At 34.9% G+C, this 72,089-nt stretch overlaps 5 protein-coding genes across 6 annotated transcripts; 3 read left to right on the top strand and 2 right to left on the bottom strand.

The window, feature by feature from the left end:
• Positions 1-2,063: 2,063 nt before the first annotated feature.
• LOC120079940 (far upstream element-binding protein 2) lies at positions 2,064-8,927 on the top strand. The gene is made up of 7 exons (XM_039034406.1): positions 2,064-2,441; positions 3,575-3,921; positions 4,512-4,697; positions 4,852-4,953; positions 5,030-5,101; positions 5,200-5,316; positions 7,432-8,927. Exons 1-7 carry the CDS (start codon positions 2,222-2,224, stop codon positions 8,719-8,721), a joined length of 2,334 nt encoding a protein of 777 aa, XP_038890334.1. The 5' UTR covers positions 2,064-2,221; the 3' UTR covers positions 8,722-8,927.
• Positions 8,928-9,547: 620 nt separating this feature from the next.
• Positions 9,548-12,053, top strand: LOC120079065 (pentatricopeptide repeat-containing protein At1g71460, chloroplastic). Its single transcript, XM_039033258.1, has one exon. It carries the CDS (start codon positions 9,786-9,788, stop codon positions 11,856-11,858), a length of 2,073 nt encoding a protein of 690 aa, XP_038889186.1. The 5' UTR covers positions 9,548-9,785; the 3' UTR covers positions 11,859-12,053.
• A 3,906-nt stretch (positions 12,054-15,959) lies between these two features.
• Positions 15,960-16,641, top strand: LOC120079802 (succinate dehydrogenase assembly factor 1, mitochondrial). The gene has a single exon (XM_039034206.1). The coding sequence runs from the start codon at positions 16,194-16,196 to the stop codon at positions 16,455-16,457; it is 264 nt and encodes an 87-aa protein (XP_038890134.1). The 5' UTR covers positions 15,960-16,193; the 3' UTR covers positions 16,458-16,641.
• Positions 16,642-25,020: 8,379 nt separating this feature from the next.
• On the bottom strand, positions 25,021-30,321 carry LOC120079801 (TVP38/TMEM64 family membrane protein slr0305). Its single transcript, XM_039034205.1, has 7 exons — positions 29,717-30,321; positions 27,931-27,983; positions 27,441-27,533; positions 27,133-27,356; positions 26,845-26,911; positions 25,932-26,045; positions 25,021-25,220 (listed from the first exon to the last, which is right to left on the bottom strand). Exons 1-7 carry the CDS (start codon positions 30,144-30,146, stop codon positions 25,197-25,199), a joined length of 1,005 nt encoding a protein of 334 aa, XP_038890133.1. The 5' UTR covers positions 30,147-30,321; the 3' UTR covers positions 25,021-25,196.
• A 20,532-nt stretch (positions 30,322-50,853) lies between these two features.
• On the bottom strand, positions 50,854-59,761 carry LOC120079329. Of its 2 annotated transcripts, none has more exons than XM_039033490.1 (4): positions 59,595-59,761; positions 59,445-59,498; positions 59,117-59,168; positions 50,854-51,352 (listed from the first exon to the last, which is right to left on the bottom strand). In XM_039033490.1, the coding sequence occupies exons 1-4, from the start codon at positions 59,633-59,635 to the stop codon at positions 51,140-51,142; spliced, it is 360 nt and encodes a 119-aa protein (XP_038889418.1). In that variant the 5' UTR covers positions 59,636-59,761; the 3' UTR covers positions 50,854-51,139. The 2 variants fall into 2 exon arrangements, with proteins under 2 accessions (XP_038889418.1, XP_038889417.1); XM_039033489.1 differs by having other exon boundaries at positions 59,588-59,760.
• Positions 59,762-72,089: the final 12,328 nt, after the last annotated feature.

Below are 72,089 nucleotides of genomic sequence, written 5' to 3'. Positions count from 1 at the left end.
AATTGATTTGAGAGAATTTTGGGTTTGTCAGTTCACTTTCTCAAAGTATTGAAAATTCGTACAACGACCATTAATTACATGAAAATTGGCAGAAAATTGATAGCTGGTAAAGAACGAAATGCAAAAACAAGAGAAAAGAAGATGAAGTGAGAGGAATGAGAGAGTTAGACTGAAAACTAAAATTTAAAACATTTGATTTATGTTTGATGAAGAACGAGAGGAAGGCACGACAGGAGCGAGTCCAGAACAAGAGGAATGTGTGTGAACTTGGGTTGCGTGTGTGCTAGCGAGCGATTTAACAAGAGGAAAACATGAAAGGAACGAGTCCAAAATGAGAGGAATGTGCGAGAATTTGGGTTGCGTGCATGCTAGCAAGCGATTTAACGAGAGAAAAACATGAGAGGAACGAGTCCAAGACGAGAGGAATGTGTAAGAATCTGGGATGGGTTCATGCTAGCGAGCATTTTGGGGCCTAAACGAACATTTCACATGCGGTTGACATCATCAGAGATCGATTTTCGAGTGTTTTTGAAAGGTAGGCCAAATTTTAAGTGGGCATCAAAATTTGACCCACTTAAACAATTTTTTTATAGAAGTATATCATTGATAAACTAGTATCAACGATAGAGTTTATCACTAATACTCTATCAAGGTAGACTTTATGGGCGATACGATGTATCGTCAATAAACTCTATTAGTGATGTGATGTTCGTCAATAAACTATCCTATATGAGGTTTTATCGGTACACTCTATTAGTGACTATGACTTATAAGTTATAAACTCGTATTGTTTAGAATCTATCAATGATAACCAGTGATAATTTCACAAATCATATAGAAATCTATCAATATAGAATGCTACTTATAAAGTTTTATTACCTACTTTAAGGTTAGTTTAGTTACAGTTAATTGTTTCTAGTTCTTATCATTGCTTTGAAAAAAAGATTGCATTAAAAACTTTAATGAAAGAGGTGGAGAAAATAAATATGGAGTAAAAAAAGTGAGAAAATGAAGAAAGAAAAACAAAAAGAAAAATATTTACTTTAAATCTATCAATGACAAAAGAGATGGAATATAACTTGTGCATTGTGATTGAAATCTATCTGTCATATTAGCCTATTATTGATAAATCTAGGTTGTGAATTAAAAATATGTTATCAATAGAATTCTATTATCGATAAAATTCTAACTATGAAAAAAAAGATAAAAGCTAATATAAGCATAGTTCAATTGACATAAGACGTAGACTTTTATTGAAAAAGGTTAAAAGTTCAAATCCCACAATTATTATACTTAAAAAAACATAGAATACCAATAAAACAACAAGAAGGATAGGAAAAGAAACTTGTAAAGAAGCAAAAATTCAACGAAAACCATATGTAACTAAAGAAAGAGAATATTTTACAAAATCGAACATTTGATAAAGATGAGCGAAAACAAGACAAGATTAAAAAAAAAATCAATGTTAACTAAAAATGAGAAAGAATACGAACAAAAACAACAAAATAGATCATTTGGAGAAAAATGTATAATAGCAATAAAAATAAAATCATTAAGGAGATTTGAAAAAATTGTCATATTTGCAATTCTTCAAAAATGTTGTTATACACCTGAAGGTTGTTTTGAATAATTGGAGTGTTTAATTTAGAAAAACAAGTTATTTTGAAAGAAATTGGAGTGTTTGACAATTACTTAAAATGGTTTTTCAAGTGTATTTTAATCAATTTTCGTCAAAAGTGTATAAATAAAAATGAACATTGTGAATTTTTTTTCCTAAGTCAATCTAAACGAACCTATAGTCTATCACTCATTGACCTTGAAGGATGAATCTAAATTTTGCTATATCTATTAATTATTTTACACTATACTGTATTTACTAATACTTGGACGTGATCAATGGCAAATACCCTAGCATGTGTGTAGTCATTGAATCCAATTTCTCATCATCAATGGCACCAAAAGGCCCAATGAGGCCCATTGGGCTGACCAAAGCCCATTTACGATCTAAGCCCTAAAATATTTATTTGGGGGATATGGAGGAGGAATAACTTTGGGAGTGGCATTTTCTTCCCTCTATATAACACGTAACGGCCACATCTTCGTGTCATATCCTTCCTTTCTCTCACTCTCATCTCATCTGAACCCTAGCTTCGATCTCCCTCACCAACGAGGGCTTTTGGACCACCAACACTACTTCGGTACGCTTTTCTTGGTCACCACCATGGCGGAGGAAGTCGTTGTAGCTACCGGAGCGGCGAGCCCCGAGCCCTTGGATCACAAGCGCAAGCTTGCAGATTTGGACAACGAACGCACTGAAGCCCCCGAGGAGAACCATGCCGAGCCCAATGAAGAGTCTGCTGCTCCCGATACCACCGACGTTGCCACTTCTGACGAATCGGAGGCCAAGCGCCCTCGGCTCGACGGGAAGCTCGAGGAGAATGGTACTCTTCTTTCTTACTTTCTTATTGTAGCATTGTGAGGCAATTTATGCTTTTATGCTCTTGAAATCCATGGAAACATCGGATGTGTATTTGTGGATTTTCTATGTCACTTTCCGTCTACTTCTTGAAGTATGAGGTAACTGCTCGCGGAAAAAACTGGACGATTTTCCTAGTGAATATGTTTATTTCCCTTGGATCGTTACCCGTTTGGAGCCAAGAATTGTATGGAACTCTACTTTCTACTGCAAACGTCACGGGTCCCTCGAGATTTCTACAACGAAGTGGAACAATATTCTTCGAGATTTATAACCGAATAAGATTTTCCTTCCCAGCCCATCATGAAATATGCCTGATATCCAACTAGATAGATATGCATATGTTATCCTGCTGCCTCGTATCAGGCGTTAGATACTTTTAGCATACTAATGTCCTATGATTCTTATTTGCGGTTTCTGTGTATTAATGCCTTTTCCCTATTATTCATAGAAAGATGGGAAATGTTAGTTCAACATTGAAGTTATCCTATTGGATTCTTTGGTTCGGAGTGAACATTCTGACATGTGCCCAACAAGAATGGACACGTATTCTGTGTGGTCAACATATTTCCAATATCAAGTTTCCAGTATTGTCCAACAAGTGTCCTAGTTTGATATGTGTTGGCCATGGAACACGGATAATGTAATTCTACCAAAGATTATGTAAGAGGAAGAGTGAAAAGGAACATGGATTTTGGACTCAGAAATCACATAAGTTTCCTCTTGGAAAAGCTGGCTGAATTCATCTGCTTTCCATTTCCTGCCCTGGAATTTAAGTGCAGATCCCTTTGTCTAGATGTAGAAATTTTCATACAACATGTTAAAATCCATCCCCTTTCTAACCGTGGTGTTAATGTTTCTTCATAAAATAATCATTTCTGGTTGGTTATGTTAGATCTATAATTTGAGTTTTGACATTGGGTTATGGTTAAAAAGGTTCTTTGGTGAGGTGCTTGACAAGAATTCAATCCTTCTGTTTTGTTTGCGTTAATTTACTGTTTTACTCTTGATGATTTAATCGATGTTTTATGAAGGTAATATATGATCATTTATTCTTTCTGTAAAATACAACGTCTTAGTGTTTTGTTTTCTTTACAGCTAGTGAGAATGGGCATCAAGAAAATAAGCAAGAAGAGCTGGTGGATAAGGAAGACAATAAACAATCATCTGAAGAGGAACAGCCTGCTTCAGTGGAGGAGGTACCTGAAAAAGAGGAAACGGAACAACTTGCTGCAGAGCCTCATGAAGCAGGTGATGCTCAGGATTCTGCTGTTGAGATCTCTCAGGAGGACAAATCTGAAGAACTCTACAAGGAGGAAAGTCAGCCTGCGGAAGTGAAGGCTGAACTGCCAGTGCAGGAAGAGGATGTTTCTAATGCTGAGCAAGATCAGCCTCCATCGGAGGCCGAAACAACTACCTATAAAATGGAAGTTCCTAATAGTAAGGTGTGAACTTGCGAGATATCTGATTATATGATTCTAGGACTGTTGTTCAAGCTTGATGTTGAGTTTGTTTATAGGCTTTTTAAACAATATCTTTCCAGCCTTTGCCTCAAGTTAATGCTATTAATTATTATTCAGGTTGGTCTTTGAGCATGTAGAGTGTATCTAATAGGGCCATTGACTGAAGGTCCTAATTTTCAATATTGTGTCTAATAGGTTGCTGGATTATGAGATTTTTTAAAGTTCAAGGGCCCATCAAACACAAAATTAATTGTATGGGGATGTATTAGTTCCTTTTGAAAGTTTTTTATTTATTATTTTTTTTTTGAAGTTTAGGAATCAAATAGATTTAACTTTGAAAGTTCAAAGATCAAACTTACAGTATGATCTATCATTTTCCCTATAGATACACTGCAAATATAATGGCTATGCCTACCTGTCTTTCAATCTTTTTAATTATTCATTCAATGGAATGTATGACAGACAGATGGATTCTGAAGAAAACATGGCTCGGATATTAAAAATTGTACTTTTAATCCATCTACAAATTTTGCTGGAATTTCATATGACAAATGTTGGCCTTTATACTGCAGGTAGGTGTTCTCATTGGCAAGGCTGGGGATACGATTCGATACTTGCAGTACAATTCTGGTGCGAAGATTCAAATCATGAGGGATGCTGAAGCGGATCCCAATCGTTTAACTAGACCTGTAGAAATAATTGGAACTTCAGAAAATATAAAGAAGGCAGAGGAGTTGATCAATGCTGTGATTGCAGAGGTTTGCATTTTTTAATATCATTTTTGTTTTTCTGCCATTATCCTTGCCTATTTCCATTGCTCTTGATTTTTTTTTCTGTATATCACTCTTTAGTATCTGTTTGTAGTTTATTGTCCTGATATTAACTTCTTGATTAAATTTTGTTTTCTCATAGGCTGATGCTGGTGGATCTCCATCCCTTATAGCCAGAGGCCTTACTTCTTCGCATTCTATAGCAACTGCTGAACAGATTCAGTTACAAGTTCCAAATGAAAAGGTTTGGAATCCATATTTTATGTGGATATCTTTTCGACTGCTTCTGCCATTCACTTACCTGAAATTTCCGTCCCTAGGTTGGTTTAATTATTGGAAGAGGTGGGGAGACTATTAAAAGTCTGCAGACCCGATCTGGTGCACGTATACAGGTAGTTGATATGTTGCAAGTCTATCTTTATGGTACATGTTAATTTATTTTTATGATCTAATATAGTCATCATTTATGACTTGTTTGTTTTCCATGTAGTTGATACCCCAAAATCTTCCAGAAGGAGATGAATCCAAGGAAAGGACTATAAGAATAACTGGTGATAAGAAGCAGATTGAAATTGCTACAGACATGATAAAGGAAGTTATGAATCAGGTATGCTTTTAATAGCTTACCTTTTCTCAAGACATTTTGGTTCTTATATATCCATATTTTTACTTGAGTTTTTGACTCTGATGTTTGGTATCATAAATGCTTTTAGCATGTTATATTCCCCCAATATTGCTATGAATTGTGTTTATTTTATCGTTCTTATTATTGTTTTTGCATTTGAATTATTAGTATGTATTTTCTGTTTCATGCATAAGATCTCAGTGTCTATGATCATGTTTTTATCTTAATGGCTCCATCTTGTGTGTGCACAAGTTCTGTTTTACATTTTTTTCCAATTGACTAATGAATATTAAGTTATATGCTGATTGGTGATTTACATTCTTTTCTGAATGTTTTTTTACATACAGCGGCTTTGGTACTATTGATACATTTTGCAAGTCTTGTCTGAGACTAGAGATAAGGTTTTGAATTAACAGCGTTAATATTACAGGCTAATCTGCTCAGTGTCAGAGAAGCAAAATATTAGCATCTATATGCTATGTGATGTAGTTCTATCTGAGGAAGTGTTATATATTTTTATTCACTTGATGACATTGGATCAGTACTAGATTCTTTTCAATCATGCTGGTTGAGTATATAAATCTGACCAGGTTTAACAATCACTGCTATGAGAAACAATATGCAGATTTTGTATGGTATAATGTTCTTTAATGGGATTGGGGAAATCTCTTGACGGGTGATCCTAATAGCTTGTGAAATCAATGAATGGTCTATGAAAAGATCACATGAATGTTCTAGGAAAGATCATATACTGAAATCCAAGATGCCGGTTGACATAATTTATCTATCATAAAGGTGTCAAACTCGAATTGGTTGGCTTTAAAACTGCAGATTACAATATTGCCTTTTCCATGGGGCCGACATTGCTTTCTTGGTGTAGCAATAGACAACTTCTATTCACTCCCATCCACCGAAGAGAGGTATCAGGCATTAAATCTCGCGATTGCAGGATGTTAATAGTTGGTAAGATTGCTTCAAGATTTCACACTAAGAATAATTGAGTAAGAATGTATTGCATTAACCTTAGTGCTCATTAGTGGAGCCATTTTCTATGCTTGAGATTGTGTTGGAAGAAAGTAATGCCTGGTTGAAGTCATGATACTTTCATTTGCATGGGACCTAGTATTCAAAGCTGATACCATTGCTGAGACATCATAGGCACGAAGATTTGGTGCATGCCACTCTAACTCCACTATAGCAACAAATTCACTTTGAACTAATGACAAACCAATGCCAATGCAATTATTATTATCTTTTGTACTTTTTTTTTTACCTGAATGATCTGTCTGATGCGATGCGACAGTGAAATGCTCAGCATATGTTGGTACTACTTCAGAATGAAAGAGTTAAAGATTTAGTTGTGAAGTGGATGCTGATGTATCTGGCATATGTTTAGCAGAATTACTATCTATTTGATGAACAGAACAACGTATGTGTGAGATGCCTGAGTACAAATGTTAAGCTTTCTCAGACGCATGATTTTGTCATCCTTAGACTTCTGCGCTTTCCATCCCTTTTTTAAAACACTTTTCAAGTTTGTTAATGTTGTGCAGATTTGAGGGCATGTTTTGTTAGGTGTAATTTGTCTACTTCACAACCTTCTGCATTATGTATGGTCAGTTGTAATTGGCAATCTTTATCTTTTAACTTTAGATGCCATGCTAAACTGGGTGCTTCCTGTTCTAATATTTACGAATGCTTTTGGCTACAAATTCCTCCTGTTAAAAGATTGGTATGACTTTAGGATGCTGTTGGTACATATTCCCTTGCATGCATTGGGTTACAATGATATGATATTTCTGGTATTTTCTTGGTTTGATTCTCTTTAATATAATCTGTATGAAGCTTTCGTCTGCTTCTCATTTCTTCTTCTTGAACATCTGAATGGCAATATGTTGTGTTCGTAATATTTAAGCGTCAACTTACTTTATGTGGCTATATGACGCCAGGGCCCTCACTAATGTTCTTGAACAAGAGATTTCGTTCAGCATACCATGTTCAAGCTGTTCATTTTCTCCAGTCTACTTGCATATAATTGAATCTTACAATAAAATTTTCCTGTCTACTCACTCATCTCTTTGTTTATCCTTGGAGTAGACTGTGAGGCCTTCATCGCACTCCACTGGTTTTAACCAACAGGCTTACCGGCCCCGTGGACCTGGTGGTCCAACTCAATGGGGTCAACGGGGTCCTCATCCTTCACATCCAGCAGCATATGATTACCCACACAGAGGGCCTTATCCATCTCATAATACTCAGTATCAGCATCATCCTGGCTTTGGAAACTATCCCCAACAAATGGGCGGTCCTCGAAGCAGCTATAGTTCTGGTTGGGAGCAAAGGCCACCCCCCAGCATGCAGGGGCCACCACCAAGTTCGGGTGGTTACGACTACTATGGTCAAAGAAGCCACTATTCAGATGCTCCACCTTCTCATTTTCCCGGTGCTATGCCTGCACATGCTCCTGGCCCTTCTCCCGCCCCGGCTCTCGGTCCACCACAATCCCAGTCCGGTTACAACTATAGTCAGCAACAAAGTCAAGGTTATGGACATGCTGCGCCTTATTCTCAGGCAGCTCCACATCAGAGCTACGGCCATGGATACGAACAGAAGTATGACCATCATGCTTCAGTGCAGAATCCATATGGTGGACATGGGAATGCTCAACAACATTATCCACAGGCTGGTGCTCAACAGGTTTACCCTGGACAACAACAGTATGATAATAAGCCTCCATCATATGGTGTTCCAGCACAAGGACCACCTCCTCAGTCTTATGGTGCTCCTCGGGTTGGTCAGCCTGCAGAGCCTTATCAAGGTGGCTCCGCCCCAGCTTCATATGGACAAAATATGCAACCTCAACAGACATATCCATACCCAACTGGTGGTTCTACCCAGCAGTATCCTCCCTATGGCACTGTACCAAGCACGGACGGTTACAATCAGGCGCCTGCTGCTTCTGCCACTGCCGGTTACTCGCAGCAGTATGGTCAACCTGGTGTGCAGCAACCATCTGCTTATGGACAACAAGTGGCTCCCGCTGCGGCATATGGGCAGTATCCAACCTCCCAGCAGGGTTATCCAGAGCAGGCTGCTGCAAATGCTGCTGCTGGGTATGCTGCATACCAAGCACCTCAGGATCCCACAGCATATAGCGGAGCCACAGCAGCTGCAGCAGCTGCTTATACCGCTCCAGCCAGTGGGCAGCCAGGTTATACTCAACAGATGGCGACTCAGCCAACCTATGATCAGTCAATTCCGCAATCAGGTGGGTACGGAACTGTGCCTTCAAGTGCTCCTGTAGGTTACGGGAAGAGCGTGTCACCACAGCCACAACCTGGGTATCCGCAGTATGATTCTACTCAAGTTTATGGGGCAAATCGTTAAAAATTTTGATAAACTAGGTTTAGGGTCGTTGGTTAAGGAAGGAGTGTAGTAGGGGAGGGTGTTACTATATTGAAGTGTTGTTGAACTTGTTGAATCCGCTGTTGTAGGGAACATCATCTGTTGTATTTGCATTGCTTATCGACCAAGTTATTAAAAGAACGTTTCGGTTTTTATAGTAACATGAAAGTAAGCACCTTGTTCATTAATGGATACATTAGAATGCTTATCATTTCATCCCTCTTTATTTTGATGGTTCTGCGTTTATTGTTGGTTGGTAATATAATTAGAACATCTTAATTTGGTGTCCTAAAGTCCAATAGGGATCAAACCCAAGGGGATTTTTCTTTTAAAGCAATATAATTTAATTAAATAGTGTAAAAAATGATTTGAGTTGAAAACTATTCTCAATGAATACATAGAATAAAAAAAGGACAAAATATTGAAGGGGGGAGAAAGTAAATTAACCTACAAAGGTATAAGGAAATATTTTATGTACATGATACAAAATTAGTGAGAACTCGTACACGAAACCTTATCTTTAAAATAAAAAATATATAAAAAAAATTCTAAATGCATCTTTGCTCCAAATCCAACATTTAATTATTATTATTTTTTAAAAAAATTACCATAAGTTTGTAATTTGTTTTTTAAAGTAGATTATTCCATTCTCAAAGAATAATGAGATGAGATTTGAAGTTATACGAGGTATACTGAAAAAATAAACCGCAATTTACTTTCTTTCCTTTTGGATTTTAAAACTCATAATTAATTTGGATCATCTTTTAATTTGCATTGTGAGCGAGATCGAGTACCAGAAAACGAGACAACACAAGATCGAGTGTCAAAAAGCAAGAGTAAAAGAGTGAGACGGCGAGAGAAAGGAGAGAGGAGAGCTAAAGTGTAGGAGCGAGAGCAAGAAAGCCCATTCCACGCGTGCCAAAGTTCATTTTTATTATTTTCAACCAAATTTGATTTCAACAACAAAATGGGTTCATCCATCCTGCAAACCGTATATCTATATATATATTTATACATATATATCTGCCAAACTCCTACAACCACTAATGGAAATTTCGTCCTCCTTCATTCCGTCCCTTCATCTTCACCCTTTCCCTCCAAATCCTCTCGCGGTCGCCATTTCCAATTCCGGCCGACAACTCTCCCGAATTAAATCTTTGACACAGTCACCGACGGATACACCGCCGTCAAAAATCAAATTAGTTTCCAAATTTCGGTACAAAAACCGCCCAGCTTTTGCCGAGAAAGATGCTTTTCCTTCATCTTTACCACTTCACACCAAGAACCCTCATGCCATCTACGAGGACATTCAAAGATTTGCTCGGAAAAATAAACTCAAAGAGGCACTTACGATTATGGACTATTTGGATCAACAAGGCATCCCAGTTAATGCGACTACATTTTCTTCTCTTATTACTGCTTGTGTTAGAACCAAATCGATGACTGATGCGAAACAGATTCACGCGCATATTCGGATAAATGGACTTGAAAACAACGAATTTCTGCGTACAAGGCTTGTGCATATGTATACTGCTTGTGGGTCCTTGGAAGATGCACAGAAGCTGTTCGATGAAAGTTCTAGCAAGAGTATTTATCCTTGGAATGCGTTGCTTAGAGGCACCGTAATGGCGGGTCGGCGGGATTATCGTAGCATTCTATCGACTTATGCAGAAATGCGAAGACTGGGGGTTGAATTAAACGTTTACTCTTTTGCAAATATCATTAAAAGCTTTGCAGGTGCATCGGCGTTTACACAGGGGCTCAAGGTCCATGGCCTTTTAATTAAAAATGGATTGGTCGGCAGTTCAATTCTTGGGACAAGTTTGGTTGATATGTACTTCAAATGTGGTAAGATCAAACTTGCTCGCCAGGTGTTTGAGGAAATTACCGAAAGAGATGTTGTGGTTTGGGGATCAATAATTGCTGGTTTTGCTCACAATCGACTCCAAAGGGAAGCTTTGGAATATACGAGGAGGATGATAGACGATGGTATTAGACCGAATTCAGTTATATTGACGACGATTCTTCCTGTTATTGGAGAAATATGGGCCAGGAGATTAGGCCAGGAAGTCCATGCTTATGTTATAAAGACAAAAGGTTACTCCAAACAGATATTTATTCAGTCTGCTTTGATTGATATGTATTGCAAGTGCGGGGACATCGGTTCGGGTAGAGCGGTTTTTTATGCATCCATGGAGAGGAATGCTATATGTTGGACTGCTTTGATGTCTGGTTATGCTTTAAATGGCAGGCTAGAGCAGGCTGTAAGATCAGTTATTTGGATGCAGCAGGAAGGATTTAGACCGGACGTGGTTACTGTTGCAACGATTCTTCCAGTTTGTGCTGAATTGAGAGCTCTGAGACCAGGAAAAGAGATTCATGCCTACGCTTTGAAGAATTGCTTCCTACCGAATGTATCTATTGTTTCATCCTTGATGGTAATGTACTCAAAATGTGGAGTAATGGACTATTCTCTGAAGCTTTTCAACGCCATGGAGCAAAGAAATGTGATCTTATGGACAGCAATGATTGATTCATACATAGAAAATGAGTGTCCACATGAAGCAATTGGTATATTCAGAGCGATGCAGCTATCGAAGCATCGACCAGATACCGTTACCATGGCTAGAATCCTCTATGTATGCAGTGAACTAAAGATGCTGAAGATGGGGAAGGAGATACATGGACAAGTCTTGAAGAGGAAATTCGAGTCGGTCCATTTCGTTTCTGCCGAATTAGTGAAGTTATATGGGAAATGTGGAGCAGTAAAAATGGCAAAAATGGTGTTTGAGGCAATTCCTGTGAAGGGGTCAATGACATGGACCGCCATTATTGAAGCTTATGGAGACAATGGAGAGTTTAAGGAAGCAATTGATCTGTTTGACCAAATGAGGTCCTCTGGTATTTCTCCAAACCATTTCACTTTCAAAGTGGTTCTATCTATTTGTAAGGAAGCTGGTTTTGTTGATGATGCAATGCGCATCTTCAAGCTAATGTCTGTTAGGTATAAGATTAAGCCATCTGAAGAACATTACTCTTTAGTCATTGCTGTTCTTACTCGGTTTGGTCGAATCGAGGAGGCTAGAAGGTATATACAGATGAGTTCTTCATTTTCATAAGTTTTATTTTTGTGTTTTATCCATTATTGAGCTGAGCTCCTTGATTAATTATTTGAATGCAACAAAATGCAAATGTGCACATATACATCTGTTTTTTATGTATTGTATATGTTGACCTTTTTGTGTATATTTCTTAAGTTTGGGAGAATTGAAGGATAAATCTTCAAATTATGTGACTAATTTGGCTTTTTTCCTCCCTTCTGTGAGTATAATATAGATTGAGGAAATAAACTTTTGATGTCAAGGAAGATAATGAGTACATTTATGCCTTTTTCTTACCAACTTGATCTTGTTGCTCCAGGCAACAAGCATGCATGAACCTTTTCATGAAGTATGTGTCTAGAGAACCCAAAGTCTCGATAGTTAGCTTTCGATTTTTCGGTTAAAAAATGTCGATGAAGACATGCGTGTCCACTATTACTTTTGGTTGTCATGAGTTTTCAATTATGGACAAAGATATTTTTACTTGGTCAATTCTAACAGCAAATTTATTTCTTGAAGGTAAAACATCATTTTCATCCTTACTCTCACACGTCGGATTTTAGTCCTTAATCTTAAAGATAGTCACAAAAGAAAAAAAAGAAAAGAAAAACATTATCACCTTTCCACTATATATGTCAGAAACATATTCAGAGTGTATTACTTGCATGAAATTGAAAAGTGTTATTATTATTTAATATGTTTTGATAAGATTTGGTTTTGAATCTATTGGAAATATAGTTATTAAAATCCAACATTTAAAAGTACAAAAATTAAAATTGAATATATTTAAAAGTACAGAAACTAAAATTGAATTAGTTTCAAAGTATAGGATAAAAATGACATTTGTTCAATTTGCTTTGATTGATATGAATTGCAAATGCAAGTGCGGGAAGATTGGTTCCGGGTAGAGCGGCTCTTTATACATCCACAAAGAGGAATGCTATCTATTGAACTAGTTTGATGTGTGGTTATGTGATGTGAATATTTTGTGTTGCATGCAAGTGTACATGGTCAAGTTATAATATTAAAACGGTTTGTAAGGTCGAGTATCGTCTTTTGGGATCAAATTAATAAGTTATTTGTTTAGCTATCTTAGAATTGTATCAATTTTAGCTAAGAATTGAAATCGAGTTTGGATTTTTGGTTTTATAAACAATAAAAGACAGCAAAAAAAGTGTTAAAATCTGATAATAGACGTGTTATAGGGTATTGAATCTGTTAATTATTTCATTACATCTATTTTAGCCAATTCATAGAATCATGTATAAACATTATGCCTAAATCTAGAAATTGAATTAAGGAGCAAGGCATTGTTGTCATTAACAATTTTCACTCTTAACCTAACTATTAACATGATAGATTAATAACGATTTAATGATATAGATCTGGTAAAACATTAAATCTCTCAATTAAACATTCAACCTAACAATTATCAATTGCCAATCAATAAGAATGAAAATGATACCATTAAAAAGCAAATTGTTCAACAAACATCTATGAAAAGAACTAAATTCAATCTAAATTCGTAACAACTTCATCAATACCCTAAAACAGCAAGTTTAGCCACTCATAGGTTGCAAAAACATATTTTCATAAATCAATTCAAGCATAAGATTAAGAGAAAGAAAAGGGAACCAAAGAACCCTCCAAGCTCGCCTCAATCGTCACCTCGGAAACTCGAATGATCTTTAAAATATCCACAAGATTCTCTAAATTTGAAGCATAAACTCTATTTTAGGTCTCAACTTTTGTTCTTTAGCCCTCAATTCGGTTAGAATCTTCCTTCTATTAGGTAAGAATGGTGTCCAATTATATGGAGGATGAGAAATTTAGAACAAAATCCTTGCCAAAATTAGCAGATTTTCAAATAAGAAAAGACAACGTTGCTACGCTCAGACACAACATTGCAACGCTGGTCTGATTTTGTCGTAGCGTTGCAACGCGCTATGCTATTTGTAGCGTTGCGACGCTGCTTCCTCAAGTGCAGCTACTGCCTTTGAGAGTATATCTTCGCTTCACGTCGTAGCGTTGCAATGCTACAACCAATGTTGCAACGCTCCCTTGCCCTTTGGTTTCTTTAGCATTTTTCCTTTCTTTTTTTCACTCTCTTTGGTCCATTGCTCGATTTTTGACTCTTTTAAACCTGATTTAGTCCCTTTTTACTTATTTTAGATATAATTCACTTCTCAATCATAAATCTTGGAATTCACTAACAACACATCAAATTTGATAAAAACACATTAAAAACCATCCTAAATCTAAGACACATAACGTACATTTTGTGTGTGTTTCAATAGGTTTTAAATGACAATAATGAGAATTTCCCCCCATTTTATGAAAGAAGGAAAAAAACAATTAATGTCAAAATAGTATAACTCAACTTGTATTAAGTATGTACCTTGAAAGTCAAAGCAAACATAACTAACTAGTATATAACCATGAGATATGTGATTAGAATCTTCTTACCACTAAAAAAAGGCATGTACCTTGAAACTCCATCCTACATACCGATTCCCTATATAGTAAAAAAAAATTAAATAAATAAAAAAGAAAATAAAAAAGAGAAAATGATAAGTATTAAATTGATGAGATTTTTGTAAAGATGGCCCAAATTAGGGGAGAAAAATGAGATTTGCTTTGTTTTTTAAAACTAAGGTATCTTGAACCTTTGTTGACGTCAAATTTGGGTGAAATTACCAAAAGGAAACCCTCGTACACGTAGAATGACCTTTATCATGTACTCTCGCTCTCTTGCTCCCTCTCTTTTCTAGGGGTGTTCATATGACCCGACAACTAGAACAACTTGGACTACCCAACCCAAATTATAAGGGTTGGGTTGAGTTGGTTTAAAATTTGGGTTGTGTTGGTTTTTTTCTTTTTTAGGTTGGGTTGGGATTATAAAAAATTCGGGTTGACCCAACCCAACCCGAATTACTAATATTAATATAATTATTTACGTTTTAGCCTTTTAGGGTTTTAACTTCAAGTGTGAGTCTGTGACTATGTGATCCCGACGCCGATCTCTTTGTCTCTCAACCTTCTCTTCTCAGTTCTGGTTGTTGTCGTTCGTCATTGTCTAGTCGTTCTCTTTGTCATCATTCGTCATTCATTGTCGTTCTCTCTGGCTAATTTCAAGGTTAGTAACACATTATCCCCTTCTCTCTGGTCGATTTCGAGTTTCTTCATTCAAGCCTTCTCTTCTCAGTTTAAATCACTTAAGTTTAATTTCAGATCTAAAATACATGTTTTCTGCCTTCTTCCCTGACATTTTATGTTTAATTTAAGATCTCCACAAGTTTTTGTTTTTCAAATTTCAGACTTCTAGTTCCAGTGGCCGATTTCAAGGTTAGTAAAAATGTAAATTGTCTATTGAGCTTCAAACAAAACAAAATGGCCAGGAAAATTTAACAAAAATACAAAATCACAACCCTAGCTTAAAAAGAATCACGAAATTGCTTAGTGCACTGCAAATTGTTGATTATGTACAAAAGATTGCACAACCTGACAACCCAATCCAATCTAACCCGAATTTTAAGATGTGGGTTGGGTACCCTACTCGGATCATTCGAGTAGTCAACCCGACCAACCCGAATTTTTGAGTTGGTCCAAAATTTACCCCAACCCAACCCAACTCAACCAATGTACACCCTACTTTTTCCTTTCTCACAGATTACTCTCTACTTTCTCATTGTCTCGCTCTCTCATTCTCTCTCACATTCCGTTCTCTTTGTGGTCTATAGCACAAACTGAAGTTAGTTGCGTCGGAGCTGCTTGTGTTGACTCGAGTCGAAGAAGGAGAAGAGAAAAATATCAAGGAAGGATAAATCCATAACTTCATATGGTCGTGACAACATCAGGTTAATTACATTATTATTATTTTATAAAAGTAGTGTATTTTTCATTTTCGACCTCTAAAATGGATCCACGATCAAAATTTTCCCAAATTGATGATACTCATGTGAAAAAAAAGAAAATATGTTTTTTTTTTTTTTTTTGGTTCTTATAATTTTGCAGGGAATCATATTAATAATTGTTTGGAACCCAATGAATTTTAATAAGATATAAACTAATAAAAGAAAATAAAATTTATCGTTGAGATATTTAGAAGAAATGAAAAAAGAACTATTTTTGCAATAAACAATACAAACTAAATAAAATAAACCCTAGAGAGGCTGTCACTTTTTCATTCATCCTCTACACCCTTTCTAATTTTCTTCTCTCTTGATCTTCACCCTTGCCCTTCTAATTGGAAATCTTGCCAAATTCAACCTGATGATTTCAAATTCAATAGTTCCAAACAGGGAATTAAGAAGGTAATGGTAGATAGGTTGCAGTATCGAAGAGGAAGGTACAATGGCGAAGCTCTCAGGGTTGCAAAAGCAAGTGCTCAGTCTCTACAGAGCATTTCTCCGAGCAGCTCGTTCCAAATCCGCTGAAGATCGACGGCAAATCGAATCGATTGTCGCCGCCGAGTTCCGCCGAAACGCCAAGCAAATCGATCGTAAAAATTTCATCCACATCGAGTACCTTCTTCGTCGAGGTAACAAACAGTTGGATCAACTTAAAAGTCCTGGCACTGTTCGATTTTCGACTATCAATCCCCATTCTGAGCCTTGAAATTGTATGTACATTTCTTCGATTCTTCGCTATGGCTGTTCTCGGTTCTGATAGGATCGATTTTGAACCCTAGAAAATAAACTGCGATCGATTTGCTTTTTTACCTCCTGAATTTCAGATTCGCAATTTTGCTGGTGGATCCTCATCTGATAATGAAATTTTTTATTCATGATCTTGCTTTTCAGTGACGATCAATTTCGCAGCATGCTTCAAATGTTTGAAAATGGAGACAATGGGATTTTCTTAGTTTGTAAGCTTAAGGTATGAATTGTAGTTTAGTGTCATAAAAGAATCGTATGAATTTTGTCTAAATATTTTTGCAATTTTGTCACACGTTTATGGAAAAAGCATAATCTTTTGGCAGCTCTCTGGCTTAAAATCAATAATTGGATTAACACAAACACAGTGGGAGCTATAATTTTATCAATTTAAATTTCACTGAACCAAATGACTCAAATGTTACATAGTCTACTAAATGATAATCATTCATAACTTATGAAGATTCAAGGATTTAATTGATATAATTATTAGTTAAGAATTTTAAATGATTTGGCCTATGAAATTTAAGAATATAAATTGATTTTTCCTCCTAAAATGAATTACCATTTTAGATCTAGAAGTTGTTAACTTTTGCACAATAAAACAATTTATATCCCTGACATGGGTCGGTACCTATGAGAAGTATTAGTAAACTTTAGTTGATTTTAATTAATTTCCAACATTTAAATTTTATATTTAGTCGTTGTCTTTAATTAATTTCTAGCTTTTAAGTGTTAAATTTATGTCTCCATAATTATGAAGATGCATGGAAAGGTGGTTGAAAAGATAAGTCTGCAATTAATAGAGTTGAATTAAAGATGATGGTGGTTGGAAAAATGGAGGTTGATGGATGGTGGATGGAAGATAGTGGTTGGAAGATGAAGAACTCTTTTAATGTTTTATTTTGTTTTTTTCTACTTTACATTAAATAGGTTTAGAATCTCTATCTATAAGACTATATAAAGTCTTTTCCCCATCCATTTGTAATAAGAATTTGATGAATGAAATTTGAGATCTTATATTTGAGACTTTTCCCTTTGAATTTTGCAATTCTTGTGATAGAATGCATGTGAGCCCGCTCTTCAATCTAACCTTGATCAAGTTGATTCTAGAGAGACTCAATCTAGAACAAGAATTCCCAATCTTGTTTCTAGATCTTCAATCAAGAGGTAATCTAATTCTAGCATTTTCTCGGGGTTGAACTTAATCGTATAGAGGGAGGTGTTAATTTCTTAGATTCAAAGGTTTTTGTTACATAATAGCTTGAGTCTTTGGACTGTGGGTTAGAGTTGCCTTAGAGTTACCTTATCATTTGGTATCAGAGCATATGTTGCATTTTTGTGGCTACTCTATCATTGATTCTATCTTTCTTCATTATTTTTATATTTTCATTCAAATTTCCAATTCTATTTATTTAGTTCTTTGTTGTTTTCATCCTTGTTCTTCATCAAATCCTATTTCAATTTAATTGATCAAATTTAGATCTTTGAAAAAAAAAAACAAAAAAAGTGAAGAAAACTAGAATTTTGTTCTTGCAATTATTCATGCAAATTGTGTGTTTAATCTTGAATATTTGAACCAATTTGAAATAATTGAGTTATAACATTAACTCTTTCTATTTCCTATCATTCCCTAGGTCAATTGCATGTTCATTTGAGTATCTTTACAACTTCTTGTCATTAAAAGCTGAAAACTAATTCAAATTTGAAATGGTTGACCTTTCTTCCTATCTCATTTTCTTTCTCATTGTAAACGACCAAATTTGACTGAGTCATTCAATAAAGTTTTAGATTAGCCGTATATTTTGAATTATTAAGAAGAGCTTTTCGTCAAATTCATTGCGTAATATCTTTTTATTCCATTTTTGTGACAGTTTTATTCGAAAAGTGCTTTGTATTTTTCCTTATTTGTTCGAGTATTTTCATAAATTGTCTTGTCTTGCTTATATTGAATAGTTCTCTATTTCAAGAATTGCTTATTCCACATGAGCTTACCCAATACATAATTTAGCCACTTTCCCAAATAGCCTACCTTCTATGTGCGTGAGTAGTGAACAATCCGTGAATTGAGTGTTTTGAGATCATGTTTCATCAAGGAAGAAATCACCATGAGAAGTACAATAACCATGAAAGTTTTTGGAAGACTTTTCGCAATAGTTTGGTTGAGTTACATCAAGCGGTTGATTACCTATCTAAATTGACTCAAGAATTGAATTTGCGAGACCAAAATTTGAAAAAGGTTAGTCCATCTACTGAAAGTATGCCCATTGTTGTGGTAGAGAGTGATAAAGTTCAAGATGACATACCTTGTGAAAAATTAGCTGATTGTATTATAACACCTAGTATTGAAGTTCATGTTGATGTGTTTGAGTTAGAGGAAAAGACATAAAAGACCAAAACAAAAGCATGTAGATTGATTGAATTGGAATCTTGTGAGAAAAAGAGTGAGAAAGAAAAACATGAGGTTAGTTTATGGCTTAGAGAGGAAAACGAGAGAAAAGTAAAAAAATATGAGCTTATTTGAGAGAGTTAGTGAGGTTAAATCTATTTTGTTTTCAAAACAAATTTTTTTTTTTTTTTATCTTCTATAAAAAAAAAACTTGTTTTCTAATGAGTGAGCTCAAACCATGTTTTCGTAGTGTTTCTTTTGAGTTCTTACATGAAGGCCAAAACACACTTATAAAGATGCTTGATTTAAAGATTGCTTCAAATGTCAACAATGATGTACAACATATAGACTTTAAGGCCAAATCATTTATTGAGAGGTACAACTCCACATTTGCTTCAGAATTCAATCATAGTAGCAAGCATAAGGTGTTCAAAGTGAGGAATTGGGTGTGGAGATATATTTGGAAGGATCGTTGTTATTTCTCAAAGAAACCCAAGTAGAATTCCATTGATGACTTGCATATGAAATCCCATGACTACAAGATTACTCTATAAGGCGAGGGAGATGTAAATTACTTTTTCAATGCCGCTGAATTTCATCCATTCGATGTAGGAGATACTTTTAGATTTGAGAACGAATCCTTTCGAGGAGGGAGAAGATGATATGGATTGGGACCTATGAGAAGCATTAGTAAACTTTAGCTGATTTTAATTAATTTCCAACATTTAAATTTTATAGTTATTTGTTTTCTTTAATTAATTTCTAGCTTTTAAGTGTTGAATTTATGTCTTCATAAGTAGATGCATGGAAGACGATGGTTGAAAGATGGAGGCCGCAATTAATAGAGTTGAATTAAAGGTGGTGGTTGGAAAGATGAGACTGTCATTAATGATCTTACATTAAAGATGGTGGTTGGATGATGGTGGATTGAAGATAATGGTTGGAAAATGGAAAACTCTTTTAATGTTTTCTTTTGACCTTTTCTATTTTACATTAAATAGGTTTAGAGTCTCTACACGGCTATATAAAGTATTCTCCCCATCCATTTATAATTAGAATTTGATTAATGAAATTTGAGATCTCATATTTGAGACTTTTCCCTTAGAATTTTGTACTTCTTGTGAATGCATATGAGTCATTCAATCTAACCTTGATCAAGTTGAGTGACTCAATCTAGAACAAGATTTTCCAATCAACTTGATTGAGTCACTTGATTGGAAAATCTTCTTTTAAATTGAGTCACTCCACAATCAACTTGATCAAAGTTAGATTGAATGACTGATTTCAAATTTCATTAATCAAATTATAATTACAAATGGATGGGGAGAAGGCTTTATCTAGCCTTAGAGATTCTAAAACTATTTAATGTAAAGTAGAAAAAGTAAAAATAAAACATTAAAAGAGTTCTTCATCTTCCAACCACTATTGACCATTCTTCAACCATCATCTTTAATATAATATCATTAATGACAGCCTTCATCATTCCAACCATCCTCTTTAATTCAACTCTATTAATTGCAGTCTCCATCTTTTCAACTATCATCTTCCATGTATCTCCATAATTACCAAGACATAAATTTAACACTTAAAAGCTATAAATTAATTAAAGACAACAAATAACTATAAAATTTAAATGTTGGAAATAATTAAAATAAACTAAAGTTTTCTAATGCTTCTCATAGGTCCCGATCCATATAATCTTCTCTCTTTTCGAAAGGATTTCCTCGAATCTGAAAGTATCTCCTACATCAAATGGACGAAATTCAACGACATTAAAAAAGTAATTAACATCTCCCTCGCCTTGTAGAGTAATCTTGTAGTCATGGGATTTCATATGCAAGTCATCAATGCAACTTCACTTGGGTTTCTTTGAGAAACAACAACGATCCTTCCAAATATGTCTCCACGCTCAATTCCTTACTTTGAACACCTTATGCTTGCTGCTAAGGTTGAATTTTGAAACAAATTTAGAGTTGTGCCTCTCAATAAATGATTGGGCCTTGAAGTCTGTATGTTGTACTTTATTTTTGACATTTGAAGCAATCTTCAAATCAAACATCTTTACAAGTGTTTCGACCTCTTGTAAGAACTCAAAAGAAACACTTGGAAAACATGACTTGAGCTCACCCGTTAGAAAACAAGTTTTTTTGTATAGAAGATAAAATATATTTTGTTTTGAAAACAAAATGGATTTAACCTCACCAGTTCTCTCAAATAAACTCACTTTTTTTACTTTTCTCTCATTTTCCTCTCTAGACCATAAACTAACCTCATGCTTTTTCTTTCTCCGTCTTTTTCTCACAAGATTCTTTTTCATCAATCTACATGCTTTTGTTTTGACCTTTTCTGACTTTTCCTCTAACTCAAACACATCAACATGAACTTCAATATTAGGTGTTACAATACACTAATTTTTCACAAGGTATGTCATCTTGAACTTTATTAATGGGCATACTTTCCATAGATGGACTGACCTTTTTCTAATTTTGGTCACACAAATTCAGTTCTTGAGTCAATTTAGTTAGGCAATCAACCGCTTGATGTAACTCAACCAAACTATTGCGAAAAGTCTTCCAAAACTTTCATTGCTATTGTACCTCTCATGGCGATTTCTTCATTGATGAAACATGCTCTTAAGTGAAAAGGAATAGATCTTAAAATACTCAATTCACGGATGGTTCACCACTCACGCACATAAAAGGTAGGCAATTTGAGAAAGTGGCTATATTATGTATTGGGTAAGTTTATGTGGAATAAACAATCCTTGAAATAGATAGCTATTCAATATAAGCAAGACAATAATAATAATAAGCCCAAAAAGAACAAGAAAACAATAAAATACTTGAACAAACAAGGAAAAATACAAAGCAGTTTTTGAACAAAACTGACATAGAAATGGAATTGTAAATAAAAGGATATTATGCAATGAATTTGACAAAATGCTCTTCTTAACAATTCAAGATACACGACTGATCTAAAACCTTATTGAAGGACCCAGAGTCAAATTCGACCGCTTACATTGAGAAAGAAAATGAAAGATAAGAAGAAAAGTCAATGATTTCAGATTTGAATTAGTTTTCGACATTTAATGACAGGAAACTGTAACGACACTCAAATGAACATGCAATTGACCTAGGAAATGACAAAAAAATAGAGTCAATGTTATAACTCAATTATGCCAAATTGGTTCAAATATTCAAGATTAAACACACAATTTGCATGAATAATTTCAATAACAAAATTCTGGAATTTTTCTCTTTTTTTTTTTTTTTTTTTTTGCTTTTTTTTTTTTTTTTTTTGCTTTTTTTTTTCAAAGATCTAAATTTGATCAATAAAATTGAAATAAGATTTGATGAAGAACAATGGATGAAAACAACAAAGAACTAAATGAACAGAATTAGAAATTTGAATGAAAATATAAAAATAATGAAGAAAGATAGAATCAATTCTAGAGTAGGCCACAAAAAATGCAACCTATGTTCTGATACCAAATGATAAGGCAACTCTAACCCTCCGTCCAAAGATCCAAGCTATTATGTAGCAAGAATCTTTGAATATAAGAAATTAACAACTCCCTATACGATTTAGTTCAACCCCGAGAAAATGCTAGAAATAGATACCTCTCGATCGAAGATTTAGAAGCAAGATTGGGAAATCTTGTTTTAGATTGAGTCATTCCACAATCAACTCGTCAAGGTTTTGAATGACTCACATGCATTCTATCATAAAAATTGCAAAATTCAAAGGGAAAAGTCTCAAATATGAGATCTTAAATTTCATTCATCGAATTCTAATTACAAATGGATGGAGGGAAGACTTTATATAGTCTCGTAGAAATTCTAAACCTATTTAATGTAAAGTAGAAAAAGTAAAAATAAAACATTAAAAGAGTTCTTCATCTTCCAACCAATATCTTCTATCCACCATCTTCCAACTACCATCTTTAATGTAGTATCATTAATGACAGCCTCCGTCTTTTCAACCACTATCTTTAATTCAACCCTATTAATTGCAGCCTCCATCTTTTCAACCACCATTTTCCATGCATCTCCATAATTATCAAAATATAAATTTAACACTTAAAGCTAGGAAAAAATTTAAGACAACAAATACCTATAAAATTTAAATGTTGGAAATTACTTAAAATCAACTAAAGTTTACTAATGCTTCTCATTAGTCCCGATCCACATCAATCCCAAACTTTGGGGTTATATCAACTTAAACCATAAACTAATAGTTATATCAATTTAAACCTTGAACTTTATGATAATATCAATTTAAACTCAAAACTAATAATTGTATCAATTTAAAACCTTAACTTTCATAAGTGTATCGATTTAAACCCTATACTTTCATAAGTGTATCCAAATAAAACATAATGGAGGGTCTAAATTGAAACATTGATGAAACTTCAAGTTTAAATCAATACACTTATGAAAGTTTAGAGTTTAAATTGATATAATTATTAGTTTTGAGTCTAAATTGATACACTTATAAAAGTTCAAGATTTAAATTGATATAATTATTAATACAATTATTAGTTTAGAGATTAAATTGATATAACCTCCAAAGTTTAAGAGTGTAAATTGATTTTTGCCCAAAAAAAAAAATTCATTTTCAAGTCGGTTAAAAAAAATATATATATATAGGAAGCAATAAAAGAACCAATTTTAAATATTAAAGAGAATTTTTACTAAAGCCAAGTCCAAAATTTTGATTGTTCAAAATTTCCAGGAATGTATGTTTTAATATGTTAAATGTCGGGTATAAAGATTTAAATCTCCGATCTTAAGAAAAATAGTTTATGTCAATAATCTCTTAAATTTGTTCATGTTGATGTTGGTAATGTAATGAAGGTTTATTTGATCTTCATAAGGTTCTTAATCCAATATGTCATAAAGCTACAATCGTAATTAGAATAACAGTTTAGTTCAATTAATTTGGAGAAAAAAATCAAATAATCTAAATCTAAGCATTAAATGAAATGTTAGAACATTTGAAGAGAGGAGTGAAGTTATTTAGTCATGAGAATGAACATGAAAGAATTCTTTCTTTAAATTTAACATAATGAAGGGAGATTTTTACAAGAATGTGTAATTGATAATAAACGTGATGAGAAATAAATAATTATAAATTGAACGCTTTTACCAATATTAATTTGGAGAATGTTGGGGTAGCACACAACATTGACCATTAAAACTAAAATATCTAACATAATTCTTAGTTAAAGACTGAGGACCTAAATTAGAAAATTCTAAAAGCCTTTTGAACTCCCTTAAAAAAAACTAATTCTTTCAATGTCAAATTAATTTCTAAATTAACTAAGTAGTTGATGATGAGAAGTATTCCATATCACCTAATTAATTACATTTTTTAGGGATTAATCTAGATTTTCTAATTAAAACTAATTCAATTGCAATGTTCTTAATGAAGCTATGAAATCTAGCAAAAACCTGAACACACACATGAGCTAGTCAAGATGCTACTTAATTGCATACGATCACAACGATTACAAATAGCGATCAACATTTAGTGAAATGAACAAACTAGTTTCATTGAGTCATCAATTCAATTGAAACAAACATGTCATGATTAAACAAAACTTAAAAACAAACATGTCATGATTAAACAAATTAAAAAAAAATCACCATGATGAGAATCTAATATTAAAGTATTCAAGGTAGTTTATCTCTATTTAAAAAAAGTAAAGAAAATAAAGTATGTTTCATTAAACATACCGAACCTTAATTAAGCATCTAACATTGTAATTTTGTGTTTATCATGAAACATAGTGTAACTCAAACACAAAAGTTACATGCACAAAATTGCAAAATATACGTAAAGTTTTTAAATTGGTAGATACTCCAACCAAACTAAACTTTGCTTAACTCAACGTGTCAAACACTCTATAACACTATAATCATCAAATACTACTATAACCAACTGTGCACACCAAAAAAATTGAAATTTCCACATGTTCAATTTTTTTTTGAAAAAAGAGAGAAAAATTCACATTCAATAATTGAAATTCAACAAAGAGAAATAGAGGCTCAATGAGTGAATTTAAATTTCTGAACGATAATCCACAGCTTGCAAAAACTAGTTTCATCTACTATGTAAAAAAGAGAAAAAAAAGTTAAAATTACAATTAGAGATTAATTATATTGATTATTGTAAATATTATACATTCTCAGCAACATGAAGAAGTTTCTCTCTTAATTGGTCAAATAAAAAATATACAGAGCATTTGCCAATTTTCAAATTCAATTTTGAATTTAATTTATACCTCCTACTTTCAGCAAGGCGCTATGTCTATTCAATATCCTTCATAGCATCCTGCAATATTAAAAAAAATAAATAAATAAAAATAAAAACGCCATTCAGAATCCTCTCATATTTCCTCAGCAAAGAACCCACCCCACATACCGTGTTTGCATACCGTGTTTGCATGTATCCCGACTAATCTTAAGGAATGACTGTTTGATCGTGGACATATGTGTTTGCATGTGTCCCGACCAATCTTACAGAATGACTGTTAAGATCTTATAAAATGACATTTTATGTTGACACTCACAAAATATCCTACATATCCATAAGACCACTCATTCAATTACATGTACTTTAACTAATATTATGATTGTTTAATTCTACAAAATTTAGTATCATACATCTATGGAAAATTTAATATCCTAAACATCCATTCTACCATATATCCAATTTATGTGTTTTTTGACTAATATCATGTAATAATTATCTGATCCAACAACATTCCATCTCAACATTCTCCAAATACTTAGATAACCCTTTTGAATTCATGACTTGCTCTTTGACCACAATCCCTCCTCAGAGAATGATGAGAAAGAGATGCAAATAAGTTAGAGTTATGAACTTATAAACTATAAAATGACGATCTAGTAAATTTCATGATTATGAGTCCATTCCATAAAAAAATGAGTTCATTTCATATTGGCTAGATTGAAATAAGACTAGGTTCTAAAGAAAGATTTGATTGCATTAAGTCTGTGCTATAGCAATAAGGTATATTACCTTGGCTAATCGTGTAACGTATGCAGCAGCCAATGCTGTTGCCAGCAATCCCAGTCCTAAAGTCCATAGCTGACCATTTCCCCCTCCTAGCAAACCAACTTCAGACTCTTCTTGCTGAAACACCCCAAAGTAAAATTAACAGCAGAAAGAAACAGACAATAAGATTGAAACTCAGGAACTCAGAAATGATCGTTAAGAAAGACAGCAAACCCAACTAAGAATCCAGATCAGAGATTATCTTCAACAGAAAAACCAAATACGATTAGCATAACATGATGCAATCTTGTGTTTATCTTACCTCTTAAAAAGTGTTTTTAAATGTTTTCTCAAAAGAGCATTTTAAGGCTTAGTTTAGAATTGTTGTAGCATTTCAAATAATTACTGATAGCTGCACTTTTAAACAAATCAGCAATAAAATGAAGTAAATAAGTATTTGGTAAATTTCAAACTTAAATGTGAAAAAGTATTATAGAATAGGTATAAAATAGGAATCTTAATACTTAGTTAGAAGAGGCATGATATTTTGGGAACTCAATCTCAAAAGCTACTCTACATAGATTTTAGAAACCAACAGAATTGCAAGAGTGATTTGCTCTAAATTTTCTTGTAATCAGTTTTACCAAACACTAACAAAGGTTAAAATTTCCTCATAATCACTTTACACCCTTGCAAAATCAGTCCCAAATGCACCCTAAGTACATTATTGAATTTTTTTAAGAAACACTGTTAACTGGTCAAATGCACCTTTTCCTAACTGAAATTTTAATTAAAGAAGTACTCATTCATAAAAAGCACATGCCTAAACACTTTAAGAGCCGTGGCCCGTGTCAAATACACATTTACGAGGTAAGATACTATTATGAAAAATATAATCACATCTCTAAGCAGCGGGGGCAACAGGTTGAAAACTTACAATAATTGCACGTCCAAAGGCGCCCGCACTCACATAAGCCCAGGTTCCTGGAAGCATCCCCAGCCAGCTGCATTAAAGATAATAAATCCGTTTACGTTTTCAACAACTTTTTAAGTTCATACAGCGCATAGCATTCTGTACGTATTGATACAACTGACTGAGGAGAATCAAAATAGTATATTGAAGAAAAGGAAAGCTACAATCATTTATGAATTTAAACATCACTATAGAAATGAAACAAGGACAGAGGTACAATTTTTTACATTCATTGAGGAATTGCAAACTGACCTTCCTAACACATAGGGAACAAATTTGACAGATGTGAGTCCATATAAATAATTTCCGAGAGAAAATGGAAGCAAAGGGCTCAAACGTAGGAGTGTGACAACTTTGAAACCATTTTCTCCAATGGCTTTGTCAATGGCAGCAAATTTCTTGTTTCCTTCTACTAGCTTAAGAATACGCTCACGAGCAAAATACCGAGCAATCAAAAAGGCAACACTAGCAGCAACCTGAAATAATATGAGGTAATAAGTTCATAATCAGTGGCCATATGTTAATCTATCTGTTTGTTATACTGGTACAAAAACACTCACCGTTCCACTGATGGATACTATAACTGTCCCAATTACAGAGCCAAAGAGTAGCCCAGCTGACATTGTTAATGGAATGGCGGGAATTGCAAGGATCTAAAAGGTAAGAAATCATACCATAAATTTCACAATGAATAGTTGGCAAAAGTAAAAACATAAACCATGGAAGAATCTCTCGAACCTCCACATGGCAACCAAAAAGTAGTACCACAACTAGCACAGGAAAAACAATATTCATAGTTTTAGCATATATGTTATAGACCTAGGCCAGCATAGTACATTTCTCTACTACAAAAGTATCACGTCCACTTCTTGCATTATGTTCATAGCCCCAGCTCCATATGATTCCGAGGGGGTGAAGTAGACAAAAGACTACAAAGATTTTTAAACTATTAAGTTCTCCAACTGAGCCACCCTAAATATGCCACGCCTTACCACAAAGGGCACCTCTATAGATGTAGAATATTTGAATTAAATAAGAAAATAAGTGTACCTCCAATCCTGCATATACTGCTACGAATAAAGCATATCCTGCTGGACCATATCCTGTACATCAAAAGCGCTACGTTAAGAATTGCATGATTGAGAGAGATCCTTCAGAGAAATGGAGAGCTCCTCAGCTATTCACCATATGCCTTTTTCTTTGGTAATGATTTTATGTTTAAAGAAGATAGAATTATCATAGTACTGCACCCACTTAATGTGAATAACACCATTATTAGATTTTGGGAACTAGAATTAGAAAGCAGATAGATGCCGATGCAGATGGGTGATGACAGATAACTGATTAGTCAATCCATTATGTTTAAACACTCAGTGGTCAAAGGAATAAGTTGTTAACCAAAATGTTTAGGAGGAGATGGTTTACACATTAAATATACTCACAATCACTCTATACCGCAGTGTGTCAGTCTCAGACTTCAGTGAAGAACTGCCACAAACATTTGGCCAAAAGAAACATACTATGTAATCTTATAGTCCTAATATCCAAACCCCCAAGTCGACAGGCTTAAGAACCAGCTCCCACTTAACTAAATGCAAACCACCTCCCATATCAACCCCTTCCCACAAAAAGCTTTCATCAATCTCTCGGATTCTTACAGATCAAGTCTGAAATCCTAACTAAGGACAAAAAAATAACTAGGAACCCCGCCAAAACTGCCCAAACAAGAGAGTCTCCCTCCAGAAAAATGTCTTTTACCAAGACGATAACCATTTCTACAACTTTTCCAGGGCAGGATTTCAAAATAACTGACTTCTTGGATTCCCTCCCAAAGGGAGCCCTAAATAAGTAGAGGGGAACTGACTCTACACCCAACCAAAGCAACCGAGAAGTCTAACTTAGGGGGACAACAATTTAAACCTAAAATGGAGCTCTACCCTCTAAGACTAGAACATATGGTTTGAAAATGTTGAGGATTTCACCTTAGATCAGGGGACCTCATACTCTTTATAAGATAGATGAGTTTTTCCTCTCATTGCTAATTGGTTTTGAGATGAAACCCCATGTTATCTAATATGGTATCAAAACCCATAAAATCTAAATGGGTATTTGGTTCAATAAAAAGAAATTGGAATTCAATAAATAATGGTGAACTCAAAAGAGGCACCATCTTGAAGGGCATGTTGAGCATTCCATGTTAAAAAAAAATGAAGAGACATCACACTTTTTATAAAATAGATGAGTTACTCCTCTCATTGCCAATTGGTTTTGAGATGGAACCCACATTATCTAATAGAAAATTAATAACAAACTAGAATAAACATGTAAGTACAAGAGAAGCATAGGATATTACTCTATAAACTATTAGTGTTTCAAGACTTTCAACTGTTTTCCCTTTTTTGAATGGCAGTAGGCAGTTCAATTAACTCCAGGCATTATATAGTTAAATTTTTCTAAAGGGGAAGCTATAAACTCACATTTCTACAGAAATTGAGGTTAAATTGCATCAGACTCTAAAGAGAGAAGAAGAAGAAGAAGAAGAAGAAGAAGAAGAAGAAGAAGAAGAAGAAGAAGAAGAGGAAGGAGGAGGAGGAACAATATATGATTGCCACATACACAAACACACACAAACAGAATCAGCACAAATTTTAGAACAGCCTTCCGTTACTATAACCAACGCATAATCGAGACCAATTTCAAACAGCAATGAACAACACCCCCCCCCAACAAAAGCAAAATGCTCATTGAACCACAATGAAATCAATCGTGCCACCAAGAAATTCATTCCAAAGTTCAAAACAAAAAAGCAAAATGCGATAAACCATGACAAAATTACCATCAATAAACGTCGAAAACTGATTCAAGAACGCGTTAATCGGATCCCTGTAAACATATCCAGCAAATGCAAATCCACCAATAACCCCAACAAGCAGCACACCAGCCAAAAGGGTGCCCGTAACCGCGGTGCCATCTTCCAAAACGTCTCCATCTCCGTCCACCCCTTTATTCCCTTTATCGCCGGCGTCGTCGTCGTTGGATTTGGGGCTAAAGAGCCACTTGAAGCTCTGAGGGGCGCTAGTGGGTGTCTTCTGAAGAGTGGGTTTCTTGGATTGCTTGAGAGAGGAACAAGGCTTGAGGAAGTGAAAGCGCTTGTTGGGTCTGAAGCTGAAGAGGAAAGAAGAGGAAAGAGGAGGAGAGAAATGGAGAGAAGAAAGACATGGCGGTGGGTTTGAAGATGGCGGCCTTAAGGTCAGAAGGGCGCGCATTATAAACAAAAAAGAAGAGAAGAATTGCGTGAAAGCCGATCAGCTCATCAATGGAGCTCAGCTCACTCAGATAAGAGCAAGGAACAACGAAGAAACTGAATTTTTCTGCAACTTTTTCTCTTATTATTATTATTATTATTATTATTTTGGTTTTGGGGTTTCTTTTTCTTTCTTCTTCTTCTTCCTTTTTCTGTGATTTTTTCTGTTATGTCCATTTATTATTTGGATAGAAATAAAATTAAAAAAAAAAAATAGAGAGAGAGAGAGAGATTTGGGATTATTTGACGTGGGGCAATATAGAACATACAACATCTGAAATGAGAAATTTTCGAACTATTATAATAATAATAATAATAGTGAATGTTCTGGACGGAAAAGAAAATTGGTAATTTGGAGGCAAATGTTTTATCGGTGGATTTAAATCTAATTTTAATTCCTAAATTTAAAATCTTATTTTATTTTACCCTCTAAATTTAAAAAACGTTGATTTTAATCTCTATATTTTTAAAAGATATTTATTTTAATCCATACTCTTAAAATTAAAATTATGTTAATCATTCGATAGAAATATGAAAGAACTTATATTTTTTTTTTATGATTAAACTCTAGATCTATTGAACAAAATGAGGATGAAATATAACGTCAACAATCAATACATTAGGATATTAAACAATCAAAATTTTAAATTAAATATGTCTTTTAAATCTCCTGTTTTGCCACCTTCGAAATTCAAACTCTAGGTTTGATTTTTTTTTTTTTTTTAAAGGAAAAAATTGGTCGGTATTTGTTTCTAATGAAGGATTTTTAAAATGTGAATGTGGACAAAAATTAGGTCTCGGATTTATGGGTGGATGTCTCATGTCATACAAATAAACAAATTTACAAAATTTACAAAAGGTTATTTAAAAATGAAGTTAATGAATACATGTCCATCCTAATCTTTTCTCACCTTTATTGATTAAGAGCATGTTAGAGTTAAGAGTAATTGTTTAAGGATTAGAATTACTTCTCATTTATAAAATTACTATAAAATATATTTATAATAATTTAAAATCAATATTGATGATAGAAGAATTACATTTAAAATATAAATTAAATATTAAATTAATTTCGAATGAATAAATGTATATTTCAAATCACATGTAAAATACACTTTTAGTTATGAAGTTTAAGATTCATGTCTATTTGGTGTTCGAGATTCCAAAAGGGACACTTTAGTCTCTAAAATTTGAAAAATAGTTTTAAATAGTCTATGAATTCTCTTGACCATTAGTTGACTATACTTGTTGGTTTTTTTAAAAAAAAATAAATTAATAATATATTTTCTCTCGTGTTCTCTCACTCTTCGTTCTCCATCATTTTTTTTTAATTTAACAATTTGTGGGAAGATGATTCAAATAATGTTTTTGTTAGTCAATCAATCGTCAAGAGAGTTCAGGAACTATTTAGAATTATTTTTCAAACTTCATAGACTAAATTATCTCTTTTGAAACTTTAGAGATAAAATCGATACCAACTTCAAACATCAAGAATCAAAAGTGCATTTTAAGGGAACATACTATCTATTATCTCTATTTTGGTTGATATACTTTCAACTTTTAATCTGTGTACATTTTAAGATGTCTAATTTAGTCCCTTCATTAAGTTTTTCTTTTGAAATATTTGAAAATATCAATCATCCTCGTATTAATGTCAAACTCTTAAATATATAAAAATGTTGATGTATTGGTATGTATTTAAAATTTTGTGTTTGTTAATCTAAACATAGCATACTAGTTAAGACATTCACGTATGTATGTATGTAACTTTCTTTTGAAATAAATGGCAACTTATAATAAGGAAAAAATTCACAAATAGAAAAAATGTCAAAATATTTTTAAAAATAGCAAAAAAAAAAAAAAATATTGGTAGACTTCTATCATTGTCTATGAATGATAAAAACTGATAGAAGTCTATCACTGATAGAGGCTGATAGAAGTCTATCACTGTCTATTAGTGATGAAAATTAATAGAAGTCTAAAATGATTAAATTTTACTATTTTGTGTAAATAGTTTTCCTTATTTTTTTTAATTTTAAAAAGTCCTGTTATAAGAATGCGTGGAAACGATTTTAAATATTTTTAAGGGGAAACTATCTAAATAATATATGATATTTTCATTACTTCAATTTTAGTTAAATTTTATGATGATTGAATTGCAATTTTTTAAAGGAAAGTCTTCTTATTTTACCTATACACATCAACGTGAGTATAAATCAGTAATTAATAATTATTTTTATCAAAGGTCAAATTTTGTAACTATTTTCAACGAAAGACAAAATAGAATTTTATGAAAATTTAGAGGACAAAGGTCGTAATTGTTCGTTTAAAAATATCTCCACTGTTAGATTGTGATGTTTCATAGCTATAGTCTAAATCACACGCCTACAAGAAAAGATACATCATTTCGTCCTAAATAGTTTTAATAGGACGAAAGATGTGATCGACCTTTCAAACATATTTCTACAGTTAGAGCGTGATGTTTCATATAGAAAATCTAGATTACACTCATACATGAAAGGATATACTATTTTATATGTAACCACTATGACCCAAATTGATAGAGAAGCATTACGAGAAAAACATCCATGTGTTAAATAGACTTTAATATCATGAATTAATTTTAGTCTACGTGTGATCTAACCCTTTCCACTTGGGTTTATTTAAGCGGACCTAGGTTTAGTTAGTTAACTAGGTAGTTAGGTGTGAACATACCCTTATCCCTTGGGTCTATTTAAGGGAAGCTTGTTTTCATATCTCATTGACAATTAATAAAATTTCTCTCCATGATTTGCTTCAAGATTCTTATCTTCATCAATTGGTATCAGAGAACCTCGTGAAACAAACTTGATGGGCACCAAAAACCCAGCTATTTAACTCCTCACGGCTGAAATTGGTAAAGTTTTGAATAACCAAAACAAAGGCAAAGGGAAAGAGGTTGATCATGTTAGTCAAGAAAATCAAGAAAACAGAGGAGCTCGTGACGAACAAACAAGAAAATAGCAAGGACTACAAATTGGCTCCCGAAAGGATCAAGATTTAACAAGAATTCATCTAAGAAAGGCTCTACTCGGGACACCATTAGGTAATTTTGCTCAAATTCTATATTTAAACCATTTTTTTTCCTAACCACCAGCCAATACAACAAGGACCTTTATACCCTATGATGGGTTCTGAAACTGGTTCATCCGAGGATGAGGAAACCCTCCCTCGGTTAGCTACTCAGTAACATAAACACCTACTCCCTTAACCTTCACATTAAGGTTACTTCCAAGAACATCAATAACCACCTTAAGAAGACTACTACAACAGAAATTTCTACCAAGAACAATATCAAATCCTCACAACTACCCTTAATTTCGTGGAAACCAATATTGGAGGAAGCCGACTACAAGATGAAGATTAATCTACCCACTTATAATGGTAGAATGAATACAGAGCTTTTTCTTGATTGGGTAAAGAGCGTTGAGAACTTCTTTGATTATATGGGAACTCCGAATGATAAAAAGGTGAAACTGGTAAGCCTTAAACTGAAGAGTGGGGCATCTGCTTGGTGGGATCAAATCCAATCTAACAGCAAGCTGTATGGCAAGGTCCAATTTGAAGCTAGCCCAAAATGCTTCGATTAATGAAGAAAATATTCTTACCCGTTCACCATGAAAGATTGTTTTACAATCAATTTCAACATTGTAAGCAAGGTATTCGCGATGTGGAAGACTACACGAAGGAGTTTCAACGACTTAGTGCAAGAAATAATTCGGCCAAGAACGAGAATCAGCAAATTGCTTGATGCATTGATGGTCTTTGAACTAAAATTAAGGAAAAACTCTATTTACATCAGATTTCTTATTTATCTGAGGCTATGTCCATTGCATCTACCATAGTGGAAGATGAAATGCAGAAACAAAAACGGTGATCCTCTAGAAGAAACATTTGGGACAAGGCTTCAGCTTAAGGGAAAAGACAACCACAAGATACCCTCAAATCTTCTTCGGATGCTAATCCTTCTACCTCTAAACCAAGGGATCTTGGTGCAACCAAACCCGAGCAAGACAATAAAGGAAGTACCAGTTCTAATACTTCTAAAAATTTGAATCCTTATAGTAGACCTAACTTTGGCAAATGTTTTAGGTGCGGTCAACAAGGCATCTCTCCCAATTGTCCTTAACGAAGGAATTTAACAATTCAAGAAGACCAAGAATCCAGCCAAGAAGAGGAAGAGCAGGAGGATGATCTCCAATTAACTCAACCAGATGAAAGGGATAAACTTTCATATGTGGTGCAACGTACTTTACCTACCCCCACTTCAGATTCTCATGCTAAGAAACATGCACTTCTTCGAACAAAGTGCACGGTTAATGGTAAAGTATGCACAGTCATCATGGATGGAAGCAGTAGTAAAAGTCTAGTGTCTAAAAAGCTGGTTCATGCTCTAAAACTTAAAGTTGACAATCATCCCAACCCATATAAAGTGAGTTGGATAAAAAAAAAAAGGTGGAAAAGTCCTAGTTAACCAAATTTGCACGGTCCCTTTATCCATTAGGAGCTATTACAATGATCAAATAATTTGTGATGTCCTAGACATGGACGTTTGCCGTTCTCTTAGGTAGACCGTGACAATATGACAATCAAACAATTCATAAAGGAAGTGATAACACGTTTGAATTTGATTGGATGGGGAAACAAATTCTCCTTTTACCACTCAATAGCAATATCTGAACCTCTTCAAGCTCACGTCAAACTAAGAAAAAGGGACACTTATTCATTATTCTTTCTAATAAAGAGGCAATTACACATGCCTTTGCCTTTTTAATAGCTCTTCTTATTAAAGAAAGTAATTCATCTATTTTGCCCATCCCTATAGACAGTAGGGTGCAACAACTTCTAGATAATTTTCTTACCCTTACAGCCCAACCAAAAGACCTATCACCATTCAGAGACATTCAACACAATATAGACTTCATACCTGACTCAATATTACCTCATCTTCCACATTATAAAATGAGCCCTTCCAAATATCAAGTTCTTCATGAGATAATTTAGGATCTACTACATAAAAAATATATTCAGCCTAGCCTTAGTCCTTGCGCCGTTCCAACTTTTTTAGCTCTTAAGAAAGATGGTTCATGGTGTTTATGTATTGACAGCTGTGCAATCAATAAAATAACCATTAAATACCGTTTTCCTATACCTCAAATTTCAAATTTACTTGACCAATCAGTAGGATCTCAGATTTTTTCAAACATTGACCTTGCTAGTAGATATCATCAAATCCGAATCTGGCTAGAAAACGAGTGGAAAATAGCATTTAAGACCAACGAAGGCCTCTTCAAATGGTTAGTGGTGTCATTTGGGCTATCAAATGCTCCTAACATGTTTATGTGTTTGATGAACCAACTATTCCTTCCACTACCCAACAAATATGTGGTGGTCTACTTCGACAATATCTTGATTCACAGTAAATCAACCGCAGACCATCCCCTACACCTCAAGGAAGTATTCTCCATTTTAGCTCATAATTCTCTATATATAAACTTTAAGAAGTGTGCACTTCTGACAAATAGCATCTCTTTTTTAGGGTTCATTATTTGTGGCAAAGGAATCGAAGTAGACCTAAACAAGCTCAAAACAATCACTGAATAGAAACCCCTTAAAACAGTAAAGGAGGTTCAATCTTTTCTTGGTCTTGCCTCTTTTTATCGAAAATTTATTAAAAACTTCAGTTCTTAAGTTGCTCCCTAACCAATTGCTTAAAAAAAAGGGAAAATTGAATGGACAGAAACCACTTTAAATAGTTTTAATATGTTAAAAACTAAATTAGCTTTTCCTCCAGTGTTAGCTATCCTTGATTTTTCTAAAGCTTTCAAAGTTGTCATGTTTCTTCATCACCCATGAGAATACCTAACTGAGATAAGATTTTACGATCATCTAGGGAAGGCAAGGATTTTCTGGATGCTGGTCATATAAGATACTCAGATGGGGAGGAAGATGATGGTGGTAGCGATCGCTCTGGGACTGGTAGCAAAAAGAAGTCTGTTATGGCTCATCGTAGGCCTTCAAAGTCCCCCATAATTAATATTTTGAACAAAGATGCTAGTAATTTGTCAGGAAAAAGAACTAAAACAAAGGAGAAGTCTTCTTCTAATGTTCCAAATTGTGACTTTCCAAATGGTAGTCTTGGCAATTCAGGACTTGGAGTTGTCCTCTCCCAACAATCTCATCTAGTAGAATGCTTCTGTGAAAAATTGAATGGGCCCTGTCAAAAGTAGTCTACCTACGAATAAGAACTCTATTCCTTGGTTCGAGCCCTTCAACAATGGGAGCATTACCTCATAAGAAAAGAGTTTGTCTTACTTACTGACCATTACTCTTTAAAATTCTCACTCTAAAAGACATGTTAGTAGAATGCATATTAGATGGATCACTTTCATTAAAAAACTTGACTTTGTAATAAAACATACCTCCGGTACTTTGAACAAAGTTGCAGATGCTTTGAGTAGTAAAGCTAATTTACTAACTCTTTTACGTGGAACTATCATAGCATTTCATCATCTGCCTAGTACCTATGAGAATGACCCCGATTTTCATCTTATTTGGCTGTCTTGTATGAATAATAACAGTTGTAGAGTTTTTCACTTATTAGATGGCTTTCTATTCAAAGGAAACCAACTGCGTACTCCAAGGTTCTCTTAGAGAAACCATCTTACAGAAAGCTCACTCGAATGGTTTGGTTGGCCACTTTGGAAGGGATAAAACTCTTCTTACTGTTAGCGAACGTTTTTATTGGCTCAACAATGCTATGGATATTGCTAACATTTTTTTTAGAGAATTTGTTAGGATACAGGGAATTCCCAAATCTATAGCATCGGACAGAGACGTCAAATTTATGAGCTTCTTTTGGAAGTCTTTGAAAAAATTTTGGATCAATTTTAAAATTTAGCACAACAAGCCACCTAGAAACGGATGACTAAACTAAGGTGATTAATAGAACACTTGGAAATCTCTTTCAATGCCTTTCAAGTGACAGACCACGACAATGGGATACTTGCCTTGCGTAAGCAGAATTTGCTTATAACAATATGCAAAACAAATCAACAGGAAAATGTCCATTTGAGATAGTCTATACTAAACTTTCTCGTCTCATTTTTTATCTCACTAATCTTCCATCTTCTGTTGATCTTAGTGCAGAAGCAGAACAAATGGTGGACATAATCAAACAATTACATCAAGAAGTGATAGATCACCTAGAAAAAGCAAACGCATCTTACAAGGCCAAAGTTGATGAGAACAAGAGACTCCAAACTTTCCAACCAGGAGATCTAGTAATGGTTTTCCTAAAAAAAAAATCCAAACTTCCAGCAGGCGTTCACAACAAGCTCTCAAACAAAAAACTTGGCCCTTTTAGGGTTGTCAATAGGATTGGAGAGAATGCATGCCAGCTTGATTTACCAACGTCAATGAATATCAGTTCTACTTTCAATGTCGCTGACCTAACTCCCTATTATGCTTTGGACAAGTTCCAACTAGCAACATAACTCGGAACAAGTTAATCTTTGTAAGAGGGGGAAGTTTGATAGAGGGGCATTTTGGGAAAAACATCCATGTGAAATTGACTTTGAATATCATGAATTAATTTTAGTCTAAGTGTGATCCTACCCTTCCCTATTGGGTCTATTTAAGGGGGCCTAGGTTTAATTAGTTAACTAGGTAGTTATGTGTGAACAAACCCTTATCCCTTGGGTCTATGTAAGGGATGCTTGTTCCCATCTCTCATTGACAATTAATAAAATTTCTCTCCAAGATTTGCTTCAAGATTCTTGTTTTCATCACAAATAGATATATCAAGAGCAAATGAAATAAATGTGGATTCAAACATATCTCCACTATTAGATCATAGCATTTCATATCTATGGTCTAAATCACACCCATACGCAAAAGAATACATCACTTATCATGTAACCACAACAACAAAAATAACTATAACAAAGGACAAATTTTGAATTAATAATAGATATAAAGGTAAAATGAAAATATAAAGATTCACCCCCCATAATCTATTTTATATATAATTATAGAATATTTTAATATTTCTATTAAGCTACTAAAAATAAAACTCCACAAAAAGGTACTTAGGAAGATTTCTTTTGGTCATGTTATTCACTGTTTGTTATTATTTTGGTTCAACATCATTTCTTTTAAATAATGTTATTTTAATAATTATTGACAAATGTAGGGTTGGGCTGAAAGAATTGACAAGAATATAGTAGGAAAATCGTGGACTCGGTACACGATTACTGAGTAAGCACCTAAATCGTGGACGGGGTCTATGACTTCCTCATCGTTCACGTGAATCTGGCACACAGACTGCCACATGCAGGGTTGACCAAGAAATCGTGGACCGGGTCCATGACTCCCTAACTTGTGTACTTGGTACACGACTCCATAATCCCAACACCTACCCCACGACCTTTTCCCTTACTTTCTTCCCCATCTCAGGCTTTCCTTTCTGCCTTTCTCTCACAGTCACTGTCCACCAACCATCCATCATCTTTTGCTCAATCGTGTGTCGTACTTTCTGCCACCTGTTGTTGGCTTTTTGGCCCTTAATCTCAAATTAATTAATTTTAATTAATTAATTAATCAATGTTTTAATGATAAAAAACTCAATTTTTAATTACTGAAAATCTTAGTGTTTTAATATGTCCATAGCGTAGATCTCGGAACAATGATTCCAACACCTCTTGAATCACTCAAATCGGAGCTAAACCGAAGACGATATGATCGAAACAAGTCTATAGAGAAAATACCATGGTGGATGACGTGGCATAACCAGACCATTTGCATGTAGACAAGTGACAACATATTGGTTGAATGGTGGATCATTAAGAGATTAACATATGATGGAATTTTGATTTTTTGATTAATTTAAAATAAAAAAATTGAAATTAAAAAAAAAATTAAAAGGAAAATAAATTTAATATTATTTTATATTTGTGTCTAACGGCTAGTTTACACATGGTATGTTTTTTATTTTTGGATTGACTTTAAAGAGAATGAATTTAAAAAGAAAATGAATTAAAAGAAAAATGAATTTAATATTATTTTATGTTTGTGTCTAACGGCTAGGTTTTGACACATTATTTTTTTTTTAATTTTTTGGATTAATTTTAAAAAGAAAATGAATTTCAAAAGAAAATGAATTTAATATTATATTTTGTTTTGTATCTAACGACTAGTTTAGTTTAAAATCTCCACCATTGATTTTTCTTTTCCAAAATCAATGGTCCAAATTAATTGTGGTTTCTAAAATTTTTTCCATATCTATATAAACCATCTTCCTCTCCAAATTTTAAACCAACAAATTTTACCTTTCATAATCCTCAAAAACTCAAAAGTTTCATTGTTGCTCTCTCTAAGTTCCCAATTTTTTTTCTTTTCATCTTATTCTTGAGAGAGTATTATTGTATAGTGAGGATAAATTTGTTGAGTGCTTAAACTTGTAAATCCACTCTACTGAGAGTTGTATTGTGTTCTTCAAAAATTCCAACATTTGTAACGATTTGATCCTAAACCGTAGAAAGGATCGGGTTTGCTCTTGAACTCGTAAAAGAAGCAGTGGTGTAACGGTTGAGCTCTAATCCGTGGAAAGAGTCGGAAAGATTTTATTCAAATTCTCAAAAGGCGCTTGGGGAGTGGAGTAGGTCGAGTTTGACAGAACCACTATAAAAATTACGGTGTCTTCTTCTCTAACTCTTTCCTTTTCATTTTTGCAATTAATTTAAGCAATTTATTGTATGTTAGTTTGTTCTTATTTATTTGCTAAAATTTGATAGAATTAAATTATCACATTTTTTGTCATCTTATTTGTTGCATAATTTGAATTTTTCTTATTATTTATAAAAAAAAGTGTATTAATTAGTTTAATTGGGTTTTTTTAAAAAAAAAAAAGTTTAATTAAACCCTATTCACCTCCCCCTCTACGGTTGTCATATCGATCCAACACCTGCGACCATAGGTAACATTTTTTCCCAATATATGAGATTGTACTCCATAGATCTAGTATTTTATTTAAATGTATGCATCAAAAGCTAGAGTTTTGATCTATTTTGGTTGAAAATTTGGGAGATCTAGTATGTGAAGTTTGTTTTGTCTATGATTTGAATTGTTTATTTTTTTTTTTTGTAGTTTAATATTATAAGTTGGAGTGAAGATTTGGTATGTAGTTTTTTTTTATTTAAAAGAAAATATTTGGACCATTATTGTATTTGAGTTTGGACTGCACGTGTAGGTTTATTATTTTGGTTGAAAAAAAAACAAACTTTTTGGACGGGTTATAAACTAGAGTTTGGATTACCTTTTGGACTGATATTGGATTGGGCTGTTAGTATCAACGTATTAAGTTAGACTTTTTTTTTTTTATCAACTATAACAGTTGTAAACATTGGAGTAAACATATCGATGTGTCATGAAGATTTAGTCATTCTTGAACCTGAAAATGATGAGGATGGTGATATTGGCGTAGAACTTGATGAATTATTTGGAAACGATAGAAGTGTAGAACAAGATCTTGAGTTGGTACCATCAGAAATGTTCACCTAGATAGATTGGGACATTACTTATTCAACCTGTGAACGAGAGTCAACATTGGAGGAAAGGAGTAGATGTGTAGATAACTCTAGTTTAATACAAAAAGGAATGTTATTTGACATTAAAGTAGATCTAAAACTAACCGTAAAACAAGACTACGTGACATAACACTATGAGATTGTTTGTAGTAGAATCGAACCAAGATATTTGGTATGTGAGATGCAAACAATGGAAGGATGGTTGTGATTGGAGGTTATAAGCATGCCGACATAGGACTCATGGGCTGTTTGAAATTACTAGACTTGAAGGAGAGTACACATGTTTGTACTCAAAATTGATATATGAGCATTCATAGTTTGATGCAAATTTTATGAGTATTTAAATTCAAAATATGGTTAGAGTTAATCTTAGGGTTCCTGGTCTTACTCCAAGAAGAAATAAAAAAAATATGGGTATAATGTTAATTATATACGTGTGTGTAAACAAAGAAAAGCAGTGATTGCTGTTTTTGGTGATTGGGAGAAATCATATTCAAAGCTATCGTATTGGTTGAGTGTTGCTGGACATTACAACCCTAGAACACGATCAGATTGGTAATTTTTTCGTCTAATGTGCCAGATACGACAATTTTTGTTGAGTTTTTTGGTCCTTCGGTCTTGCAAGAGAAGGATTCAAATATTATAGACCATTAATTCAGATTGATGGAACTTCTACAAAAAGTTTAAGGTGAAATATTGACCACCTTATCTATTCATGCAAACGGGCATATATTTCCCCTTGCTTTTGTTATTGTTGAAGGAGAAAACTCGTCCAGTTGGTCATGGTTTCTATAGGCATTACGTGAATATGTTACCCAACGAGATGGTACTTATTTGATTTCTGATAGACATAAAGGCATTCTTGCTGCAGTTAACAATGAGGAAATAGGTTGGACTGGACCTAGAGCGTACCATTGATATTGTCTTCGTCATATTGCTAGTAATTTCAATATGAAATACAAATCGAAGCAACTGAAATATTTGGTGTTTAAGGCAGGAAATCAACACCAAATGCGCAAGTTCATTAAGTGCATGAAAGAGTTGAAGCAATTGAACCTGGAGTGACTTGAATATTTTTTCTGATATTAACTTTAAAAAATAGACACAATCACATGATGACGGGTACCGTTATGTGTGGATGAAAAACAATGCATCTGAATGTATGAATCAGGTTTTCAAAGGTGCTAGAGTGTTATCGATTACTTCTTTGGTTAAGCTAACATTCTATCGCACAATACTATATTTTGAATGTTGAAGACAAGATACCCTTGCTAGCAGCTTTTGTGGAAAGAGAAATCTCCCTGACTTTGTTAACTTACGTAAGGGGAGTACCTTGAGTATTTTCAGATTTGATCTTTGCATTGGTAGAATTGGGCATTGGCTTCAATCATGGACAAGTCAAAGATATCTTTTCTCCAAAAGACCAAGATATTGGTAGGGGATTCATCCAAGTGAGATGTTCAACATTCATCTATTCATACGCAATCTCTACTTCCATTTTGATACATAGTTAGCCATTCTAACCATTGGTTCCAAGATGAAAACTAAAGACTAAAGCCTGGTTCAAGCAAGATCGTCGAGACACCTATGCATTCCAAACAATTTTAATTGCGGAAATTTATGAAATATAGTGGCCTCCCTTATTTTAAGTGCCCTAGTAGTCGCGCTCTTACCCAGGTGTTGCCTTGTTCGAAGGCTTCGTTTTAAATTCTCAAATATTGATGATTGTGGGTCTTGAGAGGAGCTATTGGATTCTTCATCATGATCATTGGAATGAAGAGGCTTTGAAGACCTTCCTTCTAAGGAAAAAGCACAAACTTGTCTTTGTATGGAAATCACTAAAAAATAGGATTAACCATCGATTCATTGGAATTTCGGGCCGAATGGATCTAGTGCATGATCCATAGGGGGTCTTGATTATCAAAAAAAATTCTTCAAACTCTTTCTTCTTGTTGTTGTCTCTATGAGACAGATCTACCGTCGATATTATGGGCGATTGTGTTAACCGAAGGTGATTTCCAATAGCTAAATACTTTAGTTGTTGAAGAACGGAAGCTTGGGGATTATTATCTGGTTCAAGCTCTTTGCCCCGAGGACCATCTTCAATAGTTTGCATGTCAGTAGCAATAATATCTTAATCACGAAGGGTCACTTCCATCCAATACAACACTCAGATTATTGATCAGAATTATCATTTACAGAAGCTCGTCCAAATGCGGACTTTCTAAGAGAATATGGTCGTCCAAAAAGTACGCAAATTTGTAATGAAATGGATTGGAAAGAAGCTAGCCAAAAAGTTCGATGTACAATTTGGAAGGGAGAAGGACATAACAAGTGTACTTGTTCACAACATACATTAGGTGCTTCTTCTTCGGACCATTGATGACTTTATTATATAATGGACTTTTTTATGTAATGGACTCTTTTATGTAATTGATTTTTTTATGTACTGGATTTTGATATGTAATTGAATTTGCTATGTAATGGACTTTTTTATGTAATTGAAATTGACTATATTAATATGTGTTTATGCTCTTTCAGTGTTTGTGCATTATGAATCCTGGTCCCTCTAATCCTATGCAACTATATCAATAAAATACCCATCATTCACAATCAATACGGGACATTTCTTCTACTGTAGTTTTGGGCTGTCGGAGAAGGGAGGCATCTGCACAACGTACTATCCCATTTGATCCACGTATTATGCCTTGCGTACAACAGGCTGGTTTTCTTGGGGTTGCATTGATTAGATTTATCCAATTAGATTGACACTTCATTAATGCTTTAGTAAAGAATTTAAGACAAAAAATCCACACATTTCACATGTCTTGTGGGGAATGCACAATTACGTTGCAGGATGTTGCAATTCAGTTTGGATTACAAATGGACGAAGAACCTTTGACAGGTTCATTGTAATATGATTGGAAACCTGTTTGTGACAATCTTTTGGGCGTTCAACCAGATAATTTGAAAGACTCAAGATTGAGTATCCCGTGGTTAGCATCCCAATTTCCAGAGTTGTCTCTTGATGTCAATGTCATTAGCGTTCAGAGGTATGTATGAGCATACATTATGTAGTTTAATGGAGGATTTTTGTTCGCTAACAAGTTAAACACTCTAATACATCTCATGTTTCTTCCACTGCTATTTGATCTCAAGCACGCTGGTACGTACTCGTGGGGTGGTGTCTGTCTTGCATGGCTTTATAAAGAACTATTTCGGGATACTAATGCACAAACTTTGGAAATAGCGAGGCCACTGATACTGCTACAAATATGGACTTATGAAAAATTTAAAATTATAGCACCACAAGTTTAGCTACAAGCCCTATATCATCGTCCATTCAGTATCAGGTGTTATTTTATTTATATATTTATTCCCTTATCATTTTATGTAATAAAATAAATTAATTGTATTGTTTTTAAATTTTAGATGGAGTGGTGTATTAGCTGTCTTTGAATAGTCAGCAAATATATTGCTAGTATACCGATAAATATTTGACCAATTGATGCACAATCAGGTAACAAATAAATATACAAATGAATATTACATACTTTGTGTGTGTCTAATTATTCTTTTTTTTTTTTTTTTAAGATTAATTCGACGTCATACACTCAAGATATTTGGTCATTACTGTTTGATTATTGTCGTGATGGTCAAAACATTTGGTTGATTGTTAACCCTCTTGTATGCTTTCAAATAGTATAGTGGCATCAATCAGATCGTGTGTTGAGACAGTTTGGTTTGCGACAAACGACATCTTCTTTGTGCTATACACTCCCGACACTACACCAGATTGATTTGAGAGGTAAACATGACCAAGACTGGCGTTGAATTCATGCAAAATATATATCATGCTGGCATGCACGTCATGATCGTTTAGGGTAAGTTTAAGAATAATGTGATTTTTAAAGGTATCTTCGTCATGCACAACGATTATGACATGCATACCAGTACAATATATATTCCGCATGAATTTGACTCTAGTCTTGGTAGTGCTTATCTCTCAAATCAATCTGGTGTAATGTCGGGAGTGTATAACACAACAAAGGTACCGTTTGTCCCAGACCGAACTATCTCAACACACGATCTGGTTGATGTCACTCTATTATATAGAAGGGCTAACGGTTAACTAAATGTCTTGACCATGATGACAATAATCAGACAGCAATGACCAAGTATCTTGTATGACGCCTAATTAATTTGGAAAAAAAATAATTAGACATAAAAAAAAAGTATGTAAATTCATTTGTATATTTATTTGTTACCTGATTGTGCATTAGTCGGTCAAATATTTGTCGGTATATTAGCAACATATTTGCTGACTGTTCAGAGGCAACTAATACACCACTCCATCCAAAATTTAAAAAAAAAATACAATTAATTTAGTTTATTACATAAAATGATAACAGAATAAATATATAAATAAAATAATACTTGGCACTGAGTGGACGATGATCTGAGCCTATAGTTGGACTTGTGGTGCTATAATTTTAAATCTTTCATAAGCCTATACTTGTAGCAATATTAGTGACCCTACTATTTCCAAACCTTATGCATTAGTAACCCGACATGGTTCTTTATAAAGTCATGCAAGATAGGTACCACCCCATGAGTACATACCAGCATGCTCGAAATCAAACAACAGTTGAAGAAACATGAGATGCACCAGAGTGTTCAACTTGTCAGCGAACAAAAATGCTCCAATAAGCTACATAATGTATGCTCAAACCTTTGTATGTTGATGTCGTTGGCATTAGGAGACAACTCTGGAAATTGGGACACTAATCACGAGATACTCAATCTTAAGCCTTTCAAATCATTTGGTCGAACGCTCAAAAGATCATCACAAATAGTTTTCCAATCATATTATAATTAACCTGTCAAAGGTTCTCCGTCTACTCATAATCCAAACTGAATTGCAACATCATGTAACGTAATTGTGCATTCCCCATAAGGCATGTGAAATGTGTGGGTTTCTGGTCTCCAATGCCTTACTAAAGCAATAGTGAGATGCCAATCCAGTTGGATAAATCCAATCTGTGCAACTCCAAGAAAACCAGCTTATTGGACGTAAGGCATAATATGTGGATCAAACGGGATAGTACCTTGGGCAGATGTCTCCCTTCTCTGACTGGCCAATACTATAGTAGAAGAATTATCTCATATCAATTGTGAACGATGTGTGTTTTGTTGATGTAGTTGCAAATGATTAGACGTGTTGGATTTAGTGTCCTAAGTCTCATATATCTTGTAGTTTGCATTTAGAAAGAACAAATTATTTATTTAAGAAAATAAGAGGTATTTAATTTGACATTTAGACTATATTAATTCAATCTAATAAACTAAGATCCATGGTTATATGATATCACTTGAACAATATGTGGTAGACATACCAGTGGTTCATGTTCAAGTTATAATCTAAAAGGTTGCAGTAAATAGGTAAGGTTGGGTGCCTTATTCTGGTAATGCTGCGGGTACAACTCATTTCGTAATTTTTATATAAGTCGTAAATGTTACAGACAATATGAGTCATATTGTTTATGTGGAGACATGTGAGTAAGGGTATCCTGCATAAAGAGTTTATACAAGACCGGACTGCAAAATTTTGGTTTCTCTTTATAATACTATTAATTGAAAAAACCAATATTTTACCAGGATGACCATAGGTAACTTGACCTTAATCTTGAGTGAGTTTTGAACTTCTGCTTATGAAGGCAATCCTTTGATCTGTATGGTGAGGTGGTCATGTTAGCCGACTCAACAAGCCTACCATTTTGGGGACTTGTCCAAGTAAGGAGTTGGGAACACACCTACACAAGAAGGAAACCTCTCATTCTTGATTAGAGTAGATAAATTGCTCATTTAACAGCTAATTTCGGGTCTTGAACAATGAAGTTTTAACCTCTCACAGGCCGAGAAGTGTTAGTTTATAGTTGGACTATAAACTGTTTGTTCATTGGAGGAATCGGTGGTACTTAAGGAGTTAGATGTAACTACAGAAGTAAAACGGTATTTTGACCCAACTGTAGTTATGAGTAATTTGCGAATGGTCAATTCACTATTGATTGGTTATATCCATGGACACAAAAATACATCTACAATGCAAAGAGTACAGAGCTTCTAATCTGTAGGTCCATAAGGTCCCCTCATTAGCTCGCTAAGGATAATAATGAAGAATGATTTGAATCATTCAAATTACTTAAAGGAATTTAATATTAATATGATTAATAGATAGTGTATTCTGATACATTATAGAATATGGTTAATTATAGATATGATCTATAAACCAAATTATATAAGAGATATATTTGAATGAGATTCGAATATTAAATTCATATGAATTCGTTCATATAGAATTATAGTATAAGAGAGATGTATGCATATAAATATGTGATATTTATATGATAAGTAATTAACTCTATATTAAATATGATTTATTATATAGTTATTTAATTTATATGTTAATTGATTAATTAATATTTAATTAACCAATTAACAAATGATAGAGAGTGGAAAGCTTGAAGAGGGGGTCACCCTCTTCCTATAAATATACCATTATAACCCTTTTTTAGGGTTAGGGTTTTGATTTTGTGAAAATTAACACAACCTCCACTTTCATATTCTCTCAACTCTCTCAAGAACATTATCAAAACCTTCATTCACTTTTCTAAGGTAATAGAGCCCACACATCTAGCTCATTGGAATTCTAGAACATAAAGGAGAACTCTTGCGATGGTGTCTTTATTCATCGAGAGGTTCGAGTTTTTTATGACCAAAGAAGGGGAATCTTCAAAGGTGAGTTCTCTTCTTCCCTTTCTTCTTCTTTAGAAGCATGCTTAGGTTTATTTAATGTTTATCCTATGTATGATTTAGTTAGCTGCTTTTGTGTTTTATAAAATCGATATTTAAATTACACGGCGATCATACACTTCAGCAAGTATCCGATTCACTTTAAGAAGGATTAGGATCCATGATGCACAAACACTGAAAGAGTATAAACACGTATTAATGTTAGCTTAATTTCAATTACATAAAAAAAAAAGTTCATTATATAACAAATTCAATTACATAGAAAAATCCATTACATAAAAAAAAAATCAATTACATAAAAAAGTCCATTATATAAAAAGTCTATTACATAATAAAGTCATCAATGGCCCAAAAAGGAAGCACCTAATGTACGTTGTGGACAAATACGTTTGTTATGTCATTCTTCCTTGCAAATTGTACATCGAACTTTTTGGCTAGCCTTTCTTTAATCCATTTCATTATGAATTCGCGTATTTTTTTGGGCGACCATGTTTTCTGCATTTAGATGAACTTCTCTAAATGATAATTCTGGGCAATAATTTGAGTGTTGTATTGGATGGTACTGACCTTCATAACATCTTATCATTTATTACAAGAAAAACCCCCTTCTTTCAAGCTCACATCTTATGTGTGTTGGCCTTTATATGGAGAAATTATACTTATGTCAATTTGTACTTCAAAAGTTTGAATTACCCTATTAATAGATGTCACCGTATGCACAGATGCTCGTTTTCCCCACCTCTTAAGCTTTCTCATGGCATATTTTGTATATGTGTCCCCACGGTCGATTGCTTCGCTTATTTCTTGTCTTCGACGTTCAAAATATAGTCTTGTGCGATAGAATGTTAGCTTAACCAAATAAGTAATCGGTAACATTCTAGCACATTTGAAAACCTCATTCGTACATTCAATTGTATTCAATTGTATTCAATTATAGCAGTACCCATCATCATGTGATTGTATCCATTTTTTCAAGTCAATATAAAAAAAAATATTCAAAGCACTCAAGGTTTAATTGCTTTAACCCTTTCATGCACCTAATGAACTTGTGCCTTTGGTGTTGATTTCCAATCTTTTAATTGCTTCGATTTGTATTTCATATTAAAATTACTAGCAACGTGACGAAGACAATATCGATGGTACGCTTTAGGTTCACTCTAACTTATTTCCTCATTGTTAATTGCAGCAAAAATGCCTTTATATCTATCAGAAATCAAGTAAGTACCATCTCATTGGGTAACATATTCACATAATGCCTACAAAAACCATGACCAACTGGACATGTTTTCTCCTTCGACGATAGCAAAAGCAAGGAGAAATATATGCCCATTTACATCAATAAATAAGGCAGTCAATAACTTCACCTTATATTTTCCATAGAGATGAGTTCCATCCATCTGAATTAATGATCTACAATATTTGAACCCTTCTCTTGTAGGACCGAAGGACCAGAAAACTCGACAAAAAATAGTCATATCTGACACATCTGACGGAAGAAAATATCAATCTGATCGTGTTCCAGGATTGTAATGTATAATAACACTCAACTAATACAACAACTTTAAATATGATTTCTCCCAATCACTAAACAATCGATGCTTTTCTCTTTGCTTACCACACACGTCTATAATTAAAATTATACCCATATATTTTTTTTTTAATTGCTTTTTGAAGTAAGGTCACAAAAATCTCAAGATCAGCTCTAACCATATTTTAGATTTCAATACTCATAAAATTTGAATCAAGCTATGAATGATCCTATGTCAATTATGAGTACAAACATAAGTGTTCCCCAAGTCTAGTAATTTCAAACATCCTATGAGTTTTACGCCGATATGTCGTAACCTCCAATCACAACTATCCTTCCACTGTTTGCATCTCACATACCAAATATCTTGATTCAATTCTACTACAACAATCTCATAGTGTTGTGTCATGCAGTATTTTTTTATGGCCAATTGTAGATCTTCGTTAATGTCAAATAACATTCTTTTTTTTTGTATTAAACTAAAATTATCTACACATCTACTACTTTCCTCCAATGTTACCCTCATTCACAGGTTGAATTAGTAATGTCTCGATCGTTTGCTCCATAGTGTATGAAGTTATAGACTTGGGTTGTTTTATCTAGATCTCCATAATTTTCAACCAAAAGAGATCAAAACTCTAGCTTTTAATGCATACATTTAAATAAAATACTATAACTATAGAGCACAATCTCATATCTTGGAAAAAAATCGTTACCTATGGTCGCGGGCGACAAGAAGTACGTCACACGATGGAGCAAACGACGGAAGATGGACGACGAACGATGGACGTGAGTGGACGACAAAAGATGGATGTGGGCGAACGACGACTGTGAGAGAGAGGCAGAAAGGAAGGCTTGAGATGGGGAAGAAAGTGGGAGAGAAAGTCGTAGGGCAGATGTTGGGACCACAGAGTCGTATACCGGGTACACAAATTAGGGAGTCGTGGACCAATCCATGATTACTTGGTCAACGCTGCATGTGGAAGTTTATGGGTGCCTGGATATGCTAGATTCATGTGAACGATAAAGAAGTCGTGGATCCAATCCACGATTTAAGTGCTTACTCATAAATCGTGTATCGGATCCACGATTTTTCTACTCTATTTTGTCAATTCTTTTCACTCAACCTTATTTTTGTCAATAATTATTAAAATAACATTATTTAAAAAAAAAAAAAAAATCAAATAGCTAGAAGTGAAATAGAATAAATAATATTCTTCTCCAAGATGTTTGGGATTTGACCTTTCTTTTGTTTTTTCTATCTTCTATTGGTGGCCTGAAAGGTTTTTGGAAAAAAAAAAAAGGAAAAAAAGATTCCAAAAAATACATCAATAATAATTATTAGGTATATTTTTTTTCTTTCTTTCATACTATAAAAACCAAATAATGATCTGATTTTTTTTAAAAAAAATCTTATCATTTTTCTCTTTTTAATTTGTCCAAAAAAATCTTATCAAAGAATTGTGTTAACAAAAAAAACGTGGACAAAATTTCCGTTTCAAAGTTTCTTATTCTAAAGAAAAAGAAAACAAATAATATTTAGTTAGAAAAAGTTGGTGAAAACATTGAAGGGTTTGTGAAAAATTGAAGATGGTAAGGATATAAGGACACTCACCCTTATTTTGACATCAGAAGGGACTCCAAAAATATTTTTTTTAATAAAAAAAATGGGGTTATTTTCAAAAATGAAAACAGAATTGACCTTTTTTTGAAATTTTATTACCATTACTATTTTTTTAGATTGATTTATTAAGTGCTTACAAATACCATTTTTCCCCCACTTAGAACAAGTCAATCCAAATAGACTTTGTAGGCGCCCTTGGATTGGTGGGGACTGGGGTGGGTTATTAAACAAAATAGTTGTAACTAAATAAAACAATAACTTTGAAGATGGGGAAAAAGAAAGAGCATATCAAAGTTAATTTCCTTGTCAAGTACAATACCTTAATCTCTCAAGTCTCTTGTAAGTGAGGATCAATTTTTATTCAGCTAACTGTGATCAATTCTTTCATCATGTAGATGCAAGGAACTAGTAGAAACTGAAGGAGAAGTTACTTTCTGGAAGCCAAAGTGAAATGCTGAGTTTTGAATGGACGACGTGAATTTCTCAAGCCTTTGATGCAGACCTACTTGTAGTACCTGAGGTGAAAGTAGCTCTGGATTTTCAAGAGCTTTAACTGTGGATATTGCTGCAATATTAACCTGCAGCAAAACGAGAATCACGAGTATTTGAGTAAAGGGTCTCACAGTCTGCTCTTTAATTCACACGTCGTTTTTCAGAAAACATCTGATTTATACCCAAGGAATTGTGCAGCCTAATATCTGTTGAGGATAAGAATACTAAACATTTTATGTGCACGCAAGAACATCAAACCCTTCTCTTAAACCTTGTTTATGTATTGCCCAAAATAATCCAAAACAGTGAATGATTGAACTTATGGATCTATCAAAGAAAGAATCTTGCTACATGTTATGAGTTGCGATTGGTTAAAAAGAATCAGTCCCCCAGATAATACCGAAATCCATCGGAAGGATAGAACCACCTCAACTGATGACACCTGTATGTGACTAATAGAAGAAATTAATTGCAGCAGTCCATAGTCATGGTTCTCCCCTCAAATTGAAGTATGAACTGATGAAGAGGAATCAAACCCAAGGCTGAACATCTAATCCACACAATGCCTAATTTGGTCTCACGCAAGGCAAACATGAGGAGGATAAAAGAAAGATTCTACCAAGTAGAAAGGGCAGACTAATATGACTTGTTCCAACTTCCTAGTACTACTGATAGTAAACATTGTTTGCTGTCACCAATAGGCAACTGGATATATAATTCTCACCTGCAGAAAGAGTGAATTAATAAGTAGCTCGTTCCCACTTCTTTTACTATTGTTCAATACCATCGGCATGTTTTCGAAGAAGTTATCTTGAGAGAAGGGATATCCCCTATTGACCCCCACAAAAAAAAAAAAAAAAAAAAAAGGTGCTTGTAACAAGGAAATTAGCCCATGTTTCTTGCATAGGAAGTATTTTTAGTTCATAAAAACTATTCTTACATAATGTTTCTAAACGTATCTCTATCTTACTCAAAATGTCTGTAGGTAGAACAAAATCTTGGTTTGCAATTTCATGAAGCTATTTCCAATATAGAATAATTCACACCAAAATATCCCTGGCCAGGGTCAAGCGTGATGAATTGGAGAAGATGGAGGGGCATCAACTCGCAAATGATCTATTTTAAATGACTTTTTGAAATTGAAGGCAAAAATCCCGAAGGGGAGGGTTTTTAGTGGTTAGTTGCTCGAGGTTTTTTAGTACAAATTGGGGATGGGGGATTTGAATCCCGACCCTCTTGGTCCTTGTTGAAAATAGAATATTTGTCCTAAGGACATTTTTGTCTTTTCATGTGTACCCTAGGGTTTCATCTTTTTCTATTTAAACTGTAGCCTCTGGGCATTAATCTGTATCACATCATTATAATAAAGTTCTCTGCACTATGGTTTTTTCTCCCTGTACTAGGGTTTTCCACGTAACAAGTGTGCCATTTTCTCTTCTCTTTACTTTTCATCATGTTATCAGAGCGAGATGAAACCCTGGCCACTATTGAGGAAAACCTAACAGGAGAATCGCAAGAGCCATCTAGCACTATGGCTACAGAATTTGAAGTTGTCGTTCAAACAACCATGGAACGGTATTTTCAGATGATGATGTCCCGATTTCAGGAGATGATTGGATCAGCCATTGACAAGCCACACGGATCAAGCTTCGGATCGCACGGGTCTGCTGCTTCCGACCCTAGTCAGCCGCACGAACAAGTCGGATCTCCAACCCCAGCCGCCTATGGAGACGATCGAAATACCCAGCAGCTCTCGGTCGAGTCCAAGTTGCACGCGTCGGATGATCGGCTTCCTCCAATGCCAATCCTAGCCGCCAGTGTTGATGCCCAGCCAGACGCACGTGATGTTCCAGCCGTCGGATGATGCCCAGCTGCACGTGATGAACGTAGTCAGACAGTCGGCGTTGATGCCCAGATGTGATACCCAGTTGCGTGAGTCAGTGCCAATCTGAGCCACGAGCCTCGATCTCTCAAGCCATCGTCACATATGGCTGTCGGAATCGCTCGCAATTCCTTCCAATCGAGCGGTTCTAATTCTTTCCAGCCAAGCGAATCTGACTACGTTCAGGAACAGTTGGCTCAATTGCAGCTTCAGATTAAACAGTAGAATGAGTCAATACAGCAACAGATGGCCAGTCTTGGAGAGGCTCTTGGAACTACGTCAAATGGCCAAGGAGAAATCTCTAATTGCCTAGCTTATTCAGAAAGCCCAGTAACTTCTTTCCCTACTTTATCTACAGCTCAATTATTTTCTGATAATCCTGTTAGCTGTATTGTAGGAGAGAAATTAAATGGCCATAATTATTTTTCGTGGTCCCAATCTGTGAGAATGACTCTCGAGGGTCGTCATAAGTTCGGGTATTTGACTGGCGAAATACCAAAACCTAGACAAGACGACCTTCAGAAACGCGTATGGAAATGAGAGGATTTTCTACTTCGATCTATGTTAATAGGGAGTATGGAACCCCAGATTGGAACGCCCCTACTATATGCTACTACTGCAAGGAATACTTGGGAGGCTGTGAAGAAGTTGTACTCCTCACGACAAAATGGAGCTCGTCTGTATGCGCTCCGTAAACAAGTCCATGAATGTAAACAAAGGACCATGGACATCACAACTTACTTCAATAAGTTGTATGTGATTTGGCAAGAGATGGATTTATGTCGAGAATTGAATTGGAGCTGTCCGTGTGGAGGAGTTTTGCACTATCAGTCCGAAGAGACAGATCGGGTCTATGATTTTTTGGTAGGACTTAATCCAAAATTTGATGTTGTGCAAAGTTGAATTCTGGGAACTCGTCCAGTACCCTCCTTGATGGAAGTGTGTTCTGAAGTCCGTCTTGAGGAAGATAGGTCTAAATGCCATGAATAATCCAGTAATTAAATCAATAGATTTTGCTGCATTTAAAGTGTCAGGAACTGACAAACAAAATGAAAAAGTACCTCCGGTCTGTAAACACTGTAAGAAGCCCTGGCACACTAAAGATCAATGTTGAAAGCTCCATGGTCGTCCTCCAAATGGTAAAAGATGACAATCAGGACCTGGACGTGCATTAGCAAGTGAATCGACAGCTGGTCATCAACCACAGAATCAGGAGACGAGTCAAAACGGCTCTAGTACAATGGGTGTCAGTGCAATCGCACAATCAAGTATGCATCACTCTTGTGGACTTGTTAGTATAAACGGTAGAAAACCATGGATTCTAGACTCAGGAGCTACGGATCATCTAACTGGCACGTCCGACCAGTTCTTGTCTTATTATCCGAGTGCTGGGAATGAGAGGATCAAGATCGCTGATGGATCCTTCGCCCCTGTGGCCGGAAAAGGGCGTTTGTCACCCTTTGAGGGCTTTGTTCTCCAAGACGTTTTACATGTGTCTAAAATTTCTTACAATTTGTTATCTGTCAGTAAGATTACTAAAGATTTGAAATGTCGTGTTATCTTCTCACCCGATGCTGCTATATTTCTTAAAGTTCCAAACTCCTTTTGACTATTTCAAAGAGTCATATCCTGATAACCGCCTTACCCCTGATGTTCCATTTCGTGTGTTCGGGTGTGTTGTGTTTGTCCATACCCATGGCCCTAATCGAACCAAATTTACCCCTCGGTCTCAGAAGTGTGTTTTTGTGGGATACCCCCTTCATCAATACGGGTACAAATGTTACCATCCTTTTTCTCGCAAGTATTTTGTCTCCATGGATGTCACCTTTTTCGAATACCGTCCTTTTTTTCTCCTTAGTCCTCTTCCGGGGGAGAGTATAAGTGAAGAGTCCAACTAGGGTCTAAGTCCTTGCCTGCCAGACTTACCTGAGTCCATTCCCGACACACGTATCAATGCTCCTATTCTTCCTAGCAAGTCCCATGGATCACGTACTATAGGAGGAATCTTAGAAAGGAAATAGTGCCACCGATCACTTCTCCAGCTCCAGTACATGAGTCAGAACGAGTGACAGTTCCAGGTACGAAGTCTTCTATTCCTAATAATGATAACATATGTGGTGATAATGCTTGTGTTGAAAGTAGTGTAAGCAAAGACAGTACCGAAAATGTGAATAATGTGGATACTGATCACCATGATAGTACTGACAGTACTGAGAATGTAGCTGGTACGGGTGAAGGCATTAATGAACTCCAGGTTCCAACTGAAAATGTTGAAGAAGGTACAAATGAGACAAAGCATAATGCTGAGCATGATGAGAAGTCAAAAGATCAAAAAGACGCAAATGAGACAAAGCAAGATACTAAGTGTGATGAGACGTCAGAAGAACAGGAAGATCGTGATGCCTCTCTTGACATTCCTATTGCTTTGAGGAAAGGAACGAGGTCTTGTACCAAGTATCCAATGCAGAGTTAGTTATGTCTTATAGTAACTTGTTTCCAGTGTTCAAAGCGTTAGCTACTAGCCTCAACATTGTTACAATACCAAGCAGCATATATGCTGCTATGGAAATTCCTGAGTGGAGAGCCGCTGTCATGAAAAAGCTCTTGAAAAGAACGACACATGGGAGCAGGTCACTCTTCCTGAGGGATACAAGACAGTTGATTGCAAATGGGTGTTTATTGTTAAGTATAGACCTGATGGTACGATCGACCGATACAAGGCACGGTTAGTGGCCAGAGGTTTCACTCAGACCTTTGGGATAGATTACTCAGAGACTTTCTCTCCAGTAGCAAAGTTAAATACAGTTCGTGTGCTCCTCTCGGTTGCAGTTAATAAGAATTGGCCTTTGCACCAGTTTGATGTGAAGAATGCATTCCTTAATGGAGAATTAGAAGAAGAAGTTTACATGAGTCCACCTCCAGGGTTTGAAAAACAGTTCAGACTCAAAGTTTGTAAATTGAAGAAGTCATTATATGGGTTAAAACAGTCTCCGAGGGTCTGGTTTAGCAGATTTACTACATTTGTAAAATCGCAAGGATACAGTCAGGGACATTCAGACCACACCTTGTTCACAAAGAAGTCTGTGTCTAGGAAAATGGCAATTCTGATTGTGTATGTTGATGACATTGTAATCTCGGGGGATGATGCTTCAGAGATAGACAGATTGAAAAAAATGATGGCTGAAGAATTCGAGATCAAGGACCTTGGAAGGTTAAGGTATTTTCTCGGAATGGAGGTGGCCCGGTCGAAGGAACGCATCTTTGTCTCACAACGAAATTATACGCTAGATTTGCTTAAAGAGACAGGTATGACAGGATGTAAACCAATTGACACTCCTATGGAAGCAAATACTAAGCTTAGTAATTTGAGTAGTAGTGCACCAGTTAACAAGGAGAGGTATCAACGTTTGGTCGGGAAGCTAATTTATCTTTCCCATATGAGACCAGATATTGCACATGCAGTAAGTGTGGTTAGCCAATTTATGTAGTCTCCTTATAAAGAACATATGAAGGTAGTAGAACGAATTTTGAGATATTTAAAAGCTTCTCCAGGCAGGGGATTAATGTTCAGAAAGTCAGACAAACGATGCATCGAGGCTTATACAGATGCTGATTGGGCAGGCTCAGTGGTCGATAGAAAGTCGACATCGGGTTACTATACGTTTGTTTGGGGTAACCTTGTTACGTGGAGGAGTAAAAAACAAGGGGTGGTTGCCAGAAGTAGTGCCGAAGCTGAATACAGGGCCATGAGCCTTGGGATATGCGAAGAAATATGGCTGGAAAAGGTCCTAATTGATCTTAACCAGAGTCATGATGGGCCAATGAAACTCTATTGTGATAACAAGACTGCTATAAGCATTGCAAACAACCCTGTCCAGCATGACAGAACGAAGCATGTAGAGATTGACAAACATTTTATCAAAGAAAGACTTAACAGTGGCAATATCTGTGTTCCCTATGTTCCTTCTAGTCAGTAGATTGCAGATGTACTCACAAAAGGTCTATCACGAAAACTCTTTGACTCATGTGTTAGCAAGTTAGGTCTCGTTGATATCTACGCTCCAACTTGAGGGGGAGTGTTAAAAATAGAATATTTGTCCTAGGGACATTTTTGTCTTTTCATGTGTACCCTACGGTTTCATCTTTTTCTATTTAAACTGTAGCCTCTGAGCATTAATCTATGTCACATTATTATAATAAAGTTCTCTGCACAGTGGTTTTTTCTCCCTGTACTAGGGTTTTTCACGTAAAAATTGTGTGCCATTTTCTCTTTTCTTTACTTTTCATCAGTCCTCAGCACATACAGGTGGCAATTAAGCTAAGTTCTTGTTAGCTAGTTGCTCGAGGTTAACATCATTGATATCATCTAAAGATCCTCTGCTATGGTCCTTTGGGGTGTTTTTTAAAGTTCAAGGTGCAATCAAGCGCAATAGTCTTCTGGGGCTTAAGCACAAGGTGCAAAAAAGTGTGAACATTTTTTGTTGTTGTCAAGCGCTCTACATATAAAAGTATTACATTAAGAAGAGAAAGCATAGTTGAAGTGGAAATATGGAGAGGGAAAAAACCCTAAATATGAGATTTTGCATTTAGACTTAGTAAATATGACTTTTTAGTTAATAAAGAAGGAAAAATGAAAGTCCTAATTATTACTATTTTTTAAAAATAATGAAAAAGCCCCCAGGCCCGGGGCTTTGAGCCTTGGGGATTCATAAAAGGCATACCTTATTTTGTGAGCCTCGCGTTGAAGACTTGTGCCTTGGCCTAGGCGCATGCCCAAAAGAGGTTTTTAAAACACTGGTACTTTGTCCCTATTGGTTTACCGTTTGCAAGCAGGATTCAATGAATGTGAATCAAATAGGAATTTTAATTCATGAAGAGTTCTTCCAAAAGAAGATATGAATGTGGGTGGTTCTTCAACTGATATTCGAAACTGCTTATTTCCCTCCTGTGTAGCCTTTATGCACTCCCCTTAGAGTAATTTACAATGGAGGTTACATTCCCAGAACGCGATCTAAACAGACATAGAATTGACAGAACTAACTTGTAGGAGTTGCATTCCCCTTTTAACACCCCACCCCCACATAGAACACATTTCGCAATCGGCAGTCTAATAGAGTCATCACTTTTTGCTTTTTCCTCTTGCTATAAACCACTAGTTAAGACTGAAGATTGGCAAACTTTTGTGCATTGTATTAGAGGAAGATTATTAGGCAAGCGGATTTCCTTCCTATGGTATGAGAAATCTAAATGGAAAAAAAAACAGGAGGGTTCTTTGGGTATTAGAAGGATCTTAGGAGGATATTTTGAATCCAGCTCTTCACACATCTACTTGTGTCCCTCTATCTAATTTTTTATGTACTCTTCCTATTTCCTTAATTCCTAACAAGTGGGCTCCTAGCAATTTTGATGTGACCTCTTGGTCGCCCCTTTGTTAGTAGGGCGTTGTTTTATTAGGTCGCTTCAATTGAATTCTTTCACTGTGTCTCTTCTTAATGGGTAAATTTCTTATTTACAAATATAATAAAATATGCATCCAAGGTCTCAAAATGAGCTCTACCTCCTCTAGGTACAAAAAAATAATAGAAAAGGAATGTATCAAAACTGAGAAACCAGGCCAAGCTAAACCACTTGAATAACTTACTAAACAATGATTTTTGGAACTTCCCAACTGTCCCTAAACTTAACTCTACATACTGAAACACAACACTCAAATAATTATTTACATTGAAGATTCAATGCCCCAAGATCTGTGTAACCCAAACACCCCAAATTCTATCAAAGCACAGTTCATTTACAATAAAAGTTTTCTAAACATTGATTGCGAAGGTTTTCTTTAACAAATTTTACTAGATGGGAAGCTTCCTCTTCTTCCATTTTGATCTAATTCAAATGTTTCTTTTGCAAAGAGAATAAAATACAACACCAACAACACCAACAAGAACAACAATGGATAAGGTTAGAACCATACCATCTGTGTGACTGAGTTAACCAGAGTTTTTGCGAGGGGCACTATGCAGAACCTAAAAAAGATAACATAAGATAAAGAGGTCAATCTAAAATTGCTATTATCTGCTTCATAAACAAGTAAACTAGACTATAGATGAAAACAAGAAGTAGCAAAAATAAGAGAAAGCACAAATGGGAACGAAAATTAGAAACTAACAAAAGAGAATCAACCCAGCAAATGGAAAAAAATAAGTCTCTCTCTCTCTCACTCTTTTAGAACCGAAAATAGAAACAACGGAAAGCACAATTGCGAAAGCTGGTGAAATATAGATGCAAAGAAACACACATACATTCCTCGGCCACCTGCCAAAGCTTCTTCCGAAGGGTCTTTCCATTCATCAATCCTGCAAACCAAAGGGAGGCATAATAATCAAAATCCAAATTACAAATTTACAGACAGGGAGCTGAAATCGAGAGAGAGACAGAGACTAACACCCAACCGTAGCGACGATCGAAGAGAAGGCGTTTGGAGTTTGTGCATCTTTTGGATTCCGTAAAAGATTTCTCCATTTTTGTCTCCTCACAATTGTTTGTGTTTGTTCTTTGTGTTCTACTCTCTTCTCAACACCGTGGCACTGCCCGGAAATGAGTCCGCCTAATGATCAGAAAAAACAAACCCAATCCAACCTGTCGGATTTATATTGGGTTATAACTCATTTAGGTTAGATTGGATTCAAATAAATGAAACTTTTATAAGTTGAGTTGATTTATTAGTTCAACTAATATAACTGAAAGCAATCTTAATTTATTATTAACTTTAAAATATATTTTTTTTTATTTATAATACATTTATTTATACATATATTATTTTTAATTTTATTTAATTCTGATTTTTTTTAATAATTTATTCTTTAACCATAGTTTTGTTTGCACTTCAGACAGAAAATTTTCATTATATAAATTGAAATTGAGTTGTTAATCTTAATTCAATATATGAAAATAATTAAATTAAATTTTTACATATTTACATTTTATTTCTTTTTAGAATAAAATTTTAAATAAATGATCTAATTAACCCGAACCAACCCAACCCAAATATTTCATGGTTATGTTGGATTGAGTTTATTTTTTAATAAGGGTTATTTAAGTTGAAAAAATCGCAATTGGGTTGGGTCTAAAAAGTCTTTTAACCCAGCCCAATTCAACCCATGAACATCCCTACTACTTAGGCTATTTCACCCTTACCACATGTTTGGTATAGAATTTGAAAACATAGATATAAAATAATAAATTCAATAAAATATAGTGTTATTTTTTTGTTTTCAAATATGTATTTAGTAGTAAATTCAAAAATTAAATTCTTATTTAAATAATTATTTAAAATGTGCTTGATACTATGTATTTATAAATCAGAAAATTAATTGTATAATTGACAATAAACTATTATTAGTTTGTACTTGAATAAGATATAGGTTATGAAAAATTTATAATATTATATAATTTATAATACATATATAGCCTTGCACTTTAGAAAAAAATATTTCATTATATAAATTGAAATTGAGTTGTTTATTTTAATTCAATATATGGAAATAATTAAATTATATTTTTATATATTTACGTTTTACTTCTCTTTATAACAAAATTTTAAATAAATGACTCGATTAACCCGAATAAGTCCAACCCAAATATTTCATTCATGGTTGGGTTCATTTTTTAATAAGGGTTATTTGGGTTGAAAAAATTTACAACCCAATGGGTTGGGTCTAAAGAGTCTTTCAACCCAACCCACGAACATCCCTAGCAATTAACTATACAACCACATATTATTTTTTACTTCACTCAAATATTTTTTTTATTAAACTTTTATATCATTTCACCTCAAAATTGAATTGACGTGAGTTTTGTTTCTTTCACCATTTAGAGCTTTCATTTTCAAGAAATTAAAATTGAAAAAAAATAATATATATTTATTTTTAACTTCGTTCAAAAATTTTCCATTGAATTGTCACATTATTTATTATTATTTTTTTTAGTACCACATTATTTAAATTTTATATCCTTATTATATTATATATAAGTTTAATGCTATGATTTTTCATTTCTGTATTCACCTCATTTTATAATAAACAATTTACAATTATTTTGTATGCAAATATTTTATGTCCTTTAATTTTGTAATAAATTAACTACCAATAGATTTTTTCATTGAATTTTTACATCATTTCACCTCAAGATTGAATTGATGTGAGTTTTGTTTCTTTCACTATCTAAAGCTTTCATTTCAAGAAATTAAAATTGAGAAAAATAATATATATTTATTTTTAACTTCATTTAAACATTTTTCATTGAATTGTCACATCATTTTTTTTAGTACCACATTATTTAATTTTTATATCCTTATTATGTTATATAAGTTTAATGCTATTGTTAGGTTTTCGGATAAACTTAATTCGTGAAGTTGAACTTGAGCTGAGTCTTTCTATCTTCAAAAGGGCTTGTGTCTTCAAGGAGTGTGCAACTTCAGGATTGTCTATGGGTTTGGCCCCTAGGCCTAATTAGTTGGATTTAGGCTTAGTTGGTTCATGGGCCAGATCTTTGGGCTCAATTAATTGGATTTAGATCTACTTTGTCATTTGGGAAAAATTAAGCTTTTTTTTGCGTAACTAGACTAAAGTCCAAATTATAATATCAAATTTGACAAAATTAATTTTACTCAATGTGACGTCATCGGAATTTGTCTTCAACACTAATTTGGGATACATGTCAAATCCTACTTGGTCCCAAATTCGATGATTTGGGGTTTCATTGTTAATTTAGACAATACGTGATAACTTATGATTGGCCGAAAAAATTACCCTTCAACAAATGCCCTCTTCAAGGTTTATGCACACTTACGGGTGGGCGAATCTAAAGAAAGATGACATTTGAATCGGAGTATAAGTCGCTTTATTCTTGATTTCGATACTCCCTATTAACCGAACCATTAATTTAGTGCATAAGTTTAACTAAAATAGTAAAAGCACAGTCAAACTTTTAATTTAAGAAAATTTCAAAATTTATCCAAAATTTAACTTGATTTGGAAATAGAACTTAAAAAATTGAATTTAAAAGAAAAATTCAAGTTTCATCCCCAATTTAATTTGATTTGAAGATAAAACTTTAAAAATTTAGTTTTAATATGAAATTTGGAATATAGCCAAAATTTTTTTAAAAAATTGAGTTTTATCCCCAATTTAATTTGATTTAGAGATAAAAACTTAGATATTCGTATTTTAAAAGGAAAACTCAAGTTTCATCCTAATTTAATTTGATTTGATTTGGAGATAGAACTTAAAAAATTGAATTTAAAAGGAAAATTCAAGTTTCATCTCAATTTAATTTCATAGATAAAACTTTAAAATTTTGGATTTAACATCAAATTTGGAATATGACCAAATTTATGAAAAATTTTGAGTTTTATCCTCAATTTAATTTGATTTGGAGATAGAAACATTAAAATTTTGGATTTAACATAAATTTGGAATATGGCCAAATTTACTAAAAATTTTGAATTTTATCCCAAATTTAATTTGATTTGAAGATAAAAACTTAAAATTTGAATTTAAAATGAAATTTGGGATGTGACCATTTTTTTTTAATTTAAGAAAAAGAAAAGAAAAAAATGAATTTAATTTGAAATTAGGAAATCCAACCATAAAATCAAATCAAATCTTTGAATTCCCTAATTCGACTGGAGAAAACCTCTATAAATAGGACCCTGAGCTCCTTGAAATCTCTTATCAATCAAACCTTTAAAAAGTAAAGAAAATTGCTATTTTTTAAGCTCACAAATCGTCAGAGCCGAGTCGAGCCGAGCTGCCAGAGCCACGAGCCGAATCGGAGCTGTCAGCCACTGAGTCTTGAGTTGTGGGTCACCTCTAGCCGTTCCACATTATCGTCTAGCCGAGCCTAGCCGCTGGAGCCACGAGTCGATCGACCCCATCTTCTCTGTGTGAAGCCGCGTACGATGTTGCCTACCGTTGGTCAATGTTTGCCGATTCCACCTGTGGCCGCTGCTCGTCGGGCTCATGGCCACTTGTCGTCGCCACCTTGACAACAGTATCAACCTTAGGGTTTCTATACCCGATTTTTGTTTGACTTTTTTTTTTTATTATTATTCTTTCTTTATTTTCTCTTTTTTTCTTTTCCTTTTTTTTTTTCCACATATCTTCTTTTCTTTTCTTTCCACATTTTTTTGTTTCTTTCTCTTCTTTTTTTTAGTTGTTTTATTTTATTTCTTTTTTAACATGTTTTTCTGTTTTTTCTTTATTTTTTAACAAGTTTTTTTTTAATTTTTTTTAACTTCTTTTTTTAAGATTCCTTATTGCTTGGAGCTTTAAATTAATTTTTTTTAAAAAAAAAATTAACTTATCCCCAACCCCATTTTTTTACAAGAATCAAAGCCACGTGTAACTTGCAACTCGAGAGAATAATCATTTTCTTTTCGCCAAACTCATAAGTATTTTTTTAATTTTTGCAACAGGTGATTTTTTTTTATCACTATTTATTGTTTTCCTTTTTTGTTTGCAGCAATGCTCGGCCACATGACTGATTCTTTGGCATACACAGGGATGATCTCGAAAAGGTCTACCTATTGTATCGCCGCTTGTCCTAATGCTTCCTGATCAACATGGGGGAAGGCCTGAAAAGGCTTATAACTCATCCATTTGATCAACTTAGGGATGATCTGAGAAAAGTCTATCCAAAGGCTTACAACCCCCCCATTCGATCAACCTAAGGATGACCTCGAAAAGGTCTACCCTAGTATATCTCGAACAACATGGGGGGGGGGGGCCTAGAAAGGCTTACAACTCCTTTATTCGATCAACCTAGGGATGACCCCGAAAAGGTCTACCCTAGTATATCTCGATCAACATGGGGGGTCCCGAAAAGGCTTACAACTCCCCCATTCGATCAACCTAGGGATGACCCCAGAAAGGTCTACCTTTGTATATCTCGATCAACATGGGGGGCCCGAAAAGGTTTACAACTCCCCCATTCGATCAACCTATAGATGATCCCGGAAAGGTTTACCCTACCATTGTTGGCCGGAAAATGAGAGGAAAATAAATATATATGCATCTTATGTATGCGTTGATCTCCATGCGTCGATGGGCATGCGTTGGACTAGAAAATGTACAATATGCGTTTAAGCATGTATGCGATGACCATACATTCCTGTCACAAGTTTTCTTGCTTTCTTGTCAAGTATAATGAGAATGCAAGTTTTTCGGGGTGATCCGAAGTCGAACACAGGGACTTGTAACTCAATGTGTTTATGAAGTGATGCATTTGAGGTGATAAATAAAAGTAAAAAGACATAAGTTAATGGATTATGCGCTACTCCTACTCCTAACTAAACAGATTGAGCAATGGAAGTTTAACTATGAAAATCGGTAGAGATGTGGCATCTATTAACGCGTAACAAGATGCATGAAGAAATAGAATTGTGGAGGGCATAAATTCACCACGGCATTAAGCTTGGTTGTAAGGGTAATCCCAACTCGCCACACTAATGCATCGCACACCTCTCGGTGGTCAGCCTCATGCTTATATCTCTATAACGCATGTTTGCGTTGAGCATAAGATTATTCCTATCTCTAGAAACACTGTTTACTTTGCTTAGTGAGTTCCACTACTTACCCTCTCAGGCAGTAGTTATAGCTACCAGCTCATAGACAAGTATTGGGATAGCCTCGCACTAAGCAAAGATGATTGACTCACTATACTCACACAATGTACACCTCTCGGTGGGTTGCTACATGCGTCATATCTCTATGCCACATGATTAAATATGTGATAACTCTTGCAATCTACACTTAACTTACTGCAATGAAAGTAAAAGATGATAAAGAAGAAGAATATGATGAAGATGGTATTGAAGGAACTAAAAAAATGCATTGATTATAAAATGTATTAATATCTTAAGCCAAAATGTAATACAATACAGAGATAGGAAGAAAGATGGAGGGGTAGATGTAGGCAATCTCTTGTTTCCATCAGATGTACGTCATGACTATCGGTGGTGCCATGGATGGGCATTGGAGTAGTCTCTCTCGAGCTCTATCTCCGACGAAACTCCGGTCGTTACTCGGAATGGGCTGTAGAGATGAAGAATCCTCAAAGAGTGTTTGCTCATGCTCTTATCTGTGATCACAAGGATTCACCTTAAAGCAGAAGCTAGGATGCCTTGAATTTGGGCTCTAAGGCTCTATTTATAGAGCTCAAACGCCGACAACTTTGGGGGTCCTGCTCTGAATCACTACCACTTCTGACGCGGTAGGTAAAATGTCAATATCATCTTATCTCTTTGATACTCCCAAGATATGCGTTCATGCTTGTTCCTCCTGAAGTATCAACACATCCACTCACTTTGCGATCGACCTTCTATCACGGTTATCACTCTGTAGCTACGTCATTCCATGTGACGAACTGGTATTCATGAAGATCAGCGCATGCGATCAACTTTGCGATGGTCTGGGATCAACGCATGCGATCGATTCCTGCAATAGCTATAACATTTTGACGCAGAATAACATACAATATAGGGTTAGTAGAGATTTTTAGTGCTGATCGACGCAAGCTCACTTTTCACGTGAATTCTCAGTATTATCAACGCATATTTTACTTGTTAGCCCTCAAATATCTAATTAAAAGGCTACATTAGGTTGTATTTCTACAAGCTATCTACCATTCTTACCAGACCCCTCATTTTTTTTTGTTGTTTTTTCCTTTTTTTTTTCTCTTAATCATCTTTGAACCATGTGGTCGAGACTCATTCCCTTATGACATTTTTTTTTCCAGAATGATGGTTCACTTTACCGAGCACATTTCATCTGAAGAGAGACACCTCATGATTCTTAAAGACGGAGGTCAGCTCATAATGGATGGACTTAGCCTTTTTGTGGCAAAGTCATTAGCTGGCTCTTTTGCCGATTGCTGGCCAAGTCTAAACAACAACGTGATCCTTCCAAAATTATCAATGGAAGTGTCTTTGACCCAGGGGGAACGCAAATGGATTTTATGATTCTTCTATTCACGAGGAGGCCCCTAATGACCGAGTGCTAACTCTCGGTCGTCGTATAATTGAGGGTCAAGTCCGTTGGAACACTATAATGAAAGTTCTTAGAGAATTCAATTTTGTTGACTGTTATTGGGAGTGGCTCGAATTTATAGTTGGCCGAAATGAGCGATTCCTTTGCGACATTAGTCTATTTGGCACAATGATGGCCTCCCTATATACATATGACCACAATAGTGACATAGTTCGAGCCTTTTGCGAAGCTTGGTGCCTTTTAACCAACATTCTTTATACCGCAGCGGGCAAAGTATCAATTTCTTTGTGGGGTCGTTCGAGGGCTTTCCAACCAGGGGAAGCTTTTACGAGGAGGTGGTTCTTTCAGTTACTTCTCCAGCATGCGATCAGGTTATTTATCCTCCCAGTGTGGGAATGTCTGGACTATAGAGTCATATAGTCCCTTTCGCTTCGGCCGACAGTTTGGCTTTTACCAGGACATTCTGAATGATATAGAAGGGATATCGCCTGCCCCTACATCGAAGGACTTTTTATATCACTGGAGAGTGTGCACGAGACACAAGACCTCATCTTAAGTATTCCTGCCGGCTCGTACATTGGATTTGCACACCCATATTATTCCACGGTTTAAGGATTGGTGGCTGACAAAGCATGGGAACTACTTTGAAGAGGATCGTCATCTTTTAGTGACCAGTGTCATTGATAATGGGTAGAAATGCACGTTATTACAACGCAAATAAGTAAAACAATGAGGGAATGTGACGGTAAAAATATACAAAATCATGTCCAAAAACGTTAAACTGAGAATATTGTGATCGCATGCGCCCATCGCATAAAAGTAGCTAATTTACTTATTTTGTGCAGGAAAAATACATTGGCGCAAGTTAAATTGCGATCCAAGGAATTAGGCATCCGCGCACATTGAAAGATTGCGATCGCAAAAGGCATGCGATCGTATGCGCTCGTGAGAAGTTGCTCAAGAAGATGGCAGCATAAAGACGACACATCAAGGTGAAAGCTTAATAAATCATGATGGGACGGAAAGCTGATGATGATCAAATCCAAATTTAGTTGACAAGCTGTTAACGACACGCTGTAGAAGTACACTCAACTTTTCAGTGACCATTAATCGGCGCATCAGAGTAGAAGATTTAATGACCACCCATCATTGTAATCATTAGAAAGAAAAGTTTCTTCATCTTGAGCTCTATAAATACCAGAGACCACCATCGTAAAAGGGTTAATAAGTTAGATCATATACACAATAGATAACCGTTAGTCTGTTCATAGTTATTCATATACTTAGAAGACAGAGACGAGCGAAGAGAAGAAGACGTCGAGAAATCATTCCTGGACAGCTCAAAAGACTGTCGGAAAGTGCTATAAAAGGAGAGACGGCAGATACTTGTGAAAGCAATGATATTCTTCTGGGCAAAGTTGGAGTGAAAAGATAGTGTAAAGAGCCACGGGACGCAAGATATTGCTACCGGGCTTTCTATCAATACATTTTTGTTTTGTATTCTACCGGGCCAACCACGGAGGTAAGCAGATCTGTCTGATTGACGAGACAATAGCGATCGCACAAAAAGATGTTTCAAACCCAATTGAAGAGGATAGTCATAGTAGCACCGAAGACTGTCATTGGAAAAGACCCTAACAAAACACAAGGTTTCGGATACCGATTTTTCTAAAAGGGATCAAGATGATTCAGTGGCCCCTAACGCTCTCAACCTGTTGGTATGTCGATTTTTTTATAAAGTCTTCTCATCTCATTTCTTTGACTATAAAGTTTATGCTAAGTCTTTCTTTCTTTTTTGTATTCACCCTTGAACCACTCTCTTTAAAGACTTGCGGCGTCATGAAGCGAAGAATCTTTAATGGGCCCTTTTGTCGTTGACTCAGCTATTGAAAGAATTGGCATCTCTGAAGTGTTGTCTGTGAATTCCATGTAACAATCCTATCAAGTGCATGCTATCTCTGGTGACATTCCTAAGGTGATTACAGTTGTTGGGAATGTCGAAGCTTTAGATCCCATAACCAAGGAAATCGGTTGCCCCATAGTGCCTTTAGTAAAGAAGATCTTTCAACCTGGAAAAGCGTCGAGGGTCTTAGCAAATCCAGGTGATCATGAGCACCCGAGATGAGTGAATAAAATGGCACCCGTGGCCGTTCCTAAGGTATCTGAGTTTTGTGCTGCCGACGTAGTTTTCGATGTTCAACATCATGCGATCTTAGCCATATGGGAGACCGTGCACAAGAAGATCATGCGTACCCCTTTCGAGAAGGTCCTTTGTTTAGAGAAAGAAACTCATGAGATATTCCAAGCTATTTACGACATCTAGGGTGCCAACCTCCCTCCTCTCAGAAAACTCGTAGATGAGTATTTTCAAAACGTAGAAAAGTATAATCAGTTTCAGCTATCCTTTTCCTCTCAGTTGACTCTGACAAGTAAGGAACAACTTCTGGAGGAGGCCAAATTTAATTTGGAGAAGATACTGTATGACGAGAGTAGTGCTTTTATTAAAAGAAAAGCGCTACTTGAACGCGACTCTCAAGCCTTACAAGAAGAGGAGGAATTGTTAGCAAAATTGAAAGCCATCAGGGTCGAATGAGCCGAAATATCCAAGCTGATATTATAGAGCGAAGACCTTTTGACTCGACATAAGTTTGACACCTCAGAAATGCGAGGGACAATAAACGAGATTGAGACCACCCCAGTCCTTTTTGATAAAGACGTTAAGGTTTTAGATGTGCTACGTCAAATGTTAGAAGCCATATAGCGGGAGCTGAGGAACTACAACTGGGTACCCTGACTTAACGTTTGTTTGTCTTACTTAGTTACGCATACACCATGATGGAAAAATAGGCATGCACGACGAAAATGAGGAACAATTTTACTCTAATTGTATAAATTAAATATACAACCCTAAATCAATTAATTAGAGTTTTTTTTTTTTTTTTGAAATCTTACCTTTGAAGCTCCTGAAACTCTTCTATCTCCGCTTGAGCTGGACAACCACTAGAGCTGACCTACTATCCTCTGGACTCAGAACCGGGTTGTGGGACCCGATGGATGAAGAACCCAAGAGAGAGAAAGAGATGAAAATAGAAGATGGAATTTTGGGTTGGGTTTGGGTTTTGATTTTTTTTCTAAAAAATAGTGATATTTCCCCCCCAAATTTAGAAAACAATTGTGAAAAAATGGCAAAAATATTTTATCCAAATTGAAAGCCCATATTTATAGAAAAAAGCCATGCAAAATTGTATGAAACAAATACATAAAAACTCAACACCTCAAAATCCACTATCTAAGTGGACTTGATGTCTCCACTATAAGCCAACACCTAGCCCACTATTTTGTTAGTGGAATTATCCAACAAAAGTTTGGATTTTCCCACTAACTTTAGTCAAAGAGCAAAATAGTCATTTTGTCAAAGTCAAACTTTGACCGAAAAGTCAACATTTTGACTTTTTATGATTTTTCCCGTGTTGACTAATTTTGACCTTTTGAGCATGAATCCGCATTCATTTTCTCAAAATTCAAATCACATTTGAATATAAGGTCGGTCAAAGTTTGACTTTTCAAAGTCAAAAGTCAACTATTTGACTTTTTACATCTTTGACCATTTCCATTATTTTCGAGCTTCCGAATATGAACGTATTCATATTCTTGATATTTAAATCACATTTAAATATTAAAGCTGTATCTCTAAACTAAAAAACTGTCCACTATATCACATATACTTATCGGTTTCTCTCTCTTCACCTAATTCGAACAATTCGAATTATTCTATCATACTGTTCTAAGTTTATTCCATATGAGCTAGTAGGAGAACCAATGGACCTATAGATCATGGGCTCCAACGATCCGAGATTAGCTGGCTAAACTCTTTAAATGGAGCTAATCAACATTCGTTAACTCACGGGTCATTCCACTATAGTCTCGTAGTTGCACTCCCCTCACTATAGATATATTTATGTCCATATGATATAACCATGATTAGTAAGCTAATCTTTCACAGGTTGTTCGTAATCTCGGCTGGGTCATAAAAACTGTTTTACCCCCGAGACTACATCTTATCTCTTAAATTCCACTGATACTCTAATGAACAATTGGTTTAAGGACCAACCTATAAACCGAACCCCTCTCGGGCCAAGGAGAGGGTGGCGCCCCTTGTTCAAGACCTGGATTTAGTACTAAAGGGAATTATCTACTATCCCTATAACAGGTAGGAGTGAATTCTGTCTTGCACCCTATGTTTCCAACTATCCACTTGATCTTACCCCTGAAATGGGAGGCTTATTGGGCCAACGATAATGAGTTGCCCTCACCTATGCAGATCTAAGGATAATTTCGAGTGTACAGGAGTTCATAGTTAGCTTAGGATTAAGATTAAGTCACCTAGGTCATCAATTAATGAAATAGTCAGTTTTATACATTAAACGACATTTAGAACGTAAAAAGTGACTATTTCATGGTTTAGTCTTATGTAAACTCTTCACATAGCATAAGATGCCCCTATTTTCATGTCTCCACATGAACAGTTTAGGAACACATCGTTTGTACTAACTACAAAATGGACCGCATCCATAGTGTCCCCAGAATAAGGCACCCAACCTTATTCATATACTATAGACCATTTTGGCTATATATTTGAACTTGATCCACATTTATGTCACAACATAAAGTTCAAACTTAAACTTAATAGCCTCGGAACCTTAGTTTATTAGATTCATGAATATAGAATTTAAATTTACCTAAAGAATTTTCAATAACAACTTTATTGAACAGAATAGATGATATTACAAACTAACGAGTTTTAGGACATAAAATCCAACAAACTCCTACTTGGACAAAATAAACTTAGAGATCAACGTGCGAATTTAACTGTGAGAAATTAATAATTACATATGGGTACAATAAACATATGAATACAATAAACTAGGGCATTCACGCCCAACATAATCTCCCACTTGTCCTAGTTTAGAAACATCGTAGACCTAAACTCTGTAGATGACCCTAAAAAAATTAGCCATGAGGGTTTTTGTAAAAGGATAAAAAATGTTTTGCTCAAAAGGTATCTAGGTCACTACAACGTCACCACGGTGTACGATTTTTCGGATAAGGTGGTACTTGTGTTCGATGTACTTTCCCCGTTTATGGCTTCGAGGTTCTTTTGAATTTGCAACTGCACTACTGTTGTCACAAGACAAGGTGATGGGTAGATGAATATTTGGAACAACTGCCAAATTTGTCAAGAATTTCCTCAACCATACTGCTTCTTTTGCTACTTCGCAAGCAGTTACGTATTCGGCTTCCATTGTGGAGTCAGCTATACAGGTCTATTTTACGCTTCTCCACACTACTGCTCCTCCATTAAGAGTGAACACTTATCCAGATGTAGACTTTCTAGCATCTTTATCAGTTTGGAAATCAGAGTCAGTGTATCCAGTAAGGATCAGATCTTTAGCATTATACACGAGCATGTAGTCCCTAGTTCTCTTGAGATACTTTAAGATGTTCTTAACGGCAGTCCAATGATCACGTCCAGGATTAGATTGGTACCTACTGACGATCCCTACTGAGTAGCATATGTCAGGTCTAGTACATAACATTGCATACATCAGGCTTCCAACAACGGAAGCATAGGGAATATTTCTCATGTCCTTAACTTCTTGAGGTGTCTTAGGACATTGTTCATTTGACAGATGAATTCCTTGTCTGAAAGGCAATAGACCATTTTTGGAATTCTGCATTTTATATCTAGACAACATTTTGTCTATACAAGATGCTTGAGACATGGCTAATGTCCTGTTCTTGCGATTCCAAACAATTTGGATCCCAAGAATATACTGCGCATTTCCTAAATCTTTCATTTGGAATTGTATATCTAGCCATTGCTTGACATCAGCAAGA

Source organism: Benincasa hispida, chromosome 6 (genome assembly GCF_009727055.1).
Source record: "Benincasa hispida cultivar B227 chromosome 6, ASM972705v1, whole genome shotgun sequence".
NCBI lineage: Eukaryota > Viridiplantae > Streptophyta > Magnoliopsida > Cucurbitales > Cucurbitaceae > Benincasa > Benincasa hispida.
This window is presented reverse-complemented; position numbering and strand designations above follow the sequence as displayed.

Bases quoted from the DNA above. Each gene is read 5' to 3' on its own strand.
- LOC120079329 (XM_039033489.1), bottom strand. From the start codon at position 59,664: ATGGAGAAATCTTTTACGGAATCCAAAAGATGCACAAACTCCAAACGC. The intron at 59,169-59,444 runs GTATGTGTGTTT...TATCTTTTTTAG, and splicing joins TTGGCAGGTGGCCGAGGAAT to GTTCTGCATAGTGCCCCTCG. The intron at 51,353-59,116 runs GTATGGTTCTAA...GTTTTGCTGCAG, and splicing joins TTAACTCAGTCACACAGATG to GTTAATATTGCAGCAATATC.
- LOC120079802 (XM_039034206.1), top strand. From the start codon at position 16,194: ATGGCGAAGCTCTCAGGGTTGCAAAAGCAAGTGCTCAGTCTCTACAGA.
- LOC120079940 (XM_039034406.1), top strand. From the start codon at position 2,222: ATGGCGGAGGAAGTCGTTGTAGCTACCGGAGCGGCGAGCCCCGAGCCC. The intron at 4,698-4,851 runs GTTTGCATTTTT...GTTTTCTCATAG, and splicing joins TCAATGCTGTGATTGCAGAG to GCTGATGCTGGTGGATCTCC. The intron at 4,954-5,029 runs GTTTGGAATCCA...TTCCGTCCCTAG, and splicing joins TACAAGTTCCAAATGAAAAG to GTTGGTTTAATTATTGGAAG.
- LOC120079801 (XM_039034205.1), bottom strand. From the start codon at position 30,146: ATGCGCGCCCTTCTGACCTTAAGGCCGCCATCTTCAAACCCACCGCCA. The intron at 27,534-27,930 runs GTACACTTATTT...CTTACCTTTTAG, and splicing joins CAGTATATGCAGGATTGGAG to ATCCTTGCAATTCCCGCCAT. The intron at 25,221-25,931 runs GTAATATACCTT...TTAATATTGCAG, and splicing joins ACGTTACACGATTAGCCAAG to GATGCTATGAAGGATATTGA.
- LOC120079065 (XM_039033258.1), top strand. From the start codon at position 9,786: ATGGAAATTTCGTCCTCCTTCATTCCGTCCCTTCATCTTCACCCTTTC.